Source organism: Nicotiana tabacum, chromosome 6 (assembly GCF_000715075.1).
Source record: "Nicotiana tabacum cultivar K326 chromosome 6, ASM71507v2, whole genome shotgun sequence".
In the NCBI taxonomy this organism is placed as follows: domain Eukaryota; kingdom Viridiplantae; phylum Streptophyta; class Magnoliopsida; order Solanales; family Solanaceae; genus Nicotiana; species Nicotiana tabacum.
This window is the reverse complement of record NC_134085.1, coordinates 39,111,974-39,184,062: the sequence shown is the minus strand read 5'-3', so window position 1 is coordinate 39,184,062 and position 72,089 is coordinate 39,111,974.

Below are 72,089 nucleotides of genomic sequence, written 5' to 3'. Positions count from 1 at the left end.
TTATAAAATGCTATTAATCTTAAAGTAGCCTGTAATTGCAATTATATGCAATTTAGCTTCTAAAATACCAAATAAATTTGTAAAAATATACAAACATTATCTTGACCAATTGCTAAGGTGTTCTCCTTGGTTCACAACTTGTATAGAAGGGCCTTCCTCCCCTTCCTCATCGATAATAACACAGCAGTCCATATCTTCATCCTCCAGGATCAGATTCTTCACGGCTGCCAATGCTTCATCTTCCTCTGACCCATATATAATATCTGTCGGCTGGAAAGTCTGCTCTAGGTGAGGTATCAGATGCTCCAGTGGGTAGTAGGGACCGCGCCATGGTGGCGACCAGTGATTGAACTCCTCCCAAGTGTACTCATACCCCAAACCAAATATAGTGCCATATTTCTTCAGCTTGATGGGTTTGGCGATTCCCTGGAGGTTTTTGCCGAGTCCCATTCCAGGTTCGTATCCACACCAATTCAGGATACTTTCAATCTTGTTATCCTACCATTTATCTTTGTCTACAACGTTGACTCTTTCAATATGGTGGTATGTTTCTCCGCCTATTCTCCTTCTGCCTCCAATCATCGGGATGGTCTGGCGACTATATATGGGGTTGCTACCATCGCCATGAATGATCACCTCTTGGTGATTCCATTCGAACTTCACTGCCTGATGCAGGGTCAATGCTACAGCTCCAGCGGCATGGATCCATGGTCATCCCAACAGCAAATTGTAGGATGCTGGGACATCTATCAGTTGAAAGTCAACGTCGAACCAGGTTGGCCCCATTTGCAAGCATAGGCTGATCTCTCCGATAGTAGACCTTTGGGACCTATCAAAGGCTTTGACATTGATGGCCCCCTCTTTGATCTCGTGCAGGCTCTTTCCCAATATTCTAAGAGTTATCAACGGACAGATGTTGAGGCTGGAGCCTCCATCGATCAAGACTCTAGTGACGAAGTAATCCTCGTATTGCACGGTGATGTGTAGGGCCATGTTGTGACTCAGCCCTTCCGGCGGTAGCTCATCTTCGTGGAAGGTGATTTTGTGGCTTTCCAGTATTTGTCCTACCATATTTACCATTTCGCCCCCAGTTATGTTGCTGGGCACATAAGCTTCGCTCAATATCTTCATCAAGGCATTTTTGTGTGTGTCAAAGCTCTGTAGAAGAGCTAAGATGGAGATCTGTGCTGGTGTTTTGTTCAACTATTCAACGACCAAATACTCCTTAGCTTTTATTTTTCTCCAAAGATCATCGGGACTAGTTTCAATAGTCCGTCCCGAGGCTTGCTTACCGGACTCAGCTAGGTGCTCTGGAGTGTAACCCCTGCTTGTTCTGGTCATACCCTACGCAGCAATTGCTTCTCCCATCTTGGTCTTTCCTTTCCTCCTTGCTTCAGCTATGTAATTCCATGGCATGGCATTTGAGTGGAACGGTGTTATGTCTGACATTGCTACAGAAATGGGTACCCTCGGTGGTAACACAGAAACTTCAAAGAGTACAGGTGCCTTTGGAGCCCCAAACTCAACCTCAACTGGCCCGGCCACCTTCGCAGAAGAAGGTGCTTCAAATTCAAGAGGCATAGACATATTGACTTCATCGCCCCTGAAGGGCTGGTTCTGGACAACAATCGGGTTAAGTGTGACTGCCGGTTTCTTTAGCTCATCATCCTCAGCAATCAATCCTATCGATCCCTTGGGGTCCCAGTCATCTTCGATCTCGATCATGTGAATTTCCCCACCTCTGTGATCAGGCAGAGGGTTGTTGCGGACATTGGGAGTAGGATCCTTTTCTACGATAACCTTATTGTCGATCAGAGTTTGAATCTTGTCCTTCATCGAGCGGCACTCATCAATGGTATGTCCCTTCATGCCGGAGTGGTACGCACAGGTCTTATTAGGGTTGACCCACTGGGAAGGATTTTCTGGAGTTATGGAGGGGATAGGGGAGACGTAACCAGTAGCTTTAAGTTTCTCATACAGCTGGTCAATTGGTTCAGTGATAGTTGTATATTGTCTGGGAGGTCTGCGGTCAAAATTTGGTTTGGGTCTAGGGAAATTTTAGCGAGTGGGGGGTGATTGGTAGTGATAGGGTTGGGCATTATAAGCTTGGTAAACAGGTGCAGGTTGAGAGTATGTGGGTGAAGTAGGTTGATATGTGGGAGGTGGAGATGATTGGTAAATGGGTGGTAGATTTTGGTAAGAGGGTGCGGGTGCTTGGTAATTCGGGATAGGCTGATATGTAAGTGGAGGTGACAGGTAAGTGTGGTATTTTAGTGGTGATTTGGCTCCCTGTGCGACCATCACGGCATTGACATCCTTCTTCTTGGACGTGCCACCGGACTGTAAAGCCTTGTTGGTGGCCTGCAATGCTTCAAGATTAGTAACCATACCATTCTTAATGCCTTCCTCAATTCTTTTTCCCAGCTTGATGATATCGGAGAATTTCTGGCCCTCGATCAGCATCAACCTCTCATAATATTATGGGTCCTGAGCCCGGACAAGAATCTGTTAATTTGTTCCTCTTTTAGGGCCGGCCTGACCTTAACAGCCTCTGATCTCCAACGAGTAGCATACTCGCGAAATGTCTTGGTAGGCTTCTTCTTTAGATTATGGATGTAGAATACATCCGATGCATTCTCTGTATTGAATTGGAACCTCTCCATGAAATCCGATGCCATACCTACCCAGCTTGTCCATTTCTTGGGGTCCTGACTAATGTACCAGGATAAAGCATCCCCCTTCAGGCTTCTCATGAAGAGTTTCATACGGATTTTCTCATTCCTTCCGACTCCGACCAGCTTATCACAATATGTCCTCAAATGGACTCTGGGATCTCCCGTGCCATCGAACATTTCGAACTTGGGAGGTTTGTATCCCTCCGGAAGTTCAACATCTGGCTGAATGCAGAGGTCCTCATAATTCAGCCCCTCTATGCCTTTGTTTCCTTCCATGCCCTGGACTCGGCTGGTCAACTTCTTGAGTTTTGCTGCCAAGTTTCTGATAAGAGAGTCCTTGTCATCAGACTCAAGTGCACTTGAGATTTGTTGAATGTGGTAGGGTATGGTATCTACGTAGATGGGAGTATTGTGGGGGTGGTCGTTTGTGGTGTTCAGTGGTTCAGGAATGAGTAGTGGAGTGTGGCATGTGTTTCAGTGTTGAGCATGAGTGGGTTACATCTATGGTTGCGGGGTGATCTGTAGAGGTGCGGGATTTTGAGCATTTGAAAAGTTGACATCAGGAGCGGTGAGAGTGAATGATAAATTTGCCAAGTTCCGAACTTGATCCAGTTCTTCTTGGAACTTCAATAGTTTCTGCTCAAGTTGGGCAGCATTTTCCTTAGCAACTGGGGTACCCTGAGGAATCTCAGTTCTTTCAATTTCCTTTTTGGCACTTGAATCTCTCATTCTACCTTTGTTCTTGTTCCGGATAGGACTCGGAGGAGGAGGAGGTGGAGGGCCCTTGGATCTCGTACTGTATGATGATGGTGCCAGAATGAACGAACTAACCTTTGGGGAGGGGAATAAAAATAAAGAAAAACAAAAAAGGTAACAAGTTAGTGCGGGTTATGAGAAGGAAATGTTGCAATATTTAAGCACATTGTACAAGAAAATAAATCGCGTCCTAATTTGGGTGCCTCGTTGTGCCCGAGGTAGGCCTAGTAACAAATTAATTTGGAGAACTCATAATTCTAAATGCCTCATTTTATTGATAAAAATAAGACGACTCCAAAACGATGCTAAGTAACAGGAAATAAAATGTCACTAGTGGCCATCGGCCTTATTACACCATTAAAAGCAAAATAAAAGACTCCTAACTACTTGGTCCCAGAAGGACCTTCCCCAGATTTGGTATCTTTATCCCCCTCGAACAGCTTCACCAGCTCGCGCAGTCCTAATAGCAGATAAGCTTGGGCCAAATGTCCGCCTGCATTCCCTTCAGTGTTTCGATAATCTTCAATCCTCTTGAGGAACTTTCCTTCTAGCTCCACTAGACCCCGCTCCAAATACCCTAGTCGCTTGTTGGCGCTGACAGCCATATCCTTCCATTCCTCGATTAATTTCTGATGGGCTTCTTGTATTTCCTGATGCTCACTTTCACACCCTCGAATTCTCTTGCGCAGTTGATTGTACTTAACCCATGCTTCAGCTTTCTGGTCGATGATTCTGTGTCCGTGAATGAACCCGGGCTGACCCATACCATTGTGATTATCTTCCAACCAACCCGAATAGTGCGACACGCAACCAGCATGATACATGTCTGGCTCAATAGATTTTTTCCCCAAAACAAGCTTGCAATGCCACATGTGTTGAGCTTGGCATTTGTGAGGGCTATCATCGTCTTGGAAATCAGCCCTAAAGTGACTCATTTTGTCGACCCTTGGTATGATTTGCTTCCTTCCAGCCTGCCTCATGGCTCGGAGGGGAACGTAGGGGTAAGTTCCTCTTAGACCAATGAGTATGAGAAATAGTGTGTCTCGGGATCGAACAATGAATTCTTCCGTAGGGAACCATTCGACCATCCACTGTACCTGGTCTGCTTTTAGATTCTCAAATAGTTCCACCCATCTTCCAGCGTCCTCTAGCTGAGTGAACATGTTAGGCATATAGTTCATATGCCTTGGCTGGTGGAAGGCAATGTGATCATCCCAGTCTCTGCGTAAGATCTCTTGTCGGTATTCTCTTTTCTGGAGGTGCTCCATGCGCCAGAGCTGAAGTAATAAATTGCATCCCTCAAAATGACTGGATTTTTGCTGACAGTTGTCCAGAGCCCAGTATATCTCAGCAACAATCATGGGCACTATACTGAAAGGCTTTCCCCCAATTCCTTCCATCAGAGTCTTTGTTACCATGCCCAGTCTGGTGTGGATCCTAGCCTTCTTCATAGGGAACACTATCATCCCCAGGAAATAAAACATGAATACGAAGACCCTTCTGTGAATATGCCCCAGTGAGGTGAGGGCAAATTCATCTGAGTAGGTGCGGTATGACTTGCCATGGCCATACCTCTCGTACAGATAGTCGAATGGGATGTAGGAGTCTTTCAAACAGGTCAAGTCTGGGTTCTTCTTCAGTCCCATCATCTTAAGGAAACCCCTACCCTTGCGATTCTCTGGCATAAGCAAACCTGGAGTCTCCCAAAGAATACCACCTAAGCCTATTATTTCTTCGAGCAAAGGAGTCATTTCAAGGACCCCGAAGCGGAACACGGACTTGTCACTATCCCAAAACAGAGTTGCAACCTCTATGATTTTGTTGTCAGGCTGGATTTCTAGAAGAGAAGGCAAATTCCCTAAGTATTTGCGGACGAGTGTCTGATCACTGGAGTGGAGATCTTCCCATCAATTCAGCAGCCTTGGATGAATGTTGGTTACCATGCCAAATCTGGGGACTTCGTGCCTCATTTTCTGCAAAACAAAGTGTTAGACCCCTACCCCGCCAGAATTGACTATTTAAACCAATAATTAGCATAAAAAGCATTTATTTCTCCAAATAAATGCATAGAACGTGTAGGTGTCCTTTTGGGTTTCAAGGAACCCGATGGACTTTGGACAAGGCTATCTTAATGAGTCATTATGTGGACAACATAACTGACTCGGCTAGGTTTGACCATGATGCATGCACAGTTAGACAGAGTAAGGTTTCTATCGGGGTATTAGACAGGTACACTTGAGCGGACAACTCAAGAGGGAAAGGCACGGAACCATCGACTGCACCGCTGATCGACTGGTTTTACCGCAAATACGCCTTTGCCAAATTTAAAGGGTAATAATATTGGAAGAGCGCAACCACTCATTATAAGCGTTGCTATGGTATTTGTTTGGCACGAGTGGAATATGATGTTGAAGATGCAGTTTACAAGAATGAAACAAATTGACATATATTTTCACGTTCATAAGATAAATGATTACAATAAATGCAGTAATTACAACAGTATTGAAATAAAGCAGTAAAGGAAAGCAGATTAAAGGAAAGAAAAGACATGAAGAGCCAAGTCAGTTTCGTAGTGAATGAATAAAAAATAGTAAATAAAGCAATTAATGAGATAGTAAAGTCACAAGCAACATGCAATGGTAAAAGCCTAAAGAATTTCCCCAGCAGAGTCGCCATGCTGTCGACGCCCCCTTTTTCTAATGCGTGGAGTCGAAATCGGGTATACGACATTGGGAGGACAACTCTATTCCCTTTCGAGAATTGGGTTTTGGAATTTTGAAGAGTCTGCACCTAATGATTATAGTGCATTAGGACACTTTAAGAAAGGTTTGAGTTGGAAAACTAGAGTTCGGGTAAGGGCCAGAAATTATCTCAAGAGGAAGGTGTTAGGCACCCCTGAAGATCCACTAGTGTGGTTCCCGGCCATGTTACAATTGTGACTTTACAAATAAACAATCAAGGCTCAAATAAGGACATGCATACAACATTGCAATTAGGTTGAAAACTTTTGAAGGTAAGTAGAGAGGGTAGAATTTTATATAAAAAAAAATTTGAATAGTTTTACAAGAAGAGATGAAAGCAAATAAAGGGAGGGGGTCCTAGGTTTGTGATTAATATGGATCACTTCGATGCAATATCTAGCAATCACTCCTCAGAAGAGGGGTCGCACGTGATATTAGCGCACCGATCATCATATCCAGATTCTACCCTTCCCACCCCGTTAAGGTATTAAAGCGCAGAATAGTATCGTTACTTATTGCATGCTATTACCCGTCCCAATCCTATCAATCTAGGAGGCATTGAGACAACTAATCCTAAAGGGGAGGGAGTTGGGGCTTTTATGGTTTTAAAAAGATAAAATTCTAGGGCGACAAACAAAACACATAAAGCAGATATGGGAAAACACATAACAGTTGAAAGGCTCAAATAAACCTCCTCAAGTCAGAAAATCATAGAGTTTAACATGTCTTACATGTACTGATTAGGTCTGAATTAAACTTAAAAAAAATGCGTGAGGCAGACTGATTTATTACATACTTCAGATAAGAAATCCGAATCAGTCTTGCCTGTTGGTTGGAACTATCAAAGACTAATGCACTTATGGTTTTTACCCTAAAGATTGCCTAGGTGAAACCTATAGGCATGATATCTAATAATACAAAGTATACTGATTTTAAGGAAAAGGTTTACTGATTTTAGAAAAAAGGGATCTGCAGATTTTAAGACGGGTTTTAGATTCGAAACGAGGCTGATTCAATTAACTGATCCTATAGGCATGGTTTCTAAGTGTCATTGATCTTAAACAGTTGCAAGAATCCTATATACATGATATCTAGGCGTTACTAATTTTAAACGTTTATAGAAGTGCAGAAGTCCTATAAGCCTGGTGTCTAAAATACTTATTGTTATTTAAACCTATATACACGTTTTCCTGATGATAGATGCATATGCAGAATACAAAAAGTCCTATAGGCATGATGTCTATATACATGTTTGCCTAATAATAGATGCATATGCAGAATACAGAAAGTCCTATAGGCATGGTGTCTATATGAGAATGCAGAAAATCTTATGGACATGGTATCTATGTGAGAATGCAGAGTTTCAATGATTTATAAAATGCAGAACTTTAAAACATAGTAATTCCTATAGGCATGATCTCTAGATGAGATGCAGAATTTTATAAATGATAACCCCTATAGGCATGATATCTACCCCTTGCATGCATAGTTCCCCATCCTTTTCCACTAGCCGACCCCAAATGTTTATTACAAGATTATTACAAACCAGAATTGATAAAAGAAAAATAAAATAAAATTACATCAGAAAACTAAAAGTCCCAACCAAGGAGAGCCTGATTCGTACTTCTATCTGAAGCATGAAGTAAACAAACTCCACAGATCAAGTTCCAAAGCCTTTCTCTTATTTGGGGTGTGTCAAAGTTCCCAAGAGTCTCAAAGGGGCTCCGGGCAATGCTTACACCCCAAATATATTTCAGAATCAAGGACATAGTGCAGTATGGAAGGGCCAGCCCTCAAATGTCCAAGTTCAGAGGGAACTCAAGGTCCCAAAGCAAGGCTCATAGGAGGGGGCAGAACATAAAATCTAAGAGTAGGTGCAAGTGCAGGGGAGGGGGAGTGATAAGCTGGTGGTCATGCCAAGCAACTTGAAGTACTGGCACACCCCTGACCAACTTGTCATTTCAAGTTGAGGAGTTAGGGTTTATTGAAAGCCAGGCTCAGGCTTGGGCAGCCATTTAAGAGGCTACCAGATCATGAGCCTTAACTCAGCATACATAGGGGGTAAGGGTAGGGGATTCATAACAGAAATAGTAGACAAAGAAAAAGTGGGCAAAGGACATGATCAGCAATAAAACATACTGACACCCTTTACTTGGGGTTAAAATTCCATTCATGGACAACAACTCATGTTGCCATGCCTTGAATCCCCATTTACAAACACATAGAGGGCAAAGGTATAGGGATCAAGCATTCACAAGAAAGTAAAGCAAACAGCAGCATATGAACATGTCAAACTTTGCAGGTAATAGGCATAGATGTAAAGGTTCTAAGTAAACACATTAGGATGATTGCTAGGAACTGAATCAAGACATACCAGTAAAAGAGCAAGAGCAGGATGCAAAGACAAAGTAGTAGTAGTAGTATATTAGCCTTGACTTTCAGCCAGCTAATAATAAGCAGGAGTAGAGAACAACAGTAGAGAAGAGAGCAAGAGGTAATGCAGCTTTTGAAAGTAGTAGTAGTGTGTAAGAGTATGCAATTCGAAGTGTGTTGTAAAAAGTATTGAATTGTCCGTCTCCAAAAGTGCGGAAGGGTAGTCCCTTTTATAGTGCAGAGATGCAAGTAAGAAAGGTAAGAAAATAGTTTACAATCAATCACATAGAATTTCCCTTCAGGTAAGAGATTTGATTTCAAACGGGTAGAAGGTAATTAAGGAAAGAATTTGATTAGAATCTTTTCCAAAGTAGTACAAGAAGGAAAAATACATAGGAACTATTTAAGGAAAGAGTTTGATAGAAACATGGTTTGTGCAAATAAGGAAAGGCAATCAATCAACAGTTAGTAGAATCAGAAATTGGGTTTTGGTATGAATGAACCCAACCAGAAAAGGTGAAGAAAGGTTTAATCAAAGAGAATCAATAACAATCAATCAAACCCCATTAGAGGATTTCAGAATCAATTAATTAGTAGTTGGCAAAACCCCTTTTGAAGAAAGAATTCCTCATATATAAAGCACACAAACATGTCAAACAAGAAAGAACTGTCATGCTAATTAGAAAGAATCTAGTATAGAAAAGTTCAGAGTTATAAACAAAGAGGCTCAAATTCAGTACATAGACTCAAACTTAGTTTGAGAGAATCCAGGGTTCCATAATAGAACCCTAGTCCGAGCACGAGATTAAATTCGCCAAAAACCCCAAATCCTAGGGTTTTCGACTCGAATCAGATGTAGAGACGAGAAGACAAATAACTGAAACAGGCTCTGAGGTCTTTTTCAGAGACTCATGAGAAAACAAACAGGTAAAATAGTAGGTTCGAAACAAACATAGTGAAAAAGCAGATTTGAAGCATAAAGAACATGTTTTAAGAAAAGCTTGGAACTTAAAAAAGTTCAGAAGACAAAGAGGTAGTGTAAACTTAAGGAAACAGTAGATGAAACATGTTTAGAAAGAACAAAGTCCAGAAGAAGGCAAATACGAACTAAGTGCTTAGTAGAAAATACAGTAAAGGAACACAGGGGTAAATGAACACATAAGATAAACGTGTGAAAGCATGATATAGAAACCAGTAGAAGAAAGAACGGAGCACAATAGAAGAACATGCAAAATAAGGAAAACATAAAGATACGGGAGAAGAAGATGCTAGGTAGAAAAGAGAACATACAAACATAGCATAGACAGATTCACACAAAAAAAAGAGTCAGAAAACATTTTAAGATTTTTTCAGAAACCCTAAATCGAAGAAGAAACAAATTTTGAAAGAAAAGATTGGGGAAAATATTTTAAAACTCCAGTAGAACATAGATGTAGCATAGATATAAGAAAAAAAATAGGGAAAGAACCTCGTATAGCTTAGGGTTTCGGAGAAACCCTAGAAATGAGAAAGGCTTGGAAGAAAGTCCGATCTAAGTAGGATGAGGTCAGAAACAGGCTCAGAAGAACAAGAGCCACCGGAGCAAGGTCGGAGATGGCCGGAATATTCGAATCGGTGAAGGTCTGAGTGAAGACCTTCGAGGTCTGGCCTTGATCCTTCGAGCATCAGGCATGCAAGAGCCGGAGAGGGTGAGTATAGGTCGTCCATGGCCTGACAGGCCATGGATTCCGGTGAGTCGGAGGTTGAAGATGGGATGAGAGAGGCTAGAGTTTCAGGAACCTTCGAGAGAGTTTGAGAGATAGAGAGATGAGGAGTCTCGAAAGAATGAGACGGGTGGAAGGGGGTAGGTGAGGGTTTAATTATGGAAAGGGGGATCTGGGCCGTTGATTTTATTTGATCAATGGCTCAGATTAATTCAGAACTGGGCCGGGTTAATTTAAGGATTGGGCTAGGGCGGATTTGGTTTGGTCTTGGGTTAATTGGGTTGGGGTTAAATTGAGACTAAAATTAAAATCCGAATGGGCTATAATTGCAATGAAATGAGGCTAAATGTTAAATAGCCAGTTTTCCCTTTTTATTTTATATAAAATAGTTAAAAGGATCTTAAAAGCAAATTAAAAGTAATGACCCAATTAATAATATATAAATATCAATTTAAAAATATTGGAACCAATTTTACAATTATAAAATGCTATTAATCTTAAAGTAGCCTGTAATTGCAATTATATGCAATTTAGCTTCTAAAATACCAAATAAATTTGTAAAAATATACAAACATTATCTTAACTATATTTTGGTATAAATATGGGAATAAAATAAATTATTCACCAAAACTGATGATTTTGGGAATAATTATGGATTTTGCACTGCTAAAATGGATAATAAATTGATTTCAAAAATCTTAAAAATTAGGGAAAAATTACCAAAACTCTTGGGGCATGCTTATATGTTCATGTACATGCTATTTTGAAAGTATTTTGTATAAAAATACATAGGTAAAAATTGGGTATCAACACGCACCACAGTCCGCACATCAACCGAGGCAACCCCTTATATGCTGGTTTGCGGTATAGAGGTTGTTATTCCCACCGAGGTAGAAATTCCTTCCCTAAGGATCATACAGGAAGCTGAACTCGACAATTCAGAATGGGTGAAAAGTCGTTACGAACAGCTAGCTCTTATAGACGGAAAGAGAATGAATGCAGTTTGCCACGGTCAGCTTTATCAGAATAGAATGGCCAGAGCATTCATCAAAAGAGTCAAGCCAAGACAATTCGCACCGGGGCAGCTAGTGCTAAAGAAGATTTTCCGGCATCAGGACGAGGCCAAAGGGAAGTTCTCTCCCAACTGGCAGGGTCCGTACATGGTACACCGGGTTCTAACAAGAGGAGCCCTCACACTTGCAGAAATGAACGGAAAAGCTTGGCCGAAGCCGATAAATTCAGATGAGGTGAAGCGATACTATGTGTAATTTTTATGCTTTAATTTATGATGTAATTTGAACTACGCCTGACCCGATTCCCGTTTAAGAGGGGATACGTAGGCAGCCCTATGGGTTAGGTCACAATTCAATAAAATTTTCATTTCCCCCGCTATTGGAAACTGGGGCAGAATTTTGAGGAGGACGCTCAAAATTCCAAAGTGATTTCAGCCATTCGCCGCAAGCAGCCATCAGAAGCAGCAGCCCAGAAAACAGGGGCAGAATTTTGAGAAGGACCCTTAAAATTCTGGAGCAAGAGAGGTTGCAATGTCTTGGACCACGTCGCATTCGTAGGTTCATCTAAGGAAAACTATTCTCGATTATGTATATTTTTTTACTAAATCGTGTATGTCTGTTACCAAAGTTGCTTCATTTAGCAACACTACCCCAATAATACGCACAGTATCACCGGAACAGAGCCGAACAGGTCAAGCAGAGCCAGCGAGAATACGAACTAACCTCCCTCTTTTACAAAACTCACGATTTTCTTTGGATGCAGGCACTTGAGTTGCAAAATCATCAAATAAACTATACACTCACAAGTCTCACATTACTCGAAAATACTACTCTCAGAACCGTCGCACTTGCTCATTGCTACTATCCGCATGCAGTGTCCCTAGCAGACACAGTATTCCCAGCAGTCGCAATAACACAATCCTCTATCAGCTAAGAAAATTCTATTATTATTTGTCGTTTTTACTTCCTGCATAAGGCTACCATTCTTCCTTCCGAGGTTAAGCTCTACCTCCATCTGCATTCTCTACATTGCATAAGGCTACCATTCTGCCTTCCGAGGTTAAGCTCTACCTCCATCTGCATTATTTGCATTGCATAAGGCTACCATTCTGCCTTCCGAGGTTAAGCTCTACCTCCATCTGCATTCTCTGCATTGCATAAGGCTACCATTCTTCCTTCTGAGGTTAAGCTCTACCTCCATCTGCATTCTCTGCATTGCATAAGGCTATCATTCTACCTTCCGAGGTTAAGCTCTACCTCCATCTGCATTCTCGGCGTTGCATAAGGCTACCATTCTACCTTCCGAGACTAAGCTTTGTCTCCATCTGCATATCTTGCATTGTATAAGGCTACCATTCTACCTCCCGAGTTGAAGCATTACCTCCATCTTGCATGGCTGAAAGATCGCCGCCTTCATTTACTTCTTGCATGGCTGAAAGATCGCCACCCTTATTTACTTCTTGCATGGCTGAAAGATCGCCACCTTCACTTACTTCTTGCATGGCTGAAAGATCACCACCCTCATTTACTTCTTGCATGGCTGAAAGATCGCCACCTTCACTTACTTCTTTCATGGCTGAAAGATCGCCACCTTCGTTTACTTCTTGCATGGCTGAAAGACCGCCACCCTTATTTACTTCTTGCATGGCCGAAAGATCGTCATCTCATTTACATTTGCATGGCTAAAAGATCACCACCCTACTGCATCTCATGGGCTGAAAGATCGCCAAATTATCCAAGGGCATCATCGTTCAGAGGCACCATTTGCATAGCCCGAGAACACCATGCCATGGCCCGAGGATCCCTTTTAATCTATTGCATATCATTATTCAAAGGCATCATGGTTCGGAGGCATCATTCACAAAGCCCGAGAGAATCATTTCATGGCCCGCAAATCCTTTATTATACGCTTCATGGCCCAAGACATCATGGTCCAAGGACGTCATCCTAACCGTCCAAACACAGCATTCATGGTCTAACGGGAACTTGCATCATGTTTAAATTTACGCACAATATACACTTGTATTGATTATTTGCAGGTAAACCGGCGAGCAATGGCCGTCTCAGCAGGAGCAACCCCGCTCCAGTTCCCATAGCTCTACTAGACTCTAACCATCCATCCCAACCCGAACATCTCGTCCGGCATATTCCGCCGACGAATCCTGAACTACATATGGTTTGATTCCTGTAAGACTAGGGCTATGTAGGTAGCTCAGGAACCAGAGCACGGTCAAGTTCTTCAAACCGTTTTGTTCGGTCAAATTGGCCATCATATCTTTACCTGACAACTCTTTCATCCTTCCCGGGTAAAGAGGGGCAGCTGTTGATACCCAATTTTTCCCTATGTATTTTTACATGTAAATACTTTCAAAAAAGCATATATATGCATATATAAGTATGTCCAAGTGTTTCAATAATTTTCCTAATCTCTAAAAGATTTTTAAACTTATTTATTGCCCATTTTAGCAGCACGAAAACCAATAATTATTCCCAAAATTATTATTTTGGTGAATAACTTACTTTATTCTTATATTTATACCAAAATATAGCTAGGGTAATTTTTATATATTTTTTACAAATTTATTTGGTATTTTAAAAACTAAATTGCATATAATTGCAATTTTAGCCTATTTTAAGACTAATAGCATTTTATAATTATGAAATTAGTTCCAATATTTTTAAATTAATATTTATGTATTATTAACTGATCCACTACTTTTAATTCTCTTTCAAAGTCATTTTTACTATTTTTATAAAATAGAAAGGAAAAACTTGCTATTTAAAATCTGACCCATTTTTATTTCAATTATAGCCAAATTTGATCCCCTTAATTGACCCAATTTCAAGCCCAATTTTGTACCATCCCAATTTAAATTTAACCCGCCCGGCCTTCCCTCTTGATCTAGGCTGTTGATCATTTTTGATCAACGGCCACGATTTTCCCTTTCCTTTTTAATTCACAAACACTACCCTAATCCCCTCATTTCTCACCAACCACTGCCTCTGAACTCTCAAAATCTCTCAAACCTTCCCTAACCCTAGCCCCCTCTCACCGTCTTCCACCATAAACTCACCGGAATCCATGGCTTCTCAGGCCATGGGAGTTTTAAACTCACATCCCTTTGCTCTTGTACACTTGGTACTTGAATATTCGGGGTCTGACCTCGAAGGTTCTCACTCAGATCTTTGCCAGATCGAGGTTTCACGGCCTTCTCCGACTTTGCTCTAGCGTATCCTGGTCTTATGAGCCTGTTTCTAACTTCTCCGGCTTGGATTGGAGACCTTTTCAAAGCCTTTCTCATTCTAGGGTTCTTCTGAAACCCTAACTCTTCGAGGTTTTCTCCGATATTTCTTAGATCTGTTATATATCTATGCTCTACTTGGGTTTTCAAAACATTTCCCCAATTTCTTCTTTCAAAAAATTATTTTTTTTTAAGGTCTTTCTTTTCCGATCTAAGGTTTTCTAAAATGTTTAAGTGATTTCTGACATTCCTTTTCCTTTACGTGTACTTGGTCCTACTGTGTTCTTGTATTCTTCCTTTTATCATGCTCTTGTATGACTATCTTACTGTATTCTTCTATATGTGCTTTTCTGCTATAATTTTCTGATGTTTTTGTGTTCTTCTACTGTACTTTTCTACTAAGTTCTTAAAGTTCTTTGTTTGCCTTCTACTGAGCCCTGTTTAAGTTCCTTTTAGAAAAACTCCTTAAGCACGTTTCTTCTACTATTCCTACCAGTATTTCCATTATGTTCTGTGAATCTCCCTATTGTATTTTTCTACCGCGTTCATAAGTGTGCTTACTTCTTTTCTTCTACTGAACTTTGTTTGAGTTCTTCTAAAAGAGCTCTTAAGCATGTTTCCTCTGCTATTCTTATCAGTATTTTCCATTCTATCCTTTCAATCCTGCTACTGTTTTCATGTTACTTTGCTATCATGTTCTCTCATAAGTTCTGAAAGAAGCATGTTAGAAGCTTCAATTCTCCTCTGAAACCTCTACATATGTCTCGACTCAACTTGCTTGCCCTCTCCTTTATGTTTTCTGGTTTGTTCGAACTAGGGCTTTATTTCAAAGACATCTTAGCTCTTTCAGACTGGTTTTAAACCTCTGAATGAGTTTGGATATCTTTGTTTTCCTACAATGTTGAACCTTTTCTTTCTACTGATTTTACAAAGGCATGACAATTCTTTCTTGTTTAAGCATGTCTGTATGCTTTTATATGTGTGTTGAACCTTTCTTCAAAAGGGCTTTCCAACTTATGATTGATTCATAATATTTTTTTAGGATTGATTGATTGCTACTGATTTTCCTTAAGTAAAACTTTTCCTCACTTTTCTTGACTTGGTTCATTCGTACAAAGCCTTCAATTTTGATTTCTTGGCTGTTAACTGATTTCCTTTCCTTACTTGCGCAAACCGTGTGCTATCAGACTTTTTCCTTAAATAAATCTCTGTGTATTTACCTTTCTTGTACTGTTTGGAAAAGGTTTTGATCAATCCCTTTCCTTAATTAGTTTTGCCCGGTTGATATTAGAATCCCTTAATCAAAGGGAAATTTTTGTAATTGATTTTCAAATCATTCTCCTACCTTATTCTGCTTGCCTTCTACACTATAAAAGGGCACGACCCTTCTGCACTTTAACACACTCTCAATTTAACACTTTTATACTACTCAAGTATCACAGTTCTCTAATCATAGCATTCTGACTATTTGCTTGCACTTTGGCTTCACAAGACTACTGCTTTCTTTTCTTGTTTCCTGAAAATGGTATGTTCTAGTTTGGTTTTCAACCTCATCCTGATGTGTTTATTTTACATCTTTTACACCCATGTCTGCTTTACTGCCTATGTTTAATGTTAATTTCTTTTAATTGTTTCTGCTAAGAATCCCTGTACTCCTATTCCCCTCTATGTGATTTGAGTTGTAGTTCATGACATGACAATATGCAAGTTATTGTTCATGTTTGGACTTGATCCCTTAGAGGATCCTGACTCCCAAAACAATGTGTTCTAACAGGCTTGTGGGGTGTGCCAGCACTTCCCATTGCTTGGTATGACCACTAACTTGTCCCAGGTTCTCTACCACTTCCCCTTTCCCCTTTTCAAACTCTGCACTTACAGTTACTCTTAGTCTCTAAACTCTACCCCCTTGCTGTAAGCCTTGCCTTGGGACCTTGAGTTCCCTCTGAACTTGGATACTCGAGGGCTGACCCTTCCATATTGCACTATGTTCTTAATCCTGTATATGTTTGGGTGTGAGCACTTCCGGAGTCCATTTGAGGCTCTTAGGGAACTCTGACACATCCAAATAAGAGAAAGGCTTTGGTTCATGATCTCTTGAAGTTGGTTCATCTCATATTTCAGACCTGGAGTCTGAATTAGGCTCAACTTGGTTGTACTTTAATTTCTTATGTAATTTTTCTTTTCTTATTTATTATGGGCTGTAATAATTTGTAATAACTATTGGGGTTGTTAGTGAAAAAAAGGAGGGTAAATAATGCATGCAATAGGGGTAGATATCATGTTCATAGGTATTTATTATACTTCTGCAATCATGTCCTGCTTTCACTTCTGTGTTTTTATATAGAAATCCTGTTTATAGGTTCTACATTTTCATATAGAAAACATGTCTAAAGGTTCTACATTTCATAACGCTGTATATCATATAGATAACATGTCTATAGGACTTCTTGAATTCTGCATATGCATCTATCACTAGGCAAACGTGTTCACAGGTTTTAATAACAAACAATATTTTAGATACCATGCCTATAGGACTCCTGCATTTTTATTTCGACTATAAACGTTTTTAAATCAATAACGCTTATAAAGCATGCCTATAGGGGTAATCAACCAAATCTGAATCGCCTCGCTCATTTTAAGTTTAATCTGCAGAACTTGGTAAAAAACTGGCAACCTTTCTGTAATCAGTTTACATCTTTGTTTCTTTGACTAATAGATAGCATGCCTATAGGTTTCGCCTAACACCTAGGCATGTTTTAGGGTAAAAGCTATAACTGCGCCAGTCTTTGATAATTACAACCAGCGGGCAGGCCTAATTCAGACTGCTTATATGAAAATATGTGATAAATCAGCCTGCTTTAACATTTTTTTAATATAATTCAGACCATAACTAGTACATGTAAGACATGCTAAACAATCTGTCTTTAAGTTGAGGAGGCCTGTTTGAGCCTTTTAATGTTATGTGTTTTCCCATATCTGCCCTATGTGTTTTGTTTGTCTCCCTAGATTTTGTCCTTTAAACCATAAAAGCCCAATCTCCCTTCCCTTTAGGACTAGTAGTCCCAAATGCCTCTGGAACTGATAGGATTGGGACGGGTAAGAGCATGCAATAAGTAACAAAACTATTCCGCGTTTTAATACCTTAACGGAGTGGGAAAGGGTAGATATGGATATGATGATCGGTGCGCTAATACCACGTGTAACTCCTTTTCTGAGGAGTGATTACCGGGTATTGCATTGATATAATCCATATTATTTGTAAACCTAGGACTCTCTTCCCTTTACTTGTGTATTTTATTACTTTTCAGAATTTTCAAACTATTTCCTCAAAATTTCCGCTTTCTTTGTTTCTTCAAACTTTAATTTATTTGCAGCCATAATGTGACAATCCCTCATATTTGAAACCTTTATTTGCTTACTTGTTACTTGTACTTAAAGTCACAATTGTAGCCTGGCTAGGAACCACACTAGTGGATCCTGAGGGGTGCCTAACACCTTCCCCTCAGGATAATTTCTAGCCCTTACCCAATCTCTGGTTTTCTAGATCAATTCCTTCCTAGTATCCTAATGCACTTTAATCATTAGGTGGCGACTCTTCAATTCAAAACCCAATTCTTGAAAGGGAACGAGTTGCCCTCCCAAATGTCATAAATCCAATTTCGCGATAAAAAGGGGGCGTGACACTTACATATGATTACAAAAGCCCACGAAAGATCCTTACATAGGAACAAAGAAGCAGAAGAGTGTACATACAATAAAAGCCTAAGAACCTAGCCTATCCTCAAAGGTGCATCCTTAATAGCAACATTTTCGATATCATCTCCTCAAGCACGCATCCTCAAAGACAATATCTTCCAAGCACAATCCCCTCGGGAGTCTTATCTCAATTCTCTAGAATGGCATTTTCAAAAGGAGAGTCGATAAAGGGGAAATCGACGGAGAAGAGCAAAGTGACGCGGAAGAGGTAGGAAGTAAAGAAGAAGTGTCTGGGTGAAAAATCTGGCTATTGCTGTAAAGCCATTTCTTGAGACGTTGCCCCGACATGGGAGGCAACAACTAGTAGACAGTGCTGCCACACTCCCAAGGAATCCAAAAAAGATGTAATGCACCAAGCCGGGGGAGGAGGGTGAGCAGCGGTGTATAATCCAAGCCTCCTCTTGAGCAGCGGTGTATAATCAAAATATTTTGTCAGGTCAGAGGAAATTAGTCCTCAGCTTCATCGTCCCAAGCCGATGGAGATGACCACAACAACAACAACATAAAAATAGCATAATCTCACTCGACCAGAGAAGGTCCGGAAGATAGGCTGTTGCATGCCCCATATCGCCATGAAATCTTGAGGCCATGGGCCCCAAACATGGTGAACGACAAAGAATAAAGATAGCGAGAAAGGAGGAGTGGACAGGTATGGAAAAATACTTGGGTAAAAAGTTGATCCCAAGAGACCCCCATTTATAGAGAGAGGGGTAACGTAACCGGCGGTGCTATTATTACCCTCGATAAATGTAATAGCAGGCGCATCAAATGTTTCCATGGGAGCTGAATTGATGGCGGCGTTATGGCTCTGATTAATGAGAAAATGCAACACGTTGAACGGTCCTGGAAAAATGAGACGACGAAATGTTTCGATAATCATGGAAGCTTGCGTCATCAGCACGATGTCATTACGGGAAGCCCGCAGAGTGGGATGTCAAAATCGTTTTTGTCTCTTCTCTCTAAGAAACGCAGGGACTATCTGTATACGGTCAAATTGGGGGAACCAATTTCTCGCTAATAAGGCATTTCAGGAGAGCACCCAGAAGGCTCGAGATGAAGGACCGAGTACCCTCCCCCCGAGATCTATAGGCACCTGGCCTGGGGATAATATTGGCCGAGACCCCAACGAGCATGGGGAGTTTCCGAAGAATGCGGCCGGGCCCGGTTAAGTCTATCAGGCTAGTCTAAAGCTGGTCTGCGCCAACATCATGAAGCTAGTAAGCTGTCCCATCCCGTTTTCATTATCATTAATTCATCTTGTACTATGTTGGGATTTTCCCTCCTATATAAGGGGGATCCTTGGCACTTTGTAAACCCTATTTCTCCAACTATTCTACATGAAATATACTAGAGCTCTTTCTTTTCTCTCTAACATATTCTCTCGACACTATTGCTATTGCTTACTACTTTCATACTTGTTCTTCATTTATTGTTTGTTATTGGTCATGAAGAGGTTCCTTTAATTATATTCTAACTGTTAGTCCCTTACCAATTACCCCCGATAGCTCGAGCCCGAGCACAGGCATCGACCTCAAGGCCCCTTATCGGTTAGTCTGAGGCCCGGACAGCTAACCCCTTGGTTTGAGTATAACTCTATTTTAGCTCGCATTTCATCTTTTATCTTCACACATCTAGCATCAAATGTTTTAACAACTAGCATAAAAATAGATCACATATTTTTAGAGTCCCATCAATAAATTTAATTGTTATTACCATTTTTGCGGTAAACAAACTAAAAGCTAATAACTCAACAAGAATGGTATTTCAACAAATTACCACTTTGGCTCAACTTGAATCACGGCCTTTATAACTTCAACACCAATTTCAAGAATGAGATATTCCAAGAAATAACAACTTCAAGTAAGAAACTCAACGGTTAAACAATGAATAAGTGATAGAGAGAACAATGACTTCAACTAAACATATAAAGATAGTTAGCAAGTAAGAGATAAGGTAATATAAACAATGTCAAGTAAAGCATGTGAAGATAGACTAATGATGTTGAATATAATATATTATGACAACTTAATTAAAGGCATGAAAGGAATCTACATAGCTAAAACTGGACAATTACCCACATTTAGCCTGTGTACACACTCATCACCTTGCGTATACTGCTTCTGCATATCACAATTTAACACAAAACAACACCAATCCTAAGGGGTAATTACCCCACACAAAGTTAGGCAAGACACTTAACTAAAAACACGATAACTCAATCCACTAGTAAGTTTTTCCTGCGATTATCCAACTCCGAACGGCCCAAATCTAGCAACAACAACTCCATACCATATATACAAATAATAGAAAGCTATTTCGAACAATAAAGTTGCAATCTTTAAAGAGAAACAAAAAGTCAACTCATAAAGTCAACCCCGGGCTTGTGTCTCGGAACCCGACCAAACTTATAAAATCCGAACACGCACTCGATAACGAGTCCAAGCATACAAAAATTACTCAAATCTGACTTAAAATCGTCTTTCAAATCCCCAAAATTTGGACTAAAAAGTTTCACACTTCCCCATATTTTCCAACTCAACTCACCATTTAAATGACAAATATAACGATAGATTCATGTATAATAGCCAAATTCGAGTTAGAATCACTTACCCCAATGATTTACTTTAAAATATCTCAAATAAATGCCACAAACCGAGCTATCTAGGTCAAAAGATGAAGAATGAAATAAACCCTCGAACACACCCCTTTTCTGCCTAGCGATTTCGCACCTACGAACCCTCAACCGCATCTGCAACTCCGCACATGCGAAATTTCTATCATAGGTGCGGTCCTCACTTAGTCCAACTCCCTTCGCTTCTGCGAGCCCACTTCTGCGGAACTTTGACCCTACCTGTGGTCCTTCACAAACCCTCACAGTTCCATTTCTGCGAAAGAAAACTCGCGCCTGCAGATGCGCCTTTATGCCCAGGCTCTACATCTTCAACCCAGGCCTGGGATGGTCTCTTTTCGCTTCTACACTTGTTCACTCGTACTAGCGAGTCCGCACCTATAGCCACTCCCACCGCAGGTGCGATAACACCAGAATAGCTGAAGCTTCAGCAAAATAATTAAGTCCAAATTTGTTCGATTTCAGTACGATTCACACCCGGGGCCTTCTGGACACCATCCGAATATACCAACAAGTTCCAAAACACATGATAGACCTACTCGAGGCTTAAAATCACATCAAACAACAACGATTTTACGAATAGCAACCCAATCCAAGCCTATAAAAACTATGAACATCTGACTTCCAAAATTAATGTCGATTCATACTAAAACAACTCCAATTGACCTCAAATTTTGCACACAAGTCATAAGTGGCATTACAGACCTATTCCAACTTTTGGAATCGGAATCCGACTTGATATTAATAAGGACAACTCCCGGTCAAACTTCCTAACCTTACGAACCTTCAACATTCTAAGTTTTACCAATTCAAGTCGAAATGATCTACAAACATCCAAATCAACATCCAGACATTCTCCTATGTCCAAACTCACCATACGGAGCTATTGGAACAGTCAAAACTCCATTTCGGAGCCGTCTACACAAAAGTCAAACTACAGTCATCTTTTTCAACTTGAACTTCCAACCTTGGGACTAAGTGGCCCATTTCACTCCGAAGCACACCCGAACTATGACGAAACACCCCTGACAAGTCACATAGCCACAATACAACGTAGAGGATGCAGTAAATAGGGGAACGGGGCTAAAATAATCAAAATGACTGGCCGGGTTGTTACATCCTCCCCTTCTCAAATAAATTTTCGTTCTCGAATTAGTGTAGAGACATACCTGAAGGGGTGAAAAGATGAGGATAACGACTACACATATCATGCTCCGTCTCCCAAGACACCTCCTTGACTGGTTGACCCCTCTATTGAACATTCATTGAAGCAATGCTCTTCGACCTTAACTTCCAGACCTGCCTGTCCCAAATGGCCACCGACTCCTCAACATTTGAGAAATCATTGTCCAACTAGACTGAGCTAAAATATAACACATGAGACAGATCACTGTGATACTTCCAGAGCATAGAAACATGGAATACTAGATGAACTCAGCTAGACTAGGTAGCAACGAAAGTTTGTAAGCCACCTCACCAATCCTCTTAAGAATCTCAAAAGGTCTGATATACGTAAGGCTTAACTTGACACTCTTCCCGAACCTCATAATACGCTTCATGGGCGAAAATAGGAGCAAGACCCGCTCTCCAACTATGAATAGGACATCACAAACCTTTCCATCTGCATAACTCTTCCTTCTAGATTGGTTGTACGAAGCCGATCCTAAATCAACTCATCCTTTTCTAAATCATCCTGAACCAAGTCAGTACCCATTAGCCTTGCCTCACTCAATTCAAACCAACCCACCGGAGACGGACACTTCCTTCCATACAAGGCCTCATATAGAGCCATCTGGATACTCAACTGATAGCTGTTGTTGTAGAAAAACTCCGCAAGCGGTAAGAACTGATCCCAATAAAAACCAAGCTCCATAACACATGCACGAAACATATCCTCCAATATCTTAATAGTGAGCTCAGACTGTCCGTCCATCTGAGGGTGGAATGTTGTACTCAACTCAACCCGTGTGCCTAGATTTCGTTGAACTGCTTTCCAGAAGCACAATGTAAACTTTGTAACCCAGTTAGAGATGATGGATACATGCACGCCATGAAATCGAACAATCTCACGAATATAAACCTAAGCCGGTTGCTCTGAAGAATAAGTATTTACTACTGAAATGAAATGAGCTGACTTGGTCAACCGATCCATAATTGCCCATACTACATTGAACTTCTCCTGAGTCCGTGCGATCCCAACAACAAAATACATGGTAACTCACTCTCATTTCCACTCGAGAATCTCAACTTCTTAAGCAACCCACCTGGCCGTTGATGCTTATACTTCATTTGCTGAAATTTTAGACACTGAGCTACATAATCCACTGTCTTTCTTCATCCTTTTCCACCAACAATGGTGCCTCAAGTCCTGATACATCTTAGCGGAACCCAGATAAATGGAGTACTATAACTATGGGCCTCTTGAAGAATTAGCTTACGCAAAACATCTGTATTTGGCACACAAAGCCAGCCCTGCATCCATAACATACCGTCATCCCCAATGGTAACCTTCATGGCATTGTCGAGCTGAATCATGTCCATGAGTACAAGCAAATGGGGATCGTCATACTAACGCTCTTTGATTCAGTCATATTGAGAAGACCAAGAAACCACGCAAGGCAAAATTCGACTAGGATCCGAAATATCCAATCTAACAAAGTGGTTGGCCAAGGCTTGGACATCCAATGCTAATGGCCTCTCCGTTGCTGGTAGATGTGCTAAACTGCCCAAGATCTCCGCATTTCGACTCAAGGCATTGGCCACCATATTGGCCTTCCCAAGATGATATAGAATGGTGATATTATAGTCATTAAGAAATTCTAGCCACCTCCATTGACGCAAGTTAAGATCCTTCTATTTGAACAGATGTTATAGACTTTGGTGGTCAGTATAGAGCTCACAAAAAATATCATACAAATAGTGCCGCCAAATCTTAAAGGCATGAACAATAGCTGCTAATTCCAGGTCGTGGACATGATAATTATTCTCAAAAACCATCAGTTGTCTAGACCCGTAGGCAATCACCCTACCGTCTTGCATCAACATTGCACCGAGGCCAATACGTGATGTATCACAGTACATAGTGTAAGACCCCAAACCCCTTGAAAACGCCAACATTGGGGCAGTAGTCAAAGCAATCTTGAGCATTTGAAAGCTTTCCTCACACTCCTCGATCCATATGAAAGGAGCACACTTCTGGGTTATCTGGTCATATGTGTAGCAATAGATGTGAAACCCTCTACAAAACGACAATAATACCTTTCCAAACTAAGAACACTCCAGATCTCAGTAGCTGACGATGGTCTGATCCAACTCTGCATTGCTTCAATCTTCTTCGGATCTACCTTGATCCCTTACTCGACACCAGATGACCCAAAAATGCCACTAAATCAAGCCAAAATTCACACTTTGAAAATTTTGCATGAAACTTCTTTTCTCTCAAGGTCTGGAGGACAATCCTCAAATTTTGCTCATGATCCTCCCAGATCTGGTAGTACACCAAGATGTCGTCAATCAACACACTGATGAATGAATCAAGATGGAGCTGGAATACACTGTTCATCAAGTGCATGAATGTTGCTGGGGCATTGGTCAGCCCAAATGACATCACAATGGATACTATTGACCATATCAAGTCCTGAAAGCAATCTTCATGTACGGATCCCAAATCTTTAGGTGGTGACAACCTGGCTGCAAATTAATCTTAGCAAACACCCTGGCACCCTATAACTGATCAAATAAGTCATCAATGCGTGGCAATAGATATCTTTTCTTCCCAGTGTTTAACTGCCGATAATCAATACACATTTGCATAGAACCATCCTTCTTCTTTACAAACAAGACCGAAGCACCCTAGAAGGACATACTAGGCCGAATGAAACCCTTATCGAGCAACTCTTGCAACTGCTCCTTTAACTTCTTCAACTCCGCTGGGGAAATACAATATGCTGAATAGAAATGGGATGAGAGCCCAAAAACAAGTCAATACCAAAATCGATATCCTTATCAGGCGGCATGCCTAGAAGATCTGCCGGAAATGCATATGGATAGTCTCTCACTACCAGAAATGATTGAACGTTAGGAGTTTCAACACTGACATATCTCAAAAAGGCTAGATATGCATCACACCCCTTCCTAACCATCCATTATGCCTTAAGGAAGGACATAACCCTACTAGGAACATAATCCAAAGTACCTCTCCACTCCAATCGCGACAAACCTGGCATAGCCAATGTCACCGTGCTGGTATGACAATCGAGAATAGCATGATAGGGCGACAATCAGTCCATGCCCAAAATAACATCAAAGTCCACATTACTGAGCAACAATAGATCAACTCTGGCCTCAAAACCACCAAGAACAACTAAACATGACCGATATACACGGTTAACAATAATGGAGTCTCCTATAGGCGTGGACACAAAGATAAGAGAACTCTAAGAAACATGGTATATACCCAAATACGGAGCAAAGTAAGATGATACGTATGAATAAGTGGAGCCTGGATCAAATAAGACTGATACATCTCTATGACAAATTGGAACAATACCTATGATAACTGCATCCAATGAAATTTCCTCCGTCCTACCCGAAAAAGCATAACATCTAGTATGGCCTGCCCATCTAGGGCGACCCCTAACGGCCTGACCTCTACCCCTAGCTGGTTGTGCAGGTGGAGTGGCAACTGGTGCGGCAACCACATCTTAAGAAGTCTAGGGACCTTGTGGAATACGTGGAGCCTGAGTAGTTTGTGGAGGTGCACCCCTCTTGAGTCTAGGGTAGTCTCTCACCATATGAAAAGTACCACCCCACCCAACATAAGCTCTCGGAGGACGTGACTACTGAAACTGACTTGCGCCTGGTCGGCTGGACCGAGCGCTGAAAGCACCCCGTGCAGAAGGTGCACTAGACAGTGGATGAGCATAATGGGCAACTTGAGACCTGGGAGAAGCCGGAATACCAATGGAAGTTGGAAGTGCTGAATGAACTAGACATCTCGCATAGCCTCTACCATGACGGGCTGCAACTGGGGCACATGCACCACTATACCTATTGGAACATCAAGTCCTCTTAGCGTCTTTGTCCTCCCTCTTCCGGCTCCGCATACCCTCCAATCTCTGTGCAATCTCTACCACCTACTGATATGGGGTATCAATGTCCAACTCTCAAGCCATGATGGATCTAATAGCATAGTTGAGCCTCCTCTCAATAAATCAACGGACTCACTATGTTACTATGGAAACTAAGGCACGTGCATGTCTGGACAACTCACTGAACCTGACGGCATACTCTGATATGGTCATAGCACTCTAGTACAACTGCTCAAACTTTGCGCGTCATGCAACCCGATGGCTCCAGGGAACAAAATCTCTCAAGAACATTTCCGAAAACTGAGCCCATGCAAGTGAAACTGCCTCGATTGAGCTACCCTCCTCATAAGCCCGCTACCACTCGTGCGCTGGGCCCAACAACGAGAATGTAGTGAAAGCAAACTTTCTTGTCTCCACTATACCCATGGTATGAAGAATACAATGACACTTCTCCAGTAAAACCTTGCGTATCCTCTACAGCTAGGCCACTGAAAGTAGGAGGGTGGTACTTCTTGTACCTTTTGAGTCTGCGCTGCTCCTATTCAGACATTTCTGTCCTAACCTCGGGCTGAACTAAGACAATAGGCTACACTAGTATAACATCTGGACCCTGGTCAACATGGACCCGCTACTTTACGGTACGAGCTGTGAGAGTCTGTACTGATCTAAGTCAATACCTAATAGCCTAGCCTTATCCGGCTCAAACCAACCAACCGAAGAACGACACTACCCCCATACAAGGCCTCATACAGAGCCATCTACATACTCAATTGGTGGCTGCTATTGTTGGCAAACTCGGCAGGAGGTAGAAACCGATCCCAAAACCCCTAAAATCAATGATATAATTGTGTAGCATATCCTCCAATAACTGAATAGTGCGTTCGGATTGTCCGTCCGTCTGGGGATGGAATGTTGTACTCAACTCAACCCGTGTGCCTAACTCTTGCTACACTACTCTACAAAACTGTGATGTGAATCGCGTGCCCCGATATGAAATAATGGACACCAGCTCACCGTGAAGGCGCACAATCTTGCAAATACAGATCTCATCCTACTGCTCTGAAGAATATGAAGTCCCAACTGGAATGAAGTGTGCGGAATTAGTCAACCAGTCCACAATCACCCAAATAACATCAAACTTCTTCAAAGTACATGGAAGCCTAACTACGAAGTCCATGGTGATACGCTCCCATTTCTACTCAGTAATCTTAAGGCTCTGAAGCAAATCACCCGGACTCTAATGCTTGTACTACACCTGTTGACAAATCAAGCACCGAGCTACAAACTCCACTATATCTTTCTTTATCCTACTCCACCAATAGTGCCACCTCAAGTCCTGGTACATCTTTGCAGCACCCGAATAAATGGAATACTGCAAACTGTGGGCCTCCTCAAGAATCAACTCACGTAGCCCATCTATATTAGGCACACAAATTTGACCCTACATCCGCAACTACCTATCATTCCAAATAGAAACCTCTTTGTCATCACCATGTTGAACCGTGTCCTTATGGACAAGAAAATGGGGGTCATCATACTAACGCTCTCTAAAACGATCATATAAGGAAGACCGAGAAACCACACAAACTAGAACCCAACTATGCTATGAAACATATAACCGCACAAACTGATTGGTCAAGGCCTGAACATTTGATGCAGGCGTTCTCTTACCAACAAGAATGTATGCAAGGCTTCCCATACTTACTGACATTCTATTCAAGGCATCGGCCACCACATTTGCCTTCCCAAGATGATACAAAATGGTAATATCATAGTCCTTTAGCAGCTCCAACCATCTCCGCTGCCTCAAATATAGATCCTTTTTCTTGAACAAGTGTTAAAGACTCCGATGATCCGTAAATACCTCACAAGACACAGCGTAGAGATAATGCCTCCAAATCATCAATGCATGAATGATGGGTGCCAACTCTAAATCATGAACATGGTAATTATTCTCATGAGGCTTCAACTGGCATGAACCATAAGCAATCACTCTACTATCCTGCATCAAGACACACTCAATACCAATCTGAGAAGCATCACAATACACTGTATATGAACCCGATTTTGAAGGCAAAACTAGAACTGGTGTTGTGGTCAAGGAAGTTTTGAGCTTCTGAAAGCTCTCCTCAAACTCATCGTACGACTTAAATGGAGAACCTTCTGGATCAACCTGGTTAAAGGCGCTACAATGGACGAGAAAACCTCAAAGAAGTGACGATAATATTAGTCAGGCCGAGAAAACTCCGAATCTCAGTAGCTGAAGACAGCCTGGGACAACTATGAACCGCCTCAATCTTCTTCAAATCCACCTTAATCCCCTCACTGGACACCATGTGTCCCAAGAACACTGCTGAACTGAGCGAAAACTCACACTTTGAGAACTTGCCATAAATCTTCTCCTCCCTCAACCTCTGTAGTAGAAGCTTCAGATGATGTGTATTCTCCCCTTGTCTATGTGAGTACACCAAGATATCATCAATAAATACTATGAAAAATGAATCAAGATATGCCTGGAACACACTGTTCATCAGATGCATGAATGCTACTAAGGTATTGGTTAGCCCAAAACTCATCATAAGGAACACATAGTGACCATAACGGGTCTTGAATGTCGTCTTCAAAATATCCGAGTACTGAATCTTCAACTAGTGACACCCCAACCTCAAATCAATCTTAGAGAGCACTCTCGCTCCCTGAAGTTGGTTGAATAATTCATCAATGTGCAACAAATGGTACTTGTTCATAATTGTAACTTTGTTCAACTGCCTATAGTCAATGCACATCCGCATAGTACCATCCTTCTTCTTCACTAAAAGAACTAGTGCACCCCAACGCGTCATACTAAGCCTAATGAATCCCTTATCAATAAGCTCTTGAATTGATTCTTCCATTCCTTCAACTCTGCTGGTGCCATACGGTACAGAGAAATAAAGATGGGTTGAGTGCCCGACACAAGGTCAATACCAAAATTAATATCCCTATTGAGTGGCATGCCTGACAGGTCTACAAGAAAAATATCCGAAAAGTCTTGCACTACCGAAACAAAATCAATAGTAGGAGTATTGGCACCAATATTCCTCACAAAAGCCAAATATGGCAAACACCCTTCCCAACCATCCATTGGGCCACTCTACTTGATCATAGGTAACCCCGGCATCACCAACGTCGTGGTCTTAGTGTGACAATCCAGAATAGCATGACATGGGGAGAACCAATCCATGCCCAGAATCACGTCAAATTCAACCATGCTAAGCAATAAGAGATCAACTCTAGTCTTCAATCCCCCAATAGTCACCACACATGACCGATACAAATGGTCTACAATAATAGAATCGCCCACTGGCTTAGATATATGAACAAGTGAAACTAAGGGCTCACAGGGCACATCTAAATAACAAGCAAAATATGATGATACATACGAATAAGTGGAACTAGGGTCAAATAATAGGGAAGTATCCCTGTGGCATGCTGAGACAATATTTGAGATCACTACATGTGAAGTAACGACCACTAGCCAGGGAGGAAATCATAGCATTGAGCCTGACCACCACCTGATCGGCCTCCCCCTCTAGGGCGACCTCTAGCTGCTTAAGCCCCACCTAAGATGGCTGAGTGGGTGGTGAAGTAACTGGTACGAAATTCACAACCCCACTCCTCTACTAAAGTTGACCTCCCAAAAGATGGGGACAATACCTCTTCAAATGACCAAACTCTCTGCACTTAAAGCAACCCCGCTACAATAATAGCGGGGGGGGGGGGGGTAATGAAACGAACCCCGAGAACAAGAATAACTACTAGAGGGACCTGACACAAATGAATCCTGAACTGATGGAGCACGAGATGAACTCTGATCTGGGAGGGTACTGAAAGATGACTGACCTGGACGATCACTATATGGGCCATGGCTAGCTAATGCACCATGATGAATTGGACAATCCATATGAGCAGGCCTAGAAGAAGACCCTTGTTGTGGTAGGATTTCCCTTAAGAAGAAACACTACTGAAACCACCTAAACCCAATTTGACCTTATGGCCTCCCTCTCCTCACGCTCCTGAGTACGGACCTGCTCTACCCGTCTAGCAATATCAACCACCTTATCGAACCTAGCACCTGATGCAATCTCCTGAGTCATGACAAAATGCAATCCATAGTTGAGGCCATCAATGAACATCCTAATCCTCTCCCTCTTTGTGGGAACCAACCAGATTGCATGATGAGCCAACTTTGGAAATCTCATCTCATAATGGGTCACGGACATACCCTCCTAGCGTAGCGGCTCAAATTGCCTATGCAACTCCTCCCTGGGTTTCTATGGCACAAGCTTCTCCAAGAAAAGAACGAAGAACTCATGCTACATAAGTGGTGCACCGCTTACTAGACTACTCAATTCATAAGCCTCGAACTTTCTGAACGCTTCCCACAACAACTAAAAAGTAGTAAATGAGACTCCACTAGTCTCTAGAATAACCGATATGTGAAGAATCTGCTGGCATCGGTCTAGGAAGTCTTGATCATCCTATGACTCTATCCTACTAAATGATGGAGGCCTGAGCCTTCCAAACTGTTCTAGCCTTTTTTGCTCCTCAAACCTCATCGGTGGACCCACATAGGCCTGAGGAACTACAACCGACTGGACTAGTAGTACCTCCGGTGTTTGAAGCCCCTGAACTACCTACTCTAGAGTGTAGGCAGTAGGAGTTTGAGCACCTCCTCTGTCCTGAAATGTGGCTGGGGCGACCGAAACTGAAACCGCCTAAGCAAGGCTAGTGCATATAGTGTATATTCGGTCCAGAGCCTTCGGAAGGCCTGGAATCACAATGGGGACAACAGGTCCCACTAGCTCAACCACATCTGGAATCTACTCCTAAGCTGGAGCAACTGGTGGCTACGTGGGTGGTACTCTGGCTGATGTGCGAGCTACAACTCAGCCTCTACCAGGAGCCTGGCCTCTAGTAGCCCTAGTTGGTGGTACTGGTGGCCGTCCGCCTGCTCTGGTACCATGTTTCCTCACCATCTGTGAAAGAATATAATAATAGAAGTTTAGTTTCCGTAATCAACAAATCTGCACGACAAGAATACAAGATAGTGAAGTTTTCCTAATGGTTCGGTAGCCTCTCAAAGATAAGTACAGACATCTCTATACCGATCCACAAGACTTTACTAAACATGCTCATGACTCGTGGCAGCTATGTAACCTAGATTCTGATACCAACTTGTCATTACATAAAATCTCACACATTGTGAAGTCGACAATCGCCAATAACTACGCATTTTGAATTAAAACATAACGAAACATGTTTAACGGTGAAATTCTCATAAATAACCAATAAGAAATATTGCGACTCAATACAAAATCCACCAAAATCTGGGTGTCACTGAGTACTTGAGTTACTAAAATGTCAACACAATCAAACTGCTAATACAACTGTCTAGAAAGATAGAAGAGTGCTAAATAACTGGAAAAAGGAGAGTCGAGGTCTACGGATACCGAAGCAGCTACCTCAAAAGTCTCCAAATAGATGGAGCCCCAAATCTTGCAATCGTTGTGTCTAGAAGTACCTGGATCTGCACACGAAGTGTAGAGTATAGTATGAGTACAACCGACCTAATGTAGTCAATTAGTAACATGACTAACATTGGGTTGAAAGCAGTTACGAGCTCAAATAGGTATAGTCCAAATTCTGATTATAATAATACAGATATGATAGGAAAAATGACAGTAACAATTATGAGAAATATCATAATCTGTTTGTATACAGTACAGAAATATAGACATGCTTTCAATTTTAACAGTTTAAGTTCAACACGGATAAAATATGCCAAGTGTGACTGATATAACGAATGTTACATCTCTATTTCTACATGTTAAATGTGCATGTCACATGTAATGCATCACAATAATAACCTCACGTACTCACACTCTCAGAGTACTCAATACGACTGACTCAACTCTCAATTATCACACTCAATCACTTAGCATTGTATGGTACCAATGCTCACTAATGGTATGTAAGACTCTGGAGGGGCAGATCTTGCCCAAACACTATTAAAACCTGTTGTGGAATGCAGCCTGATCCCATCATAAATCAATAATACCCCCTATGATGTGCATCACGATCCCATCTTGAATAATTAATACTCGTTGCGGCGTGCAGCCAGATCCCATCAATACCACTCACACTTCGGCCCTAAAGTCATAACTTAGTCATAAATCTCTCCAATCTCTCGGGCTTACAAATCTCATGCCTATCATCCCAAATAAGTATAACATGATGTGAAATAAATAGAAACAGAAACTAAGATATAATATACAAATGATGAATGCAACTGAGTACATAACTGCAATTTAAACAAATAACTCAACAACAAAAATGATTTATGTGGGCCCCAGTAGTACCAACATATAGCCTAAACATGATTTCTAACATGAATCACAACTCAATTTCTCTAAAACATGGAGAATACATTGATAATAACAAGATTAGATAACTACACAGTTCCACGGAATCAACCAATTCACAATTACTATAGTGCAAGTCCACATGCCCGTCACCTAGCATGTGCGTCACCTCAACACCAACCACATAACACGTAGTTTGGGGATTTATACCTTCAGTATCAAGTTTAGAAGTGTTTCTTACCTCAAACCGTGCAAAATATCTACTTCAACAAGCCTTTGCCTCGCGAATCGACCTTTGAACGACGCGAATATTGCCACAAACAACTTCATACAATCAACACAAGCTATATGAATCAATTCCATATGATAAAGCTAGGTTCTTTAACAAAAGTCAAAATGTCAACCCCAAGCCTAGGTCTCGAAATTCGACAAAATAAACAAAATTCGAACACCCATTCAACAACGATTCCAACCATACCAAAATTTCTCAATTTATATCTCAACTCGACCTTCAAATCCTCAAATTAAAGTCTATGAAATTTCTACAATTTTCACCATTTTTTTCCAACCCAAAACACTAATTAAATCATAATCTCAATGATGGATTCATTTATATTAACCAAATCCAAGTTAGAATCACTTTTCCTAATCAATATCTTGAAAATCCCTTCACGAATCGCCTCTATTCGAGCTCCTAAAGTCCAAATGTAAAATAATACTCCTATCCACGTTTTTGAAATTATATAATCTGCCAAGTTATTCCTATTCGTGATAGTGGAAAGTCCCTTGCGATCACGAAAAACAAAAAGCTGTCGTCATATTGACCTATTCGAATGCAGAAAACTAGCCATGAACACAATGCATAGAATCACAAACCTACGCAATCACGGGCTCCCTCTCGCGATCGCGAAGAACAAACATGTGGGTTCCCTGGGGCTCCCCCTTGCTTATTTGCGTAGGCGACCCAACACCCCCGTTCGTGATGCTTAATCAACCAAAGCTCTATGATCACAGACCAATTCTTGTGAACGCGAAACTTCTCACACGATCGCGAATAAGGAAACTAGACCTGAAACATCAGCAATAACACAAGTCCAAAATTCACTCTGATTCCAATCCGAATCACACCCAAAGCCCTAGGGACCCCATCCAAACATAATATCAAGTCCTAGAACACAACTTGAACTTAGTCGAGGCCTCAAATCACATCAAACAACAACATAAATACGAATCTCACCCCAATTCAAGCCTAATGAAACTAATGAATTTCAAACTTCTATCATCGATGATGAAACCTATCAGACCGACTCCGATTGACCTCAAATATTGCTCACAAGTCATAAATGATACAATGGACCTATTCCAACTTCCGTAACTAAAGTAAAATCCCGGTAACCATAAGGTCAACTCTCGTCAAAACTTCTCAACTCTACAAACTTCAACTTTTGCCAATTCAAGCCAAAATCTCCTACAAACTTCCAAATCAATATCTGTACATACTCCTAAGTCCAAATTTACCATAGAGAGCTATCAAAACTATCAAAATCTATCACGGAGTCGTCTGCACATAAGTCAACATCTGGTCAACTCTTTCATTTTAGGCTTCAAACCTTGGGACAAAGTGTCCCAATTCATTCTAAAACATCCCTGAAACTAAACTAAACACCCCCTAAAGTAACATAGCAACAAATTAGAATAGAATAATCAATAAATGAGGGAATGGGGCTATAATACTAAAAACGATTGGTTGGGTCGTTGCAAGTAAGAAATAATTTTCTTTATAATTTATTCCCTACATGTGGCTCTCACAATTATTTCAAACAGTACACCTTTTTTACCTTTTTCATAGTTCCACTCAAACCCAACCATACCTCCACTTAGCTTTTATTTAGCTCATAAATATTTCAAGTGTTCATGAGATATCAAATGTTCAAACAAATGGTCAGTTCTAGCAAAGGGGTCAGGCTTGTAATGATTAGAGGCTCAAACGGGCTAACTAGGACATATAACAATCATGTGGGTAAAAAGTATATATTTGGCTCAACAAGGAAACAACTCTCTCACTTCCTCGACTGAACAAGACTACAATTTCGCTTTACAAACACTCGGGGCAAGTTCTAGATATCATCTGCATACACAAAGTATCAACAAACCTTACTCACATCATGGCACATAACTCACTCCGGACCGATCCGACTCTCTAGTCACAGCAGTTAAGCAAAGTCAAAATTTAAAAATTTAAGGTACTACAATACAGGAGTCAAGAGATGAGCCTAAGCATCACACCTAAGGCACTCATTGCTCTCAAGCCACAACAAAGTAAAGAAAATTATCTTCCATTAGTACAATGACACAAGATTCTTTATTCCTACAAAAATAAATATAAAACTAACTATACTCGGTTCAAGTAAAAGCCTTAAAAGAAAACTGTGACACAAAGAAAAACTAAGGGGAAACTGTTACACTATCTGAAAACAACTAAAATAAAAGACATATTTTTAAATTTTTTAAATTTTTTTTTGTATTTTTTCTTCTACCTTAATCCCTTAAGAACATGGTCGAGGAGATCCATTGTAGAGAAAAGTGAAAAAAAAGTTCTTGAATAATGACTAAAACACAAAAAAATGCATATTCATATGCACGTCCCCTACCCCATACTTTAAATTGTGGCATGTCCCCATGACACACAAATAAAAATCAAGAGATAAAGAAAACTCCTCTGAATTGTTTAGTTTAGGTCTAAAACCATGTCCGGGTTCACTTTACACGCCCAATCGAGTGCGCACAACCATGCCGAGAATTTCTTTTCTGACTTCTACGGGCACACACCGTAATTATTATGATTGCCCTGTTCAACTAGCTCCTTTAGGACATCTGCCTTGAAATCAGAGTATGAAGCTGACTCATCTCTAAGGGGCCCTATTATTTCATTCATCTTCAACAACACTCTTTGTTCCCCTACTCTTAGCATGAGCTGCCTTTCCTGAATGTCTAGTATAGATTTGCTAGTAGCCAAGAAGGATCACCCAAAAATCAGAGGCACCTCATTATTCTCTTCAACGTTCACCATAGTGAAGACCACGGGGAACACAAATTTATCCTCCCGAACTAGCACATCTTTCACTATTCCTTCGGGTATTATTATAATCTGATCGGTAGATGCAAATACATAGGTACAAGTTTGATTGACCCAATCTCTCTCTCAAACTTCCTAAAAATACACAAGGGTGTAAGGTTAATAGACGCACCTGAATCACACAAAGACTTTTCAAATTTAGTACTTCCTAGAGAACAAGGTATAGTGAAATTCACTGGATCTCAATATTTTCGAGGGAGCTTATTTTGCAGAATAGCACTATAATGCTTTGTGAGATTGACAACCTATGTCTCTTTCACCTTTTGCTTATTGTATTATATCTCCTTCAGGAATTTGGCATATGCTTGTATTTTTAAGAGTACCTTTGTGACAGATAGATTAATATGTACCTGCTTGAGAACTTCTAGAAAATTCCCAAATTGTCTATCCAACTTCTCTCTTCTTTTCTTATGAGGGAACGGTAGGGTAGACATATATTTGCTTTCCTCAATCTCCTTATTTATTGAATTTTTTTCATATTCTTTTTCGGAGCTCTAGTCTTCCTATTGCTCTTTGGACCATTTTAGGTGTTTTCCCTCACTTCACCTTCTTGAATTTCTTTATTTTTCTACTCCTCTACCATCTCCACTTGTCTTTTTATTAACTCATCCTTTTATTTTGCAATGGGATCCTTTAATACTTGGCCACTCCTCAAAGACATCACATTTATTATTTCTTTTAAATTCTTCTCTAAGTTTCAAATGGTTTCACCATGAGTTTCAAGTCTCTCATATGTCTTGATAATGAAAGTCTTCATTAAATCTTCCATACCCGACTGACTAGATTGTTGAGGCTGATTTAGCTGCCTTTGCTGATTTTGATAACCTAGAGCTCTTTGTTTCTGGGGTCTCAGATTATTCTACTGCCATAAGTTCATACTACCACTTGGTGAACTCCACAAAAAATATGGGCGCCTCTTCCCCATGGAGTTAAAATTATTATCACTTTGGTAGTTACCTCTGTCAAAGCTTACCACAACATCTACAACTTTATCTCTATCTTAGGCAAGACACTCACACATTACATGACACATTCCGCAAAAATCACAAACTGATGGTGGCTGGCTTGAGACCTTAACTAAGGTAAACTTTCTGATCTCTTTTGCCAGGAAATCTAGCTGAGCTTGGACAGAAGTATTAGAATTCACTTAATGTACCTCAGCCTTTTTTCTTCTCTCCTTATCATCTACAGGTCATTAATTTACATTTTTCAGATAATTCATTTAGAATTGCAATAATTACCTCAAGAGTTTTGTTTCTTCATAAAAGGACCTCCAACTGCATTGTTTAGAGTACTCCTAGCAGAGGGTGTCAACTCATTTTAGAAATCTTAAAGTCGGATCCACAAGTCAACTCTATGATGCTTATATCTTCTCACAATATCCTTAAACCTTTTTCATGCTTCAAATATTGTTTCTGTATCCTTCTGCTTGAAGTTGTGGATCTCTCTTCGAAATTTCTTATTTTTGCAGCCGAAAAATATTTGTCAAGGAACTTCTTCATCATGTCTTTCCAATTTTGAATTGACCCAGTCGACAAACTCTGCAACTAGTGCTTATCATCATCCTTCAGTTAAAAGGGATATTCGTTGGGTTTGCCTCGAAAGACACAACTATTCTGAATGATCTGAAGTAATCCTTACTTGATCTCAAAATTATTGGCTGCAATTGGAGGAGGTCTCACAACTATATAATCCTTGGTTGTAGACTAGCCTGACATAGTCTCCTAGTGATCGTCCAGGACTGGGCATATTATTGTAAAATTTATCTTCAACGAGAGGTCGGTTAAGGTTGAATCTTCATCCTCTGTTCCCGTCAACTGTTTCATCAGCTTTGTGAGCTGCTTCAGTAGTTGCTCCTACAACTGCTTCACATGCAGCCAAATCAACTACATCTTCACCATTGTTTGCCTTGTTCTCTTGGGTTAAAGACTGCCCCAAGAATTTTTCAGTGAGTTCTTTCTCTTTCCTCAACTATCACAGACACTTTTCCACCTCTAGGTCGTATGGAATGACTTTCGTGGATGAAGATCTACTCATGCATCATAGAAACATGTTACTTGCATACTGGTGAGAAATTGTTAGCAGAAGAAAAATAAAAATGGTTCCTGAATTAACACTAAAAATTATTTTGAACACTATTTATTGTCAATTTCCACCAACGATGCTAAAATATTACGAGCGCAAAACCAATATGTAAAGTTGAAGCTTGCTAGTCAAAGATATTATAGATTAGTTATTGTCTCCACATGGGTTGGATTTAAATAATGTTCAAGTAATTTCTATGTTAAACACTATTCAGGATGATTAATACTCTGATTAAAATAATTATGAACTAAAATTCGCTATTAAAACTAAAGCAATTAACAATTGAGCACAGAGAGATTAGAGTTGAGAAACACCTAAATAATCAATGGGAGAAATAAAGGTCGTGAAATGATAGGTGCAAGATAGCTATTCAGGATGTAATTCTAGTTCTATTAACTCTAATACTCTAATGATTATCACGAATTCACTCAATGATTAGTTCAATCGTATAGCCCAGACTCCTCTCTGGATTAAATCTGAATTCTACGAGGTGAACTAATTGTAACGACCGGCTGATCGTTTTGAGTATTTTAGCCATGTTCCGCTATTTATTGCCTCCTTTATGTTGTATTGTGGTTATGTGACTCGCCGGGGTGTTTGGTTATGGTTCGGGTGAGTTTCAAAGTGAAATGGGATTTTGGCTCCGTAATGAAGTTTTGACAGTTTGTATATGGTGAAATAAGAGAGCCCGATTTCTCAACATCGAGGCACTTCGGAAAATCGTCTCGAAGTCTCGAGGCTACAAGGTTATGATTGAGCCTGCTCCCTCGAGGTTTTTCGAGGTGCGATATTGAAACAACGTTGCCCTCGACCGCGGTAGAAATGGGGAGTTCTTAAGGCACGTGGCTAAGACTAATAGGACTAACCTAGCCCTTAATCAGGATGTCTTCTAGTTGTCACATCTCCACTTCTTTGTCACTAATGTATTTTATAATATGTTGGGATTCCCCTCCTATATAAAGGGGGTCCTTGCCACTTTGTAACCACTGTTGCTTCAATAACTCCACATGCAATATACAAGAACATTCTATTTGCTCTCTAACATATTCTCTTGATATTATTGCTTTCATTTATTATCTTCATATATGTTCATCATTTATTTCTTATCATTGGCCATAAAGAGCCTCCATTGATTTATCTTAAACTGTTAGTCGCATTTTGACCCTCTCCGATAGATCACAGTTGAGCTCCGAAATTTACCTCGAGGCCCCAAATCAGCAGGCTCGAGGCCCCGATAATTGGCCCATCGGTTCAGTTATCACTTCATTCTTTTCTCTAATCTTGTTTCTAAACATCACACATAGCATCAACTGCTTAACAAACTAGCATAAAAATAGATCATATATTTTTAGAGTCCCATCAACAAATTTAATTGTTATTACCATTTTCACAGTAAACACGGTTCCAATAGCTCCGTATGGTGATTTAGGACTTAGAAGCGTGTTCAAATTTTGATTTAGGTGTTTGTAGGTCATTTCAACTTGAATTGGCGAAAGTTATAAAGTTGAAGGTTTTGAAGGTTAAGAGGTTTGATCGGGAGCTATCTTTATTGATATCAGGGTCGGATTCCAATTCCAAAAGTTGGAATTGGTCCATTATGACATTTATGACTAGTGTGAAAAATTTGAGATGAATCGGAGTTGTTTTGGTATGAATCGACGTTAGTTTGGGAAGTCAGATGTTCGTAGTTTTAATAGGCTTGAATTGATATCAGGGTTGATGTTGTTTGATACGATTTTATGCCTCGCGAAGGTCCGTTATGTGTTTGTAACTTGTTGGTATATTCATAAAATGTCCCCAAGAACTCGAGTGTGAATCAAATTTGGACTTCATTATTTTGCAGAAGCTGGCTATTCTGGTGTCATCGCACTTGCGGTGGGAGTGGCCGCAGTTGCAGACTCGCTCGTGTGAGTGAAGAAGTGCAGAAGTAGAAAGGGACCAGCCTAGGCCTAGGTCGCAGGTTCGTAGTCTGGGCGTAAATGCGCATCCACGGGCACGATTTTTTCTTCCGTAATAGGGGAACAATGAGTATGTTTAGTGTGAAAATGGTAATAGTAATTAAATTTGTAAAAAGGACTCTAAAAGTACGTGATCTTTTTAATGCCAGTTGTTAGAGTAGTTGATGCTAGATATGTGAAGTTTAATCGACGAAATACAGGCTAAAACAGGGCAGTAATTAAACCGAGGGGCTTGCTATCCGGGCCTCGGACTGATCAATGAAAGGTCTCGAGGTCGATGCCTGGGCTTGAGCTCGGGCTATAGGGGGTAACTGGGAGGGGAATAACAGTTAGGATATGATTAAATAAGGCTTTTTATGGCCAATATCAAGCAATAAAAGAAGAACAAGTATGAAAGCAATAAATAGGAAGAGTCGCCTCGAGCGAGCAACTTAGAGAGAAAAGAGAGAGAGAGAGAGTTGTTATTGATCTTGTGTAGAATGGTTAGAGCAACAACAGCCCTTTACAAAGTGGCGAGGATCCCCTTTATATAGGAGGAGAAAATACAACATAGTACATAATGCATTAATTTTAAGGACATAGAGATGGGACGGCCATGCATGATATTAGACTCTACTAGTGCTATTTTCTCGCCTCGGGAGTTCCCCACCCTTGAGATAATTTTTTGGTCGGACGTGAATGAACCTCGGGGAGGGAGCTTGACCACAACCCCGCAACCTCGAGACATCAACATGACTCCTCGAACATACATTAATAGCAAGAAATCGGTCCTTCCGATTTTACCGTATACATATAGTCTCCGCGTTTCCTAGAATGAAGTAATAGGAAACGATTTTGAACTGTCGTCTCGAGGTCATCATTTCCGTGACATCAACCGATAAGAGCATTAAATTCCATGTTCCAGAAAACTATGCAAAGGCCGCCATCAGATGCGATAATCGAGGAACCCACAAACTTTCATTGGCTCGTCCTTTCTGCTCTCCAAGCAGTTCCTATAAATACATTTGTTGTTTGACACTTCTTACTTTCACCCCTTCTCCAAATTCACGAATCAGAACCCTTTGTCTTTTACACTCTTTCATCTTTTTCTAGAAAATTTTTTACCATTGGTATGGCTAGGACTTCTAGAATGGTCCCTCGGTGGAGTGAAGTTGCATCGCCCTCTCGACCGTCTAAAGAGAAAACCAGAGCGGTTCCTTCTTTGAAACAATACACCCCGCCTGATCTCGATATGTCCACAGATTTTAACATCGATGCCACTTCATCCATACCGGGTCGGTTTGAGCATGTGTCTCGATATGTTAGCATTATTACAAACGTACAAATGGTGAGGAAAGACTGTCGATGGAACGAGGGAGTGGAAGTGGAGATTCCTGGTCCTAACGAGAATATAATGGACCACAAGGTCGGTTTTCTTTACGTATATACTTACCCGTTCACCTTAGGTCCTGATGAATCTTCTGAGTCCTCTCCCCCGGAGATAGACCCGGTCACCCTTGACTTCTGTGACAAGTACCAAGTGACGCTTGCTCAGATCTATCCTTCTTTCTAGAAAATAGTATTGATGCTCCTCCATTTCACTAAAGGGGTTGGGGTGAGGCTTTCACCCTCAACCATTTGATCAGAATGTATAGTCCTCGATTTTATCTAGGTTTGATCAGGCTACGCCACCGATCCAAAAAGTCATTCTTCTCGAGCATCGACGAGGGGAAGGATCGAGGGTGGATGAGCAAGTTTGTCCGGGTGAACTCCTCAGATATTAGCCCGGCCCGGAGGATGCCTTTTCCGGAAAGATGGAACACGAAACGTAAGCAACTTTCCCTTAAATGCTTTTCTTTAAAGTAACGACCTCTCTGCACTTCTTGCAGCCGCTGCTTGGTACCTAGAGGCGGTTCCGGATTTGTCTAGAAGGATCGAGCGGTTGGATAAGGCGTTCCCATATCCTACTCGGTCTTGGACCGACCTGACCAAGAAGCGATGGGTGGCTAAGAATCATGGTAAAGTTCCTTTACCGCCTAGGCCTTGTACTTGTGTTTCTTCCTGAGCCCTTAGTGAAAGCATTTTGTGGTTACTGCGCTGGTGCAAGTCTTGGCAAGAATATGAAGATGAGGCCGCCCCCTGGCAGCGAAGTGGGGGCTTCGGAGCCTGGCAAGGATAAAAAGAGAAAAAGCAAAGAAATTGTCGCCCTTCCTCTGTCAAAGAAACCCAAGTCACTAGAGCATTGAGCTTCTTCTGGAACTTCTGCTTCAACTTCAGGGGCGAATCTTGACACCTAGGAAAAGGATGATGCCGAATGGCAGCTAGAGCAGAGGACGAGGTCGAATATGGGAGCCTCACAGACACCTCGGTCTGAGGCTACTGAGTTCGGAATGACTAACTCCAGTCGGTCTCGTAAACCGAGACCCTCGAAGAGGGTGTTAACGTGGCTTCGAATCGTACAACTAGGTTTGATGTAGTTTTCGCTGGGGGGACCACTGCTATTGATCCCAAAGGGTCGGAGCCCGGAGCTTTTCAGGAGCATGGGTTGCCTTTTGGTGAAGTCGGCGACCTGAACAACTTCTTCTCATGCTTCCAGTCTTCGTTAGGGGAACTGCAGGACGCTCAAGAAGTGGTCGGTGTCAAAGTGGAGATTTCTCTCCAAGGGGGAGGCTCTATTTCCAACATCTTTGATGGTGTTAGTGATAGTGTTGATCTTGATGTTCCTGGCACCGTCAAAGCAGTGGAGAAACTCATGCAGTAGGTGATACCCATTTCTTGTGCATTTCTTTTATCCTCGGACATTACCCCTTGTCTTTCTAACTTATCCGCTATGCCGCATTGCAAGGAGATGTACGATCATGCCATCCTTCGACTCCGCGAGGAGCTTTCTTATCATGAAAAGGAGTGTAAGAAAGCTACCTCGATGCTACAGGATTCGGAGGCTCGCTCTGGCCAGGGAGGGAAAGAACTAGGGGAGCTCCGGGCCGCTTTAGAAATGGCACTTTGAGAAAAGGCCAACCTTGCCATGCAGGTATTTTGCCTTGCTTGCACCGGACTTCTGTTCCCGTGTTCCATTATAAATTGGCTCACCTTTATTTTGTAGGTCGAGCGGAATGGTTCACAGATTAATCAACTGAATACAGAGATCTCTAGGCTGAGGGAGCGAAATGAAGCAGCAGCCAGAGAGTTGGTGACATCCTGGGGTCTTCTTAAGGATGCTCGCAAGGAGGTTGATGCTTTAGCCGCGGCTAAGTTCGAGGTTGAATGGAACGCTTCCACTTATCTAGAGGATACAACCACAACGCATAAAATAACTCGTGACATATAAATAGCAGTTGAGCAGAAGTTAACCCGAGCTATTAAGCACGCTAAGGCGGAAGCGAGGAGAGAGACCTTGGAGGATATTGGAGCCAAAGGTATTGACCTATCAGCTGATCTCAAGGAAGCTCGCGAATTGGAGGAAGAACTGGCGCTTTTAATTGCCCCCGATGAGGGTGAAGATAATAGCAATGAGGAGTAGTCTCCAAGTCATTTTGTATCCCTTCCTTTTCCCTTTGTATGCAGCCCCCGGGGGATGGGTTGTGTAAAGATGTTTTTTGTGAATACGTTTTTGGCAATGTAAAAAAGTTTTTTTCCTCCTGTCAGCTTTTTTCAGTCTCTTCTTTCTTTGCCCCTTTGCTTTCGTGATTTAGTTTTTGACTCTCGATGTTGGCCTTTCGGAGCATGTTCTTGGAGAAAACATGATCTTGAAACTGGCCATGCCCCTAGGTGAAATCAACAACTTCTCTCGGACCAATGCTCATGACGTCGGGGATCTCCCCGAGGCCTCGCGATTTTTTGTGTTCCGTGGGGTAACAACATTTGTGTGATCCGATAAAAAAGAGAGGCCCGAGGTGATTTCTCCAATATGTTTCCCTAGGCCAGAATTAATTGGCCCTCTTGGGTAGGTGGGCAGTTGTTGCTTTGCCCCTATATATTCGTTGATCCATCTTTCCAACAGTGAATTTGCTGCTTTGAAAAGGCTATCTCTTCCGCAGAACCTGGCGCTTTGTGCTAGTCCTTCCGTTCCCCTATTTCAGAATTTTTTTTGCCCAGACCCTCATCTTTCCCCTCCTATTTTACTATAGCTGTGATTGATACGTCGACATCCGATCATCGGGTGGAGGGGAGTTCCTCCTGCATTCCGCATTCGGTTGGTGCCAGCGGCTCACCTCCGATGTTAGGTGAGTGAGGCTCGGGATGCCCTGTCTCGAGGATAACTGTCATGCCGGGGAAACCTCCTAATGTTTTGGGCCACCTGGAGCATGTGTCGAGGATCACTTCATCAGTGGGAGAGGAAAACCTCAAAATGGTCAGAAAAGATTGCGGATAGGGAGAGGACGTGATATTAAAAATACCTTCACCCGAGGAGAGCATTATGAAATATGTTGAGGGATTTTTGAGCGTATATACGCATGTTTTCACATTGGGTTCCCCCGACCAGGTTGTGCTCGATTTCTGTCGGAGATATCAGGTTACACTGGCGCAGGCTAATCCCACCCATTGGAAAATAGTGCAGGCGATGAGATATTTTGCCGATAAGGCCGAGATAGAGTTTACTCTCAGCCATCTCATGAGGTTATATCATCCACTGCGTTACCAGGGCTTGATTTCTTTTCAGTGTCGATCCACCCGAGCTTCTGTCATCGTCAGCAAAGAGGATGAGGACCGGGAGTGGATGAATCGGTTCGTTCGGATTCAGACTATCAATGTCATTCCTAGAGAATTTTTGCCATTTCCTGAGAAATGGAACTTCACACATAATTGTCTCATTTGAACTATCATCGTTTGGACCGGAGGTAGGCTCCGTAACGATATCTTTTTGTTCCTTATTTGTAGCAACTCATTTTTCACCAAGCGAGGTCCCCGATTTAGTCGACTGGTCTCATAAGCTAGCAGCTTGCTCAATTTATAATAGGCACCGATGGCGAGATCTATCCAAAGGGAGATAGGAGGCGAGGCATCGTGGTAGGTGCCCAGCGCTCTGCTTCCTAGAAGATGGCACTTTTCTTGCTAGCTTATTTAACTCAACTACTGCAGGTGTCGGGGGTTCTTTTGAAATGAGGCCACATTCTCCGAGGGAGGAAGAGAGATTGCTGGCCTTGGGATCGAGGAGTGATGACAAAAAAAAAGATGTTCTGGGGCATGAAAAGGCTTGTAGTGAGGCGACTCCTTCTCAACGGTTAAGGAGAAGCGATTCAGTCGATCGGCCACCTTCTGGAAGCGGTATGCCATCGGATGTTGCTTCGGCCTTCGGCGAGGCTCAGCGATTTGGCCTCATGGTGAGTTTTGACTGTTGTAAGATTATTCCGTCCTCGTGCCTTTCTTTTTCCCCTTTTCTTTTTCTTTATTTAGATTTCTTTCATAAGCCTTTGACAGGCTTAAATCCGAGCTACTTCGTAGCGAGGCCCCGTTGCGGGAAGCTTTGGATAGGGAGAAATCCCTCAAGCTTCTTTGTGCAGCAAAGGAAAGAGAGCTGGTTTCCTTACGACGCGAGGTGGACCGGAGCCGAAGTTGTGAGATCCGCCTGGAGAAATAGGTACCCTGTATTTCATGCCGGCTTGCACTCTCTTCCTTTCTCGGCGTTCTGATGTTTTGATATTTCAGTTGGAGGACAAAGCGGAGGAGCTGGGACAGCTCTGGGGCGAGATTGGCTGAGCCAAACGCGAATTCAACGAGCTGCAGGCGCATGTAAGTGCCCATTTTGTGGCCAAAGAGAGGGATCAAGCCATGGTATCTGCTCTTGAGGCACAAATCTAGACCATTCGCGCGAACGATTTTGCCCGGGCGAATATGATCGCAAGGCTTTCGTCCAAGCTTTCGAAGGCGAAGACCGAGGTGGTGAATGTCCGGGCCGAGGTTGTGATGAGAAATACCATGGCGGGATAGAAAGTGGCAGCCTATTCGAAGAGTGCTTCCATTGCTAAAGCTAAGCTGAAGAGAGCCCTCGATCGTGCAAGCAACAGTAAGGAGTATGCGAGGTGCAGATCCCAGAGGGAAGTCCTCGAGGAGATTCATGCCCGGGGATTCGATCTCTTGGGGGAGATCGAGCAAGCCAAAGGGGATAAGTATGATGCCAAGTTCCTTCTGTCTGATGCTGAAGACGGTGAAGAGGGAGCCACCGGGCCATAGTTGCCGAAGGGTGAACGTTTATTCCCTGCCTCCTTCATGTGTACATAGCTTCCATAATATATTGTGGACTGAGCTTGAATTTCACCGCCTGTATGTAAAAAAAGGAAACCCCGCAATTTATATCTTCTGTATTTCTATTAGCCAAGATCTCAATCGGGTCGATTCGACCTTTGGATTGGCAGGAATCTCTGAACTTGTAATATGGACCTGATGTTCATTAGGCCGGCAAAAGCAGTAACTATTTTGGGTTCAGTCTTCGAGTCAGGCTCCGACTCGGGCTCAATCGACCCTCAGGTTTTACGCCCGCATGGACTGACGACAATGGCTCTTACGCCTTGGGTCGAAGAGACCTTATGTGTATGTGGCCCTAAGGCTTGTGAAGCTGGCGATGATGGCTCTTACGCTATGCCCTTAGGCATGTATAGTTAACTATTTTGGATCCGGCCTCCGAATCAGGTTATGACTCGAGCTCATTTTAATCCTCAAGTTTTCAAATTTTAAGCTGGCGACGGTGGCTCTTACACTATTGGTCGTTGTGACCTTTTAGTGTGTGGCCCTGAGGTTCATTTGGCTAGCGACTATGGCTCTTACTATTTTGCCCTTAGGAATATGTAGGCTTTGTTTTTCCCTCGTTAAGGACTTTTTTCAAATAATTTTGCATGACCCGTCGCCGGTTCGGGAAGAAGCTCGATTTCAAGTCATTAGTGGCGATGTTCGAGCACCACGGAAGGTTTAGCTCATAGGCTGAGTAGCTCGAAGCCTTGTGATTTGGAGTTGACATGGTCAAAGCTCGGTTGCATGTTGAGGGTAGCCTGTTTTAACCGATTCTTTTCGAAGTAGATTTGAAGTAATGGCCTGTGATTTTGTTAGTGACAGTCGGGCGTCCCCGAGTCGCGTTAATTTGGATGGTGTATCTGTTTTGACCGTAGTCATGTGTGTTTGGCCGGAGCCGTTTTTGATCACGAGCCTAGACTTCGGGATTAAGTTTTATACATGTAGTAATTTCTTACAAAATTTTCATGCCTGTTGATGTCTTACAGTTTTTTCATGTATGTTGAGGTCTTACAGTTTTTTCACGCCGTTGAGTTCTTACATTTGTTTCACGCCGTTGAGGTCATACAGGTTTTTCACACCATTGAGGTCATACAGTTTTTTCATGCCTGTTGAGGTCTTACAGTTTTTTTCATGTCTGTCGAGGTCTTACAGGTTTTTCATGCCCTTGAGGTCTTATAGATTTTGTTGCTATGTTGAATAGATCTGGCTAGATCGAGTTTTCCCGCTCGGGGTCTTACGGCCTCGGGTTTTTCAGTGAATGTCGATTGATGACAGTCTCCGAGTCATCGAGTTTGCTTAGGCTCAAAGGCCATTACTCGTGAGCTCGAAATTGCCTTGTTGGGGCATTATAAGCATGGAGTTCCGAACCTGAGGTCATGTGGGTGCCAATTTGTTGACTCTAAGTCTCTGAGTATTTCGGTACGTACTCGATGGAGGGATCCTTGCCGTGAGCATGCTGAATTTTTTTTGGAGTACGAGATGTTTTTGGCGAAAGATATTCTCTAATTGGTTGGCATAAATACACGTCGTTTTGTTGCCGTAAGCCCGGCTTATATGGATACGGTTCATTCGACCGTTTGGCCCGGTACATCATTTCCCATTGGAACCTCTTTCGTCATTTCCCGGTACAGGGCTGATTGCGAAGAAAATCTGGTAGGCTTGTTGAGTCCTTCTTAGGTACCACATGGACGTTGCCTTGTTTAAAACCTTGCCGGTAAAAACCAATTTTGGGATAAAAAAAACCGGTCACAGGAAAAGAGTGCAACAGACGCTTTGAGTTATCGTGAAGTAAAGGATAGAAAAAGGGAGAGGTGGTTATAACTTGGTGGCGATGGTGCTTTTGGGTTCTGGTTTTGTTTGGCGGATGCTATGTGGTGCTTTATTTGAATACGTCCGGGGGCGAGCATCAAAAAATCATGTGGATGACGTGTAAGGGCTCGTCTGCTTTGTTCTTTTTAGTTGTTTCTCTTTCTCGGGACAGGTTTTTAGCCCCGTTGCTGAGAAATTCCCGAAGGTACCCGTTATCGAGTAGTCGGGCCACTTCCTCTCGAAGTTGCCTACAATCCTCGGTTATGTGCCCGTGCGAGTTGTGGAACTCGCAAATCAAGTTATAGTTCCTTTGGGAAGGATCCGAGTGTATAGGCTTGGGCCATCTGGCGTCCCTAATTTTGCTGATGGCAAACACGATGTCTGATACATCGATGTTGAAGTTGTATTCTAATAGGCGAGGTGCCCCTGTTGGCCCCAAGTCCCCGTCAAATCCACCTCTGTTGATGGGTCCCCAAGGGTTCTATCCTCTATTCACCAATCGATCATTGTGAGGCGGGTTGCATCTCGGAGCATTCCTCCTATCATCGGGGAACGGCAGGTACCTCTCTTTATTCGATTTTGACTCCTTCGCTAGGAGTCTGCTCGGATATATTGAGCCCGAGGGGACTCCCAGCTGGTCATCCTCAACCCTGATCTTTGACTGGTACCGATTGTGGACGTCCGACCAGGTTACGGCGGGATACTCGATCAGATTCTCTTTCAGCTGCCTTGAGGCCACCAAGCTTTGTTCATTCAAGCCTTGAGTGAAGGCCAGCACTGCCCAGCCATCGGAGACCGGGGGTAGTTCCATTCGTTTTGTCTGGAAACGAGACACGAATTCTTGCAACATTTCCTTCTCCCTCTGCTTAATCTTGAATACATCGGACTTTCTTGTTGCTACCTTGATGGCACCGGCGTGCTCCCTTACAAAGGAATTTACTAGCATGGCAAATGAATCTATGGAGTTGGTACCTAGGTTGTGGTACCACATCATAGACCCCTTCGAGAGCGTTTCTCCGAACTTCTTCAATAAGACGGATCGATCTCATCATCTTTTATGTTGTTGCCTTTCACCGCGCACGTATAGGCAGTGACGTGTTCGTTAGGATCTGAGGTCTCGTTGTATTTCGGGAGTTCTGGCATTCTGAACTTATTTGGAATGGATTTCGGAGCCGCTTCCTCTAGGAACGGCCGTTGTACAGACTTCCTCGAATTTACACCCTTCGAGACCGGAGGCGCGCCCGGGATTTGGTCGACTCTGAAGTTATAAGTTTTGACCTTCTTATCGTTGGCTGCTATCATTTTCTCACCTGACTCGATCCTTTTGGTGAGGTCCTCCATCATCTTTATGATGGAAGGATCGGCTATTGATCTGTTGTTGCTTGACCTCTTTGGTACCTGTTCAGCTATGGAAGTAGTTTCCAGCGCTACTGTGCTGGGAGTCTTCGAGTGGCTTTGCAACTGAGTGATAGCCAACTGTTCTGCCTGCAATATTTCAAAAATAACATGAAGATTGACTTCTTATTCTTCCCGGGCTGGGATTTTTTGGGCTTCATGTTGGTCATTGTGCTGTATGCTCCTATCGATGTATGAGGTTTTATCAACCTGTTGTGCATCCTATGAATCTGCGTCTGCTGAAATCGGTTCGTGCGCGTTATCGGGATTCTACGGTGGCGCTAACGACTGTTACAACCACACCATTTTCCCCGTGGTATTCGAGGTTGTTGTTCCCGACTCTGTTTACTGAGCCAGACATTTTGTCCTGAAATCAAAAGATATTGGACAAGAAAAAGTGTGAAAGATAACTTGCGTTTATGTAATGAAACCAGCAAGAAAATAATCACTAATATTTTTAGCCCCACGGTAGGCGCCAAACTGTTTATCGTGAAAATGGTAACAACAATTACGTGATCTATTTTTATGCCAGTTGTTAGAGTAGTGGATGCTAGATATGTGAAGTTTAATTGATGAAATACAAGTTAAAACGGGGCAGTAATCAAACCGAGAGGCTTGCTACCCAGGACTCGGACTAATCGATGAAAGGCCTCGAGGTCGATGCCTGGGCTCGAGCTCGAGCTATCGGGGATAACCTGGAGGGGAATAATAGTTAGGTTATGATTAAAGAAGGCTCTTTATGAAAATATCAAGCAATAAAAGAAGAACAAGTATGAAAGCAATAAATGGGAAGAGTCGCCTCGAGCGAGCAAGTTAGAGAGAAAAGAGAGAGAGAGTTATTATTTATCTTGTGTAGAATGGTTGGAGCAACAGCAGCCCTTTACAAAGTGGCGAGGATCCCCTTTATATAGGAGGGGAAAATGCAACAAGTATAGAATCCATTAATTGTAAGGACATGGAGATGGGAAGTCTAGGCATGATATTAGACTCTACTGGTTCTATTTGCTCGCCTCGGGAGTTCCCCACCCTCGAGATCATTGTTGGATCGGATATGAATGAACCTCGGGGAGGGAGCTTGACTGCAACCCCGCACCCTCGAGATATCGACATGACTCCCCGAACATACCTTAATAGCGAGAAATCGGTTCTTCTGATTTCACCATATACAGAGTGCTTGTGAAGGACAACATAAGCGTGAATTTGTCCGTAGAAGCAAAGGGAGATGGCCTAAGTTTGGAAAGCACCAGCGATGGAAATTCCGCAGGTGCAGAGCCGCACATGCGGTTGAGGTTTCGCAGGTGCAAAATCGTTGGGCAGAAAAGGGGCATGTTCGAAAGTTTATTTTATTCTTCATCTTTTGACCTAGAGAGCTTGGTTTATGGCGATATATTGAGGGATTTTCAAGGAAATCATCAGGGTAAATTATTCTAACTCAAATTTGGCAATTATACATGAATCCATGGTTATTTTGGTCTTTTAATTGGTGATTTGAGTTGGAGAATTTGGAAAAAAATTGTGAAACTTCTAAGACCAAATTTTGGAGATTTGAAAGGCATTTTTTTAGTGAGATAAGGTGGGCTTGATATGCATGTTTATAGTAGGGGAACAACTCGAAGCCACGCGGTGTGATAAGGTGGGCTAAAATGTTGGTATCTATTTTGGGATAATAATTTTTAAAGCTAAATGCAAGGCTCCCGCGGTGATATAACGAAAGATTGTGATTTGATTTGGGAATGAGACTACGAGGTGGTACCTCAATAGTGATTCTTGTTGATACCTTTTAATTACATCACTTGTGTTTGTTTGCATTATTTCCTTGGAATTTTATCCTTTGTTTTCTTTTGTTATGTTGTAATTTTATCCTGTTTAGTTTTCTTATTTATTCCAATAGGATCTTGACTTGATCTCGTCTCTACCCTACCGAGGTTAGGCTTGATACTTACTGGGTACAGATGTGGTGTACTTATATTATGCTTTTGCATATCTTTCTGTATAGATCTAGGTACCTCTTACCAGTCTAGGCACTAGTGAGACAAGCTCGGATTTGGAGACTTCAAGGTATACCCACCAGCGTCTGCAGGCCTCAGCGTCACGCAGATACTGTTGTATAAGATGTTCAGCATACTCTTGTAGAGCTTGTGAATTGGTATCACCAGATTTTGGGAGTATAGTATTGTTGAGTTGCAGATTCCTTTTTATGATAGTGGTTGGTTAATTTGTAAGTTTTATCATTATCTCAGTTATATTATGCATGTATGTTAGGATTACCTAGTCTTAGAGATAAGGTGTCATCACGACATTGTAAAGAGGGAAATTGGGATCGTGACAAGTTTGTATCAGAGCTCTAGGTTCATAGGTGTTACGAGTCACAGGCAGGTTTAGTAGAATCTCACGAATCGGTACTGAGTCGTCTGTACTTATCTTCGAGAGGCTATGGAACTGTGAGGAAAAATTCACTTCTTTGATTCCTAATCGTGCGAATTTGTTGACTTAGGAATTCTGAATCTTTGCCTTTCTATTCTCTTATAGATGATGAGGACACGCAGCACTGGATCCGATGATCAGACACCTGCGCCCCCTGCTAGAGCTGCGAGAGGCTGGGGCCGGGGTAGAGGCTGATAACAGGAACATGGTGCAGCTAGAGAACCTAACCGAGATGTTATAGAGGAGCCACTAGTAGCTCCAGTTGGGGGCAGAAGCCTAATACAGATATTGCTACCCCTACACTTCTGGAGACCCTCGCCCACTTCCTAAGCATGTTTGGTACTCTAAGTCAGGCATGGTTGATTCCCTTTGCACTTACCATATCTCATGCAAGGGGAGGAGATGTTACACTATTGTGCTTAATCTATTTTAAATATTCTTGGTGTGATGAGTTAGGAGAGTTGTTTAATAAGGTCGTGTCTTTATGAAGTGTAGTTTCATTACTCGAGGATGAGCAATGGTTAAGTGTGAGGTGCTGATGGTAGTATATAATCTCGTATTTTAGTCGCTTATTGCACTCTAATTTACTGTATTTTAATTGACTTTGAGCATTAATTGTTAGTATTTTGTGCTTATTGTGTGCTTTATGATTTGTAGAAATGATTCCGAGTTATGTAGATGTTGTGGAACTAATTCGAGTTATTTGGAGCTTTGAAGTCAGAGTAAAACTCAAGGTTTAAGCTGGCATCGAATTCAGAGGTCGAAAACTGAGTATGCATAGAAAAAAAAAAGAAGGAAAAACTAACACATAGACAAAATAATGTTGCAAGCTAACGTTACCAATGAGGAGCTAGTGGAAAAATGCATCATGCAAAAGATTAAAGCTAATATTAGAAGACAACAAAAAGAAATGGGAAAGGAAAGAGATAACGGAGAAGTTAGGCAAGCAGCACTTTGAAATGAGTTTTGGATTTACATTGTAATAGCAATAACGTAAGGCAGCAATGAAATTTTATGTCGGAAATAGTTAATGTTATGAGGCATCCAGGTGCGCGTAGTAGGCGCGCATGTGAGGCAGAAAACTATGAAAAGTGCGCGGTCAAATGCGCGATCACACTCCTAAGTGTGTGGCCGCGCACGTCCAACTCTGGAAAAGTATCTAGGAAAAGTTGTTTTCGCTTGGGCCTGACCCTACTTCGTATATATACATGGAAAAATGATATTTTGGAACTTTTGACACATCTAAGACCTAAGGAGGCTAAGGAGAAGTTGGGGAAGGAAGAGCACAAGGAATCCATCATTCCATCCCAACTCAAGACAAAGGTTTGAATTGTTTTATGTTTTTCTTTAATTTGAACGTAATTGTGATGAATTACTCCATGTCTCTTTAGGGTTAGATGGATTTAGTGTATTGATAATTGTGTGTTGATATTAACTCTAGTTTTTATGTATTGAATCGTTTGGATGTTTTAATTGTTGCTTCTATATTCACGAGTTCATGTAATCGAGGGAGGCAAAACTTGTGATATTTTTCTGTTATCTTTTGTTGGGTAAATTCATTAATTCTTCTTAGCAATCGAAAGAGACTAGTTAAATTGTTGAGTAACGTAGTTAGGAGAATAATCGAAAGAGGTTTTCCTAAAGACCAATCCATTAAGAATTCGTGCATATATTCACAGAGCTTAATATAGTTCATATTGTGAGGTTGAAAACTTAGTCGAAAGAAGAGTTTCTGCTGAATGTGTGAACAAATAATTGAGTGAATTTGAGAGACTCACTTAACATTAGAAGTGAGTTATCTAGAGTTAGGTCCCAAATATTTGTCTTGCACCTATCCTATCAAACCTATTTTCTCTCATTGATATATTTCCTTAATTATTATTTGCGTCGATTGTTATTAACCAATAGTTTAGACTCTTAGTTGATTTAAGTTTTAAATCACATAAATGTCAACTATTGATCATCTTGGACAGCAATCTAGATACAAACTACGATAATAACTGTTTAACTCCAACCCTTGTGGATATGATATTATATTTACTATATTCGACTAGCGAGCATATTTAAGTGTGTGTTTTGCGCTCGTCAGTAAGCCACCTCCCCAATCCTCTCAAGCACCTCAAAAGGGCCAATATACCGAGGGCTCAACTTGCGCTTCTTTTCAAACCTCATAACACCCTTCATGGGTGAAACTCTGAGAAATACCTTCTCCCCCACCATGTAGGCAACATTACGAACCTTCCAATCAGCATAACTCTTCTGTCTAGACTGCACCATGTGAAGCCGATGCTGAATCAACTTAAACTTGTCCAAAGCATCATCACCTCAAGAATTGACTCACAAGTACCACACCACAACTTTCTCACTTACTCTAACATAGAGGTTAACAACATTACATTTTCTTTATGAATCATGTGCCCTCACATGACAATATAGAGTAGTTCCACACACCATAGAAATTAAGAATAATTAGGAACTTAAGAAAGAAAGAATTTGCTCACTCTCATAAACAACGTTCATATGCCACTAAATATGGACCATAGGCGTGCCCGTAGTGTACTACTCTACTATTTGAGCTCATTCAGTCAAGGATCAAGTAGGACTTTTAACTGGTTGTAATGTAGGTTGTGGGACGGGTATGATACATTTAGATATAAGAGTGACTACACCTCCCTAAGAACTTTAATACATACACTTTAACAATAGAAACCCCACACTTTTGTCAAACCAAAATTTCACCTTCCCATCAATATACAATTAACTCCCTTCTTCTTTAAGCACAAATCTAACAAGAGTCACCACTATCAAGGAATATTTTCACAGCAATACAACTATATTTTTTTCAATTCACGTGGCTCTTACTTTTTCAAAATAATGCACCTTCTTCCTTATTTTATTAGTTCCACTCAAAAACCAAACCAACCACCCCACACTTTAACTTTTATAAAGTTCATAATGAGTCAACTGCTCACGGGAGGTACAAGGTTAAAATAGATGGTCAATTCAAACACATAGGTAAGGCTTGTAATGTGGTTGCCAAAGAAGCAGGATTACATGCTCAAAAGGGTTTAACTACGATACATAAAAATTAGGTGGGTAAACACATATATCTAGCTCCATAAAGAAATTCCTATATCACTTTCAAGACTAGATAAAACTACTATTTCGCTTTATAAATACACGAGCCAAGTTCTAGACATCAAATGTATTGTACGGAATAACACAAAACCTTACACACACATGGCACATAACTTACTCAAGATTTGAATCATCAAGACACTCTAGTCAAAACAGTTAATCAAAGTTAAGGTCTTACAAATTAAGGTAATTATACAATAGTCAAAAACTGAGCCTAAGCGTCACAACTAAAGCACTCACTATTCTCAAGGCATAATAAAGTCAAGAGATATTGCAATCAATTCAAATCCTAGAACAAGGTTTCCTAACATACAAAAAATTAAAAACTAACTACCAGTTCAAACAAAATCCTTGGAAAAGAACCGTGGCACAAAGAAAAACTAAAGGGGAATTATTGCACTACCTCACCAAAGAAAATATGTTTTTCTTTTCTTTCGCCTTTAATCCCTCAAGAAACCCATCAAATGACATCCATCGTCGGGAAAACTCAAAAAAATTTAAATTTTTTATGGTTTTTCAATTTTTTCTAACTACTAAAAAACAAAAACTAATACATATACATACAACATACAATTCTCTCCACCCCACACTTTAAATTGTGGCATGTCCCCATGACACACAAATTAAAAAATCATAAAGTAGAGGAAACTTTCATAAATCTCTAGTCGGAGTCTAAATCAATGTCGGGCTCCATTCTTCCCGCCCGAACTAGTGCGCACATCCATGAAGACAGCTTCTTCTTAGCCTTTTTGGAGTACACCCCACACTTATCTTTCTCAATCACTGGAGACTTCTCTTTTGAACTCTTTAGTTTCCACTCAACTCTTGCATCTAGCTTCTCCTTCTTCTCCCCCGTTTATATATTCATCTCGAAAGTCACTATCTCCTCACCCACTCTAAGCATGAGTTTTCTATCATGTATGTCTAATATTGCTCTACCCGTTGCTAAGAATGGTCTTCCTAGGATGAGGGGACCTCTTTGTTCCCCTCCATCTTCACTACTATGAAATCCACCAGGAACACGAACTTATCTACCCACACTAAGACATCTTTAACTATCCCCTCAGGTATCAAAGTTGTTTGGTCTGCTAGTTGCAAAGATATTGGTGCACAACTTATCTCTCCAATCTCATTCTACAGCTTCTTGTAAATAGATAAAGGCATTAGATTAATAGAGGCACTGGAATTACATAAAGATTTATTAAAGTTAAGAGTGCCTAAAGAGCAAGGTATGGTAAAACTCCCTAGATCTCCACACTTTTGTGGGAGTTTGTTTTGCAAGATTGCAATGTAATGCTCTGTGAGCTTTACTGTCAATGTCTCTTCTATCTTTTTCTTCTTTGGAAGGGTCTCCATCAAGAATTTTGCATAAGGCATTTGTGAGAGAACTTCAGTGAATGGCAGGTTTACATTAACCTGTCTCAGGATGTCTAAAAATATCTCAAACTGCTTGTTTGGCTTTCTCTATACAACTTTTGGGGAAATGGTAGAGGAGGCATATGCTCGCTCACATCATGTTCCTCCCTTCTTGATCTTTCTTCCTTCTTCTTTTCTCAACTCCATTCTTTCCTTTATTCATCTTATCAACTTTATTTTTCAGTTTCTCCTCACTTTCTTTTTCAGGCACAACCTCTATTTGGATTGGAGTGGCTTCTTTGAACATTTGCCCGCTTCTCAAAGTCACAACATTCACTATTTCTGGATTTTTCTTAGTATCAGCAGGTAGAGTACCTAAGATTCTCTCAGACAATATGGTTGCAATTTTTCCCACTTGCTTCTCAACGTTTCGTAAACCTGTGCCAAGTTCTTTTATATCTGCACCATGAGTAGCTAGCCTCTCATCCGTCTTGACAATAAAGGACTTCATAAGATCTTCTAGCCTAGGCTGATTGGATTGTTGATATTGAAACTGCAGCCTTGGCTGATTCACAAAACCAGGAGCTCCTTGTCACTGAAATCTGGGATTGTTTTATTGCCATGCATTTGTTGTCCCTCCAGGTGAACTCCACAAAAAATTGGGTGTTTCTGACCCATTACATTGATGTTAAAATTCCCAACAATATTAATTTCCTTAGTTGAGGCTTGACACTCATGAGTAGGGTATCCTATTCCACATACATCACAAGCTGTATAAGACTCATTATATATTTAGGCTAAGGTAAGCTTCCTTATTTATTTATCTATGGCATCAAGTTGTACCTGCACAAATGTATTAGTATCAACCTGGTGAACATCAATTGCTCTTCTTCTTTCAGCAATCTTAGAGGGCCACTAATTTGCATCTTCACATAACTCATCTAGAATAGTGACTATCTCCTTTGGAGTCTTTTTCGTTAACGCACCTCCAGCTGCATTGCTCAATGTTCTGCGTGAGACCGGTCTTAAACCATCACAAAAGTCATGGAGTTGCATCCAAAGTTCAATTATGCTGTGTTGACACCTTCTAACAATCTCCTTAAACCTCTCCCATACTTCAAACACAGTCTCAGTCTCGTTCTGGAAGAAGTTATGTATTTCTCTTCTAAACTTACCCATCTAAGCTGAGGAGAAATATTTAGCAAGAAATTCTCTAGGCATCTCCTCCCATGTTCCAATCAATCCTTGGGGTAAGCTTTGAAGCCAGTGCTTCGCATCATCTTTGAGTATGAAGGGGAATGCCCTTAAGTAAATAGCATCTTGTGAATCACCATTGTACTTAAAGGTGTTCATTATCTCCTCGAAGTCCATCAGATGATTGTTTAGATCTTCGTTCATCTTGCCTCTGAACACACAGTTGTTTTGAAGAGTTTGGAGCAACCCTTGCTTCGGCTCAAAATTATTAGCTGCAACTGAAAGAGGTCACACCCTTGGTCGTAGACCGGTCTAGCATAATCACCAAGTGGTCTCCCAGCACCAGGAGCTATGTTTCAGAACTGTTCTGGCATGAAAGGCTGATTCTAAGCAATTCTCCGAGCCCTCTCCTCCTCATATGAAATTTATGCATCTCCAAGTTCTTCTTCTTCAACATCCCTTACAGCTTTCTCTCTGAGTTTGGTTGCCTCTTTCGCAACCAAATCCATATTATTGTCATCTCAAGCCATAGTTTCTTGGGTTGAGGATTGCCCAACATTTACTATATTTTCAAGGAGATTTCTTGCTTTCTCAACTGTCGTAGTTGTTTCTTGATTTCTGATTCATATGGTTGCACTTCTTTCCCAGAAGATCCGGTCAGGCACCAATCTAAACTTTTAGCCTGCGCACAATTAAAGAACACCAACCATAAAAAGAGTAAAAATTAAAATAAAAATGAAAAGAAAATTTATGAATTAGAACTACAAACTATTTCAAACACTATTGATTACCAATCCTCGGCAGCAGCGCCATTTTGACGAGCACAAAACACACACTTAAATATGCTCGCTAGTCGAATATAGTAAATATAATATCGTATCCATGTGGATTGGAGTTAAACAATTATTATCGTAGTTTGTAGCTAGATTGCTATCCAAGATGATCAACGGTTGGGATTTATTTGACTTAAAACTAAAATTACGCAAGTAATGAGTAAAAAAATATATCAATGGGAGAAAATAGGGTGAATAGGATAGGTACAAGAAAACCTTTTGGGACCTAACTCTAGATAACCCACTTCTAATGTTAAGTGAGTCTGTCAAATTCACTCAATTATTTGTACACACATTCAGTAGAAACTCTTCCCTTGATTAAGTTTTGAACCTCACAATATGAACTAAATTAAGCTCGGTGAAAATATGTACGAATTCATAATGGATTGGTCTTTAGGAAAACCTCTTTCAGTTATTCTCTTATGGAGGAGTATCAATGGGATAATGCAAACAATATGCTTCCTAACATCTACTAATGTATCAATGATTCCAACCTTCGACTAAATCCATTCCAACCTTCTCTGAACAAAAGTCACCAGTGCAACATTTACAAAACAATCCTGGATGTTAGCTGCCTAAATCATCAGCTCTATTCTTAGTTTTTGTACCTCCAAGCTCAGAAACTAGAACATATGCAACAACTTTACCCCTTCCAACCCATCCATAATCCAAAACTCCCATATGCCCTCAGAAAGCACAAGAACCTGAGGGCAGAACCTATTTTACTAATCTGTTTGGGTCTTTTTGCAAGTACAAAACTTGCCCATAGAATCTTGAGGCAACTGGCAGGAGTGGTATTAGCATCTCAATTGATCAACCTCGTCTAGCTGCATCAACACTCTTGGGTAAGACATAAATAAAACCAACATGCCCAACAAATCCAAATCAGGCTAACTGTTCTCCAATTACATATGAAGTCAGTGACCTTCAGCACTACAGAGTCCCATCCTCCTGCAGCTGTGTTCTCCAAAATGTGGCAATTTTGGAACACAAAATATCTTTGTCAGTTCACACAAGAACCTGCAGTCAAGTGTCAAAGAACATAAAGCATCAACAGCTACAGAAAATGCAGAATTTTCTGCAAATTTAGGATGCAGCCTTATGGTGACAACCAATTATCCCAATCTCTCTGCCACCACAATCCATCACTGTTACACACTAGAAAGGAATGATAATGGAAATCAACCATTAGAGCCCTCTGCTAACCAAAGCAACAACCTCACAATTCACCTTAGCACACACAAAAACCTGAGAGTAATTGTTAAGCAACAATCCATTATACCCTCATTTCCTACAACTCATGCACACTCTCTCAGCATCAGAAACAACAATACAATTGGCTACAGTCTCCATAAGAACCTACAACCATAGACATCACTTTCCTCATTCCTAGACTCAATTCCAGAACCCACAAGAATGTTACAACCCATATCCACATGTGTTAGTTCATGCCATATATTAGTTAACATAAATCCAAAAAGGAATTATCTTTGATATGATAAGAAGTCAATCCTATTGGTCTTAAGTGATACAAGAGTGTATAAGGGTGATTAACCAGTATTAGAAGTTAAACGAATCAAGGATGTTGTAACTCGTATTTTCAGGTAATCTAGCGGTGCTTAATACACTCAAGAGGTCATTTATGAAGGTATTTTAATCATATAATATCCATATCATAAGTCTTGAAGTCAAACGAGTTATGAAACAAAAGTCGACAAAAGTTGTCGCAACTTAGGTTCATAATTTTACTTAAACATTAGGTCAAATGTTTCTAATATTTTCTCATAATTTACAAGGAATTACGGGGTGATCTACCAACAAAATTAAAGATCTATGAGTCTAGTTTCCAACGCATTAAACCGTTCATCAATACGATCTCGGAGTAGAGAAATATTCGTGTTTTCGCGAGACTGCGCCAAGCACCTCTCTATGGGGCCCACTAAGTCGGTTTAAGATATTTGGACCTATATAGGATGACTCCAACCCGTTTTAAGTCATTTCTTTTCACTATTTTCAGACCTTAGAACCCTAGGAACATCCTCTCAAGGTTCTCTCAAGATTCAAGACCCAAAAAAGGGCAAACAACACAAATCAAGTGTCGGGAATTCCGTGGCGCTAGTAAGTCTCTTGTTCTTCTTGTTGTTGCTCATTTTTGTGTCGTTCCAGCTCGTGTGGGAGGTGGTTTTAAAGGTTTTATGTTCTGTAAATACTCCCTCATGTTCTTAATATCAATCCTAGGTGATTTCAAGCCTTCTAAAGTGATTCTAGTGCCGAAAAACACTAATTGATCGCTAGTTTCGCTTTGTTGTTGTTGTGGCAGCATTGGAGGGATATTTCATGGGAATTTAAGGTCAAATTGGAGTTTTTCTTTCTGTATAAAGGTAAGGAACCTCTTACTCTATATGTATTTAAGATTATCCAAGTTGCGGCTAAGCCATTGAAGCTAGAACTTGTGAGATATATATCGAAAGGCTTGGTAGTAATGTTATTGTTTTGTGGACTGTTTTGCGTTGTTGTTGGGCTGCGTATTTTACTACTATCTTGTGGAGTTTTGGAGGAGGAAAGGTGTGGAGAAACACCATATATATGTAGGGTTATGGGCTGATAGTTATTCGTAACATTTCCAGGTTGTTTGACACGACTACGGTGGTCGTCGTATGTATGGAGTGATTAGGCTATGTGTGGACTATTTTGGGAGGCTCAATATGTTTATTATTGATGTTGTTTGGGCTGTTTGGTGACTGTTTTGAATGGTGTGAGGTCATATATATAGGGGAGGTGCTGTCCGTTTCATCGTAAAATAGGTTGTGGTCGATACATAATAGTTATGACGCTTAAATGATAACGATAGTATCGTTTCTCTTATTGTAGACTAAGGAGTTTTGACAATTGCATAGCTTGAGATTGGGGCAGTATATACAAGGTATGTGAGGCTATCCCTTTCCTTCTTTTGCATGACTCTGATTGTACATAATGTAATGAACGAGCTTCCAAAGATACTCTACTCTTAGAAGCTAGCAGTACTTACATTGTTTTCCCTCTTATGGAACGATTGATGTTAATGTTGCTTCTCTTATTCTTATGTTATCAATGTTATTGGTACTTCCTGATTCTTATAAGGTTCATAGTGAAGAGTTAGTCCTAATAACGTGTACAGAGGATACCGACCTTACGTCACTCCGAAAGGTTTAGAATGTGATTCCATGAGTCGAGCATGCATTATATATATGTATCTATTTTACTCTACCGAGCCACGCTATAGTTGACCGGGTACGACACCTATTGTGCAACCACTGATCAGTTGGGTTTTACCGAGCTCCACGTGGCCGGGTACGATTCTACCGAGCCTATTATGGCCGGGTACGATATGATGATAATGATGCCCACAGAGGCGAATGCTTTAAAGGTTTATGTATTTATACATATGTATCATGCATTTCATGTAAGTAGCCCTCAGAGGTACTAAGATGTTACAGGTTGTATATTCTCTATCCTTGCTTACATTACTGATCGTATTTATGGTTCCTTGCCTTACATACTCAGTACTTTATTCGTACTGACGTCCTTTTATTTGTGGACACTGCATGTCGTGCTGCAGGTCCTGATAGACAGGCAGGTGCAGCTCCCCCACCACAGTAGACTGTCCAGTTCAGCGGTGTTTGGCGAGATCCCTTCTCCGGACTTGCCTTGGTCTTGGTATGCAATTTTTGTTATAGACATTATGGGTATGTCGGGGCCCTGTTCCGGCTATGTTGCAACACTTATGTTCTTTTAGAGGCTCATAGACAGGTGTCGGCTCATGTATAGTTTGGTATGTCTTGTCGTCTAGTTTTTGTTGTATAGTCTTTCATAGTAGCGTGGTAGCTCATACCTTATACGTAGTTTCTTGATTGTCTGGTCATCCCCTGCTATGTATGTTCATGCCGTCATATTTTATTGCTGGTTGTCCATGATCTAGGTCTACCATTTATATTGATCTCGTCAGCCTTAAAAGATAATAATGAAGGTTAGATGAAATGTACGTTGGTGCTCGGCAAGTGTGGTCGGGTGCTAGTCATGGCCCTTCAGTTTGGGTCGTGACAAAGAACCTAGAAAATGAGCCTCTTTTCATTGACAAGTTTGCTAATTTTTCGTAGGTACCTGGAGATGTCTTGGTCAATTGTGGCACTTTCAGTTAGTGGTATTAGCATCCTAAATGCTCATTCTACTGAAAGTGCACCAATTTTTCCAAGCCTCTCAACTCATCATCTCACAAGCACACCAGATTTTCAGCTCCTGGATGCATATCCTAGCCAACACATCCAAGAGGCCATCAGTACTCAGTCCACAGCAGCCACAATACTGCAACCTAGGTCCGTTCAAGTCAATCACCTCCAGGAGATACATCTTTTTACATAATTCCTACTACAACTCCAGCAACAACAACATGCCTGTTATTCAATTTTCAAGCAACTGTCCAGTAGGGATTCAGACATAACCATCATGCTACTTACATGTCCTTAGCAGTAAACGCTCTCTCTTGGCAATAATGTTCTCAGAAGCAATAAGCGTGTTGCAACTCATAAAGCCTTTTGGACAAGTGAAGCAAGTCAATGCTCACTCCCTTCTGTCACCATCAAGAAGCAGCAAATCCTCAGCCCAATAAAAGGGGCCTTTTTGATAGCCATCTTCAACCTAGCTTTCTTTGCACTCAATGCCAAAGCGAGGTTGAATATGGCCCTTTCCAACAACATATGTTTTTTGTCATACTCTCTAGGGAATGTCTACACTTTCATTAGATGTAAAACTTTTTGTAGATAGAAGATGATCCTCCAACTCATCTCTTTGGTAGATTTAGGATCATATGTGCTTTTTTATATAGTTGACCTAGGTTTACTTCAGCTTGATTTTGTACACCCAATTACCTATCATATGTGGCTAGGTAATTGGAGCATTCTTATAGGTCTAACCCTTCATAGTGTACAGGATCCATTTGGTTGTCAACATTGGACAACCAAATGCCCTTTCATCTTACTTCTGGAGGTAAGGTTTATGTCTCCCTCCATTTTGATACTTTATGTTATATATATGAAAATCAACCCTAGGCACTGTGCCTAGTGGACTTTGGAAAAAAAGCTAGGTTAATCAACATTTCAACTAGTCTCTCTTTATTGCTAAGAAGAATTAATGAATTTACCCAACAAAAGATAACACAAAAATATCACAAGTTATGCCTCTCTTGATTACATAAACTAGCGAGTAGAGATGCAACAATTAAAACATCCAAACGATTCAATACATAAAAGCTAGAGTTAATATCCACAAACAATTATCAAGAAACCACATCCATCAAACCCTAAAGAGAAATACTCCATAGACATGGAGTAATTAATCACAATTAAGTTTAAATTAAAGAAAAACATAAAATAATCCAAAACCTTGTCTTGAGTTGGGATTGAATAATGGATTCCTTGTGCTCTTCCTTCTCTAACTTCTCCTTAGCCTCATTAGGTCTTAGATGTGTCAAAAGTCCAAAAATACTATTTTTCAATATATATATATATATATATATATATATATATATATATATATATATATATATATATATATATATATATATATATATATATATATATATGTCAAATTTTAATGCTCAAGCGAAAACAACTTTTTCTATGCGAAATAGGACACTTTTCGGGAGTTGGACGTGCGCCACTGCACACCTGGGAGTGTGCTCGTGAATTTGGCCGCACACATTTCATACTGTTTTGCCTCACATGTGCGCCCAGTGCGCGCTCGCGCACCTGAGTGCCTCTGAACTTTAACGATTTCCGAAATAAAATTTCATTGCTACCTTACGTTATTGCTTTTACAATGTAAATCCAAATCTCACTTTAAAGTGCTTCTTGCCTAACTTCTCCATTATCTCTTTTCTTTCCCGATTCTTTGTGTTGTCCTCTAATATTAGCTTTGATCTTTTGCATGATGCATTTTTCCACTAGCTTCTCATTAGTCACGTAAGCTTGCAACACCATTTTATCTATTTGTTAGTTTTTCCGTCTTTTTTTTCGATGCATACTCAGTTTTTGACATCGAATTCGATCCCAGCTTAACTCTTGGACTTTTACTTAGACTTCAAAGCTCCAAATAACTTGAATTAGTTCTACAACATCTACATAACTCGAAATTACTCCTACAAGGCATAAACACACAATAAGTACAAAACACTAACAATTAAAGCTCAAACTCAATTAAAGTGTAATAAAATAGAATGCAATAAGAGACTAAAATACGAGATTATAGCCTACCATCACTTACTAGCTTGCATTGCTAGCTAGTCTATCGAGTTTTCATCCAGTATTTCATGTTTTCATGCTTCGAAAGTACTTTGGTGATCTGTCTCATCTTTTGGACTTCAGCACGGTTCAGTTAGATGGAGATTTGACTTATTATGTGGAGCCGGTGGCCATTTTAGATCGATAGGTTCGGAAGTTGATGTCAAAAAATATAGTTTCCGTAAACATAGAGTGGAGAGGTTAGCCAGTGGAGGATGCTACTTGGGAGACCGAGTGGGACATGCAGAGCAGATATCCTCACCTATTTGAGACTCCAAGTATGATTCTAGGCTCGTTCGAGTACGAATGTTTGTTTAAGTAGGGGAGAATGTAACAACTCGGCCAGTCGTTTTGAGTATTATAACCCCATACACCCGTTTATACCTTATTCTATGATTATTTGTTTTTATGTGACTTGCCGGGATGGTTGGTTTTGTTGCGGGGATGTTTCGAAATGAGTTGAGATACTTAGTCCCAAGGTTAGAAGCCTAAGCTGAAAGAATTAATCGGATACTGACAAATGTGTAAATGACTCTGAAATAGCATATTGAGGATTTCGATAGCTCCGTGTGATAATTTTGGACTTAGGAGTCTATCTGGATACTGATCTGGAGGTCCGTAGGTGATTTTGGCTTGAACTAGCGAAAGTTGGAAAAGTTGAAGTTTGGAGAGTTGATAAGTTTGACTGAGAGTTGACTTTGTGGTTAAAGGGCTCGGACTTCAGTTTTGAAAGTTGGAATAGGTCCGTTGTGTCATCTATGACCTGTGTGAAAATTTGAGGTTAATCAAAGTTGGTTTGATAGGTTTCGGCATCGAATATAGAAGTTGGAAATGCATTAGTTTCATCAGGCTTGAATTGGCGTGCGATTCATGTTTTTGATGTTGTTCGATATGATTTGAGGCCTAGACAAAGTTTGTTTGTGTTCTAGGACTTGTTTGTATGTTTGGATGGTGTCCCGGGGGCCTCGGGTGAGATTCAGATTGGAATCGGAGTGAACTTTGGACTTATGTTATTGCAGAAGGGTGTGATTTGGAGTTAATCGGGTGTGAATTTTGGATTCATGTTCTTCACGATCGCAAAGGGGAATAACTGGGCAGATTATATAATTTCAAAAAAATGAAGATGAGAGTATTATTTCACATTTGGACTTTGGGAGCTCGGATTGAGGAGATTCTTGAAGGGATTTTCAATGTATTAATTGGGGTAAGTGATTCTAACTCGTATTTGGTTAATATACATGAATCTATCATTATTTTTGTCATTTAATTAGTGTTTTGGGTTGGAAAAATTGTAGAAACTTCATAGACTTTAATTTGGGAATTTGAAGGTCAAGCTGATAACGGAATTGAGTAATTTTAATATGGTTGGACTCGTTGAATGGGTGTTGCAATTTTGTTTATTTTGTCGAATTCCGAAACGTGGGCCGGGATTGACCTTTTTGGTTGACTTTTTGACTTTTGTTAAAGAACCTAGCTTTATCATATGAAATTAATTCCTATAGCTTTGTATTGATTGTATGCAGTTGTTTATGGCTAGATTGGAGTCGTCCTGATGCCGATTCGCGAGGCAAGGGCTTGTTGGAATAGAGATTTTCACGGTTTGAGGTAAGTAACACTTCTAAACTTGATAGTGAGGGTATAATTCCCCGAACTACGTGTTATGTGGTTGGTGTTGAGGTGACGCACATGCTAGGTGATGGGAGTGTACGCATGTGGGCGTGCACCATAGTAATTGTGACTCGATTGTAGTTATCTAATATTGTTATTATTCATTTATTCTCCATGTGTTAGAGAAATTAGGCTATAATTCATGTTAGAAATCATATTTAGGCTATATGTCGGTACTATTGGGACCCACAGAGGTCGTTTCTGCTGTTGAATTATTTTCTTAAATTGCAGTTATGTACTCATTCACATTCATCATTTGTATATGATATCTCAGTCTCTGTTGCCATTTATTGTACATCATGTTATCCTTGTTTGGGCTGATTGGCATGAGATTTGTGAGCCCGAGAGACTGGAGAGATATATGAGTAAGTTGGGGCCTGAAGGCTGGAGTGTGAGTGATATTGATGGGATCGGGTTGCACGCTGCAACATGTATTATTGATTTATGATGGGATCTGGTTGCGCATCGCAACAGGTTTTATTAGTGCTTCGGCAGGATTCGCCCCTCCGGAGTCTGACATACTAGTAGTGAGCGCATGAACTGTATAGTGCAGAGTGATTGAGTATGACGAGTGAGAGTTGAGCCAGTCAGATTGAGTACTCTGAGAGTGTGAGTACGTGATGTTATCATTGTGATGCATTACATGTGACATGAACATTTGACATGTAGAAATATAGATGTAACATTCCTCATATCAGCCACACTTGGTATATTTTATCTATGTTGAACTTAAATTGTTAAACATAAAAACATGTCAACATTTTTTGTACTATGTACAAATTGATTATGAGATTTATCTGAATTATTACTGTCATATATGTATTGTTATTCTCTGAATTTGGACTGTATCTATCTGAGTTCGTCACTACTTTCAGTCCAAGGTTAGTCCTATTACTTATTGAGTACATTGGGTCGATTGTACTTATATTACACTATGCACTTCATGTGCAGATCCTGGTATTTCTGGGCATGGCGGTTGTTAGATTTGGGTCTTCATCTATTTGGAGACTTTTGAGATAGCTGTTTTGGCGTTCGCGAACCTTGACTCTCTTTCTTTCTAGTTATTTAGCACTGTTCTATCTTTTTATACATGATTATTAGAAGTTTTACTGTGTTGACATTTTAGTAGTTCATGTAATCGGTGACACCCGAATTTTGGGGGATTTTTAATTGAGTCGCGGTAGTTCTTATTGGTTATTTATGAGAATTTCATTATTAAACTTGCTTCATTATGTTTTAATTCAAGATGAGTAGTTATTGGCGATTGACGGCTTGCCTAGTATTCTGATAGGCGCCATCACAACGTGAGAGATTTTGGATCGTGACATTACTAGTGGTAAATCTTGCAATCTTTGTGCTTAGAGAATTGGGGGCTTTGTGCAAGTATGTTGTTAAGGTTGAAAAAGTTTTATTCAACATAAGTGTGAGGTTTGAATTGGTCAAATTGTATGTATTAAAGTACTTAGGGATGTATAGTCACTATTGTTTTATGTATCATACTCGACCCACAGCTTACATTACAACCAAATTAATTCATACTTGATCTTTGACTGAATAAGCTCGAATTAGTAGAGTATTATACCACGGGCAAGCCTATGGCACGTCTTCTATGGATCGTTAATTTTATTTCCGAGAGTGAGCAAATTCTTTCTATCTTGCGTTCCTATTTGTTCTTGAATTTTATTGTGTGTGGAACTACTCTCTAACTTTGGTAGGAGGGCATATGAGTTGCGAAGGAAAGATAAAGTCTTTGGCCTAGTAAGTGAGTAGGTTTGAAAAATACATTGTAGGACTTGTTTGTATGTTTGGATGGTGTCCCGGGGGCCTCGGGTGAGATTCAGATTGGAATCGGAGTGAATTTTGGACTTATGTTATTGCAGAAGGGTGTGATTTGGAGTTAATCGGGTGTGAATTTTGGATTCATGTTCTTCACGATCGCAAAGGGGAATAACTGGGCAGATTATATAATTTCAAAAAAATGAAGATGAGAGTATTATTTCACATTTGGACTTTGGGAGCTCGGATTGAGGAGATTCTTGAAGGGATTTTCAATGTATTAATTGGGGTAAGTGATTCTAACTCGTATTTGGTTAATATACATGAATCTATCATTATTTTTGTCATTTAATTAGTGTTTTGGGTTGGAAAAATTGTAGAAACTTCATAGACTTTAATTTGGGAATTTGAAGGTCAAGCTGATAACGGAATTGAGTAATTTTAATATGGTTGGACTCGTTGAATGGGTGTTGCAATTTTGTTTATTTTGTCGAATTCCGAAACGTGGGCCGGGATTGACCTTTTTGGTTGACTTTTTGACTTTTGTTAAAGAACCTAGCTTTATCATATGAAATTAATTCCTATAGCTTTGTATTGATTGTATGCAGTTGTTTATGGCTAGATTGGAGTCGTCCTGATGCCGATTCGCGAGGCAAGGGCTTGTTGGAATAGAGATTTTCACGGTTTGAGGTAAGTAACACTTCTAAACTTGATAGTGAGGGTATAATTCCCCGAACTACGTGTTATGTGGTTGGTGTTGAGGTGACGCACATGCTAGGTGATGGGAGTGTACGCATGTGGGCGTGCACCATAGTAATTGTGACTCGATTGTAGTTATCTAATATTGTTATTATTCATTTATTCTCCATGTGTTAGAGAAATTAGGCTATAATTCATGTTAGAAATCATATTTAGGCTATATGTCGGTACTATTGGGACCCACAGAGGTCGTTTCTACTGTTGAATTATTTTCTTAAATTGCAGTTATGTACTCATTCACATTCATCATTTGTATATGATATCTCAGTCTCTGTTGCCATTTATTGTACATCATGTTATCCTTGTTTGGGCTGATTGGCATGAGATTTGTGAGCCCGAGAGACTGGAGAGATATATGAGTAAGTTGGGGCCTGAAGGCTGGAGTGTGAGTGATATTGATGGGATCGGGTTGCACGCTGCAACATGTATTATTGATTTATGATGGGATCTGGTTGCGCATCGCAACAGGTTTTATTAGTGCTTCGGCAGGATTCGCCCCTCCGGAGTCTGACATACTAGTAGTGAGCGCATGAACTGTATAGTGCAGAGTGATTGAGTATGACGAGTGAGAGTTGAGCCAGTCAGATTGAGTACTCTGAGAGTGTGAGTACGTGATGTTATCATTGTGATGCATTACATGTGACATGAACATTTGACATGTAGAAATATAGATGTAACATTCCTCATATCAGCCACACTTGGTATATTTTATCTATGTTGAACTTAAATTGTTAAACATAAAAACATGTCAACATTTTTTGTACTATGTACAAATTGATTATGAGATTTATCTGAATTATTACTGTCATATATGTATTGTTATTCTCTGAATTTGGACTGTATCTATCTGAGTTCGTCACTACTTTCAGTCCAAGGTTAGTCCTATTACTTATTGAGTACATTGGGTCGATTGTACTTATATTACACTATGCACTTCATGTGCATATCCAGGTATTTCTGGGCATGGCGGTTGTTAGATTTGGGTCTTCATCTATTTGGAGACTTTTGAGATAGCTGTTTTGGCGTTCGCGAACCTTGACTCTCTTTCTTTCTAGTTATTTAGCACTGTTCTATCTTTTTAGACATGATTATTAGAAGTTTTACTGTGTTGACATTTTAGTAGTTCATGTAATCGGTGACACCCGAATTTTGGGGGATTTTTAATTGAGTCGCGGTAGTTCTTATTGGTTATTTATGAGAATTTCATTATTAAACTTGCTTCATTATGTTTTAATTCAAGATGAGTAGTTATTGGCGATTGACGGCTTGCCTAGTATTCTGATAGGCGCCATCACAACGTGAGAGATTTTGGATCGTGACATTACTAGTGGTAAATCTTGCAATCTTTGTGCTTAGAGAATTGGGGGCTTTGTGCAAGTATGTTGTTAAGGTTGAAAAAGTTTTATTCAACATAAGTGTGAGGTTTGAATTGGTCAAATTGTATGTATTAAAGTACTTAGGGATGTATAGTCACTATTGTTTTATGTATCATACTCGACCCACAGCTTACATTACAACCAAATTAATTCATACTTGATCTTTGACTGAATAAGCTCGAATTAGTAGAGTATTATACCACGGGCAAGCCTATGGCACGTCTTCTATGGATCGTTAATTTTATTTCCGAGAGTGAGCAAATTCTTTCTATCTTGCGTTCCTATTTGTTCTTGAATTTTATTGTCTGTGGAACTACTCTCTAACTTTGGTAGGAGGGCATATGAGTTGCGAAGGAAAGATAAAGTCTTTGGCCTAGTAAGTGAGTAGGTTTGAAAAATACATTGTACTTGTGAGTTGAGTCTTGAGGCTGAGTGGTTACACTATGGTGCTTAGTCTGCTTTAATTATTCTTGGCATGATGATTTAGGACAGTTGCTTGAAAAGGTCCTCTATTTGAAGTGTAGTTTGATTCCTCGGGGATGCACAATAGTTTAAGTGTCGGATGTTGATGGTAGGCTAGGAACTATATTTAACTATATTTTGCACTCTAATTACTATGTGTTGATTGTATTTGAGCCTAATTACTAGTACTTTATATTTATTACGTGTATTATACTCCAAAGGAGGTGTTTCACGTAAGGAGAAATTTTGAAGTTAAGTTGGATGATTGGGAGATTTGAAGTCTGAGTAAAAGCCCAAGGGATTAAACAGGGATCGCGTTCAGCGGACGAGAAACAAGTCTGGATGTCAAAAAATTTAAAAATTCTACTCTGAGAAAAATGCACTATGCGTTATGGAGCGCGGGGCGCAAGTGCAAAGTTCTTGCAGAGTAAAAAATAGCTCTCTGAAAAACCCCATGTGTGCATGGGGCGGCACGCTAGTACAAAATAATGCCAACTTTTTTTACTTCGGTTCAAAGAGGGTAATTTCGTCCGGACCTGTTCCTACTTGGAATAAATATACTGGAAATATGCTTTTGAAGGGACTTTTGACCTACGGAAGATTGGGAGAGTATTGGAGACTCTAAGGCACAAGGATTCATCATTCTTTCCTGAATTTAACACCCGATATTGGATTGAATTCTTGTTTTTTTATTCTTTAACTCTATTTGTGATGATTTTCTCCAGATTATAAGTAGTTTACTTTAGGGTTTTACAGATATGATATTTTTATTGATATTTGTGGATTTTAACTCTAGTTATTTTGCATGAATTCATTTATGGAGTTTTGAATTGATTGCAATTTTGTTCACCAAATTATTTAATCGAAAGAGAAATATTTTGGGTGATTATCTTTGCATTATTTCGTCTGGTTTAATTTAGTGATTCTTTTAAGTAATAGAAAGATATTGTTAAATTGTTGATTAAATCAAGTTAGGAGAATATTCAAGAGACGTTTTCCTAAAAGACTAGTCTATTAACATATTCTTGCATACCTTCACAATGTTGTATATTAGTTCACCTCGTAGAGTTCAAATTTAATCGAGAGAGGAGTCTGGGATATACGATTGAACTAATCATTGAGTGAATTCGTGAGAATCATTAGAACATTATAGTGAATTGAACTAGAGTTAGATCCCAAATAGCTATCTTGCACCAATTGTGATGACCCGGCCAGTCGTCTCATGAGTTATCACCCTGTTTCCCCCATTTCTGCTTCTTTATGATTTGTTTATCCGTGTTATGTGGTATCGGGTTGGTCGGATCGAATCCAGAACGATTTTAGTAAGGTTTGAGACACTTAGTCTCTTTTGAGGAAGCTTAAGTTGGAAAAGTCAACTTGATGTTGACTTATGTGTTAGAGCACTCGGATGTGAATTCTGATGGTTCAGTTAGCTTCGGGAGGTGATTTGGGAGTTAATAGCGTGATCGGAATGAGTTTTGGAGGTTCGAGTTAGCTTTAGGCTTGATTTGGCGAAGTTGATATTTTGGCGATTTCCGGTTGGTAGGCGAGATTTTGATGTAGGAGTCAGAATGGAATTCCGAGAGTTGCAGTAGTTTTGTTGTGTCATTTGGGATGTGTGTGAAACATTTTAGGTGATACAGACGTGGATTGGTTGGGTCAAAAGCGGAATTCGGAATATTTTACAAAGTTTGGCTTGAATCCGATGTGTTTAGGTTGATTTGATGTTGTTTGAGGTGTTTTGAAGATTGGAACAAGTTTGAATGAGGTTTTGGGGTATGTTGGTGCCTTTGGTTGAGGTCCTGGGGGCCTCTGGTGAG